The sequence below is a fragment of the Populus nigra genome, chromosome 5 (genome assembly GCF_951802175.1).
Source record: "Populus nigra chromosome 5, ddPopNigr1.1, whole genome shotgun sequence".
Taxonomy (NCBI): Eukaryota; Viridiplantae; Streptophyta; class Magnoliopsida; order Malpighiales; family Salicaceae; genus Populus; species Populus nigra.
In genome coordinates, this window is record NC_084856.1 from 15,890,281 (window position 1) to 15,960,287 (window position 70,007).

Below are 70,007 nucleotides of genomic sequence, written 5' to 3' on the forward strand. Positions count from 1 at the left end.
TTGCCAAGACACAAACTAGCACATATACTTTAAAATTTGCTGAACTCTAAACTTGATTACGTTCTTACGTACTGGTGAACAGTGGATTTTTTGGGTTGGGCCGTTTGTTGGGGCGCTGGCAGCAGCAGTGTATCATCAGTACATACTGAGATCCGGAGCCGTTAAAGCTTTGGGATCGTTCCGCAGCAATCCTACCAGCTAAGGCAACTCCATTATCATCCATCGGCTTTCCTTGGTCTTCATCGAGCCTAACAATTAGCAAAGCCATGCTGTTATTTCTTAGTTTTCATATTCCGAACTTTATGTGCGATTCTGATATGTCTCAACTTGATATGTACGTGGGTGTTTTAAATTTGTACAATGAAATTCTTAACTTGTGTGCATAATTCCGAATTCTTTGTTTGCTAATGTAAGAAACTAGTTATATGCTTTTCTGTATTACACCAAGGTTTCTAAATCATATTCTTAGATAAAAAATAAAAAAAAAAACAAAGATAATTACATTATTAGTATATCAATTTTATTCCATTTTTCATTGAGTTCTTAGGCTTGCTTGGTTGGATGGATTGACTTGATAGCATAGAGTTTTTTTAGAGATCAAAATACTAATATTTAAAATGAATCGGGAAATGAAAAAAATTATGGAGGCATATCAAAACTTCAATTACAATACCACTAATATTATTAAAAAAACAATAAAATAGTTCTAAATCAAATAGAAAAAAATATAAATCAACTAAGAAAATATAATGAATCTCAAACAATGATCTTTAGGTGTTATTTTAAGATCTTCTCAAACTTTAATTGCTATAAAACCTTAACCCTAAATGAAATGGAATCTCTGAAAGCTTATAATAAAATTTCAGCCTAGATTATTAAAATTTATTTCTATTAACATAAAACTACTTGTTAGAAAAAAAAAACTCCTACACCAATTTTAAAAGAAAAAGAACTAGTTTAATTTTGTGTAAAAGAGGGAAAACAAAAGATAAATTATTTCCGAACAACCAAACCACTTGTATTTATAGTACGAGTGACCAATAACTAACATTATACATTTTTTTTATAGAAAGTGTAATGAATTCTTGAAAAGTCATAAATTTTGGATGAAAGAATATAAATAAACCAACCTTAGAATGGAACATATGGATCCAAATTCAAGCGTATGTTATAAAAATACGATTCAAGACTCAACTTGATTCTTTTACAACATGCAGTCAACTGCTGTTCTAACTTCTAAACATCAAATGATGTTCAAAAAGATATTCTTAAAAACTTTCATTCCTTACACTTTGGTCCTTAAACTTTTTAGTTCTTTTCACTTTGATTCCAAATTCTTTTAGTATTATATATAATCTAACCTTTAAACTCAGTTTTTAATACCTTGAAGTGAGCATGTGTGATTTAATTGGGTAATTATCCAGAATTCTTTTCAGATAGTTCATGTAATATATATATATATATATATATATATATATAAAACAGGGTTATGCTAATTACATTTTTATTTATAAATTTTCAAAGCTAATGGACTGTAAATTTTTTCATTGGACCTAGTTTTGGCTGGTTGTTTATAATTTTTTTAATAAGTCAGTTAAAAAGAATTTAATAGGATAAAAAAACTTGGGTGGTTCAGGTTATTGATCGGGCAAAAGAAAAAAAGAAAAGTAGGAAAATGGAAATAAAATCAAATAATTATCCAAATTAGTGGTTTTTATCCGAAATTATCCAAATACACGCCCTTGGTCTCCGGTCCGATGAACCGTTCTTTTTTTTTTTTTTTTTTTTTGAACCGTTCTTAGTTATTGGCAAGGTGGAGGGCGGATACCGGGGGTTCATTGGACGGTTTTTCTTATTTATGTTTACACTCCAATTACCGGGTCAAATTCATTAATCATTGCACATGGGATGGTCCTAACTTAAAACAAGAAAAAGTCCAAACATGATAATCTTATATAATTGTTTTACTGTGATATCAGTTATTTTTAAATTATTTTTTAAATTTATTTTTAATATTAACAAACAAAAACCAATCTAAATATATTAAAAAAATTAATTTAAAATAATAATAATAAAACACCTTATTTTTAGAAACACGGCCACGAGCCAGTAGAAAACGCGCATGGACTAGTCAAAAGCACGCAATTTCTCACCACAATCACATCAAAGTCAACTTGGGCATTATGGCTTCTTGCTGCCACGATTTTGTTCTTCAGCCGCCGCGCACCCCGTCATATTTTTGAGGTCAGAGGCGTGCAGTTTTTTAACCATAATCACAATATGACATGGTCTCCCTGTATAACAAATAGCGGTCCCTCCATGGTCTCCTCAGAGTCAAAATTGATATCCGGGACTAATTCAAATTCAACAGAAACAAACCGAGGATCTTGAAGATAAATACTTCCATTCTCCATCTCTCAATTGCAATATTCCAAGTGATATATAGAAAGTAGAAGAGGAGAAGAAAGATAATTTGGCAAAGGAAAGGAAAAAATACTCCAGAGAAAAAAAAAATGAGTAGTGAAGAGAGAAACATCGAGCGCCAACATGGAAGGGATTACCATGACCCGCCACCAGCTCCTCTATTAGACATGGGAGAGCTGAAGCAGTGGTCATTCTACAGAGCCGCAATTGCAGAGTTTATTGCCACCTTTCTCTTCCTTTTTTTCGCTGTGTCCACCGTTGTTAATTACAAGGAGCCTAATTATACTGACCAATGTAGTCGTGTTGGCTATCTTGGTATTGCTTGGGCCAACGGTGGCATGATTTTTGTGCTTGTCTACTGCACTTCTGGAATTTCTGGTATTATATACACACTTTTCTTTCTCTCCGTTAAATTTCATGTTTCAGGAGATTGAACTTAATTTATCTTTTATTCGAACCTCAGGTGGCCATCTTAACCCTGCGGTAACATTCGGTATGCTCGTAGCAAGGAAGATGTCGCTGATTCGAGCAGCTGCCTACATACTGGCACAATGCCTTGGAGCTATACTTGGCCACTTGTTTGTGTTCCTCTTCATGTATGCTGATGAACAGCAGAGCTCGGTTGATGTTGTTAACGTTGTTTCGCGTAACTACTCCAAGGGTGCAGGATTAGGAGCTGAGTTCATTGGCACTTTTGTCCTTGTCTATACTGTCTTCTCCGCCACCGATCCTAAGCGGAACGCTCGCGACTCCCACGTGCCTGTAAGTACATATATAGTGCTAGCTGCTCTTAACGACTAATGGATCGATGGTGTTAAGCAGAGTTTTGAGTTTTTTATGTTACGCTGTTCAGGTTTTGGCCCCATTGCCTATTGGTTTTGCTGTGTTTGTGGTGCATTTGGCTACAATTCCCATCACTGGAACTGGCATCAATCCTGCTAGAAGCCTTGCTACTAATTTGATTCATCGTAGCACTGCAGGAGCCATGGATGATCTGGTGCGTTCTTCTTTGACTTCGTCAATACACGTTAACAGCTATTATTCCATTTGAATTTCAACGCAACATATAAAGATGTGGCGGTTGGTAATTGACAACCCTAGCCACATCTTAGAAAAAATCTTAAATGAAACAACAGTTACTTTTGATTCGCAATCATGCACACATTGCAATTTTGTAGCCTCACACAATCTTGCTTAACCATTCTATCAAGTGTGTAAGTAATGGAAACTTAGCATATTTTTAGAATGGCTGTCTAACCTCTGTTGTCATTATGGTGAACAGTGGATTTTCTGGGTTGGGCCTTTTCTTGGAGCACTGGCAGCTGCAGTGTATCACAAATACGTACTGAGGGCAGGAGCTGTTAAAACTTTGAAATCGTTCCGAGCTTTGGGTTCCTTCGGAAGCCAACCACCCGTCTGAGGGGTCAAAACTTCGGGGTTGTTCCGAGCTTAGGGGTCCTTTGGCAGCAAACCTTCCGGCTAACGGGCTCAACAAAAATGCATCGGCTTCTTCAGCAATTCTTAGTTCTACTCTGATTCATTATCCAGTTCCTGTATGCCATTCTGATTTACTTGTGTGTATTTGTGTATATATGATCTGTAGCCAAGGTGGGCAAAGTGAATCTCTGTTCCTTGCTGTGTTCAAGATCTGTATGTAACCACAAGCCATTTACTATTCTTTCTATTCACTATCTTTTTTCCCTTTCCAGTCTATATTAGTGACACTCTAGAGTTTAGATTGCAATCCAGAACTGGAAGCAAGGCTCGGTAAGAATAAGATTCACCTAAAATTCACAAACTTGTATTTATTTATTTTTGTGTTTTAAAAATATTTTAAAAAAAAATTATATTTTTTATTTTAAATTAATATTTGCAGATAGTTTGGTATAGTAATATTAAAAATAATTTTAAAAAAATAAAAAATATATTATTTTAATATATTTTTAAATAAAAAATATTTTAAAAATTAAACATGAACAATTTGTATTGGCATGTACAGTCCGAAAACGAAGGTGAATATGACACCCCATCCACGAGGACGCAACTATAATACTATGCTATGAGATTATTTTTTTAACCTCCTCGGCTCCTTTATGCAATTTACACATTTCTAATAGAATTTTTATATATATAATTATAGCTTTAATCTTACCGCTTACTATTATATTTTCGTCAACACATAATAAAAATATACAATATTAAATATAAGTTAATAAATTGATAATATCCTTTCTAATACATAATTTTCATAACAAATATCCATCCTTCTTTTTTGTTATTATTTTTTACAATCTATATATTATTTTCAGCTTAATAGACATACAATCATTTATTCTATAATATCAACTAATTTTACAAAAATTTTCTTAAAATAGAGTAATTTTTAAAAAAATGGACGTAATCTCGAGATACCTTAGATAAATAGGTAAAATACTTGTAGAACACATAAAAATCTAAAGCAAAATTTTTAATATACAAATATTCATTTTAATTAATCACTTTATCAGCTCTAAAAATAATATAACACAAGTATTTTTTTTTATCAAATTTCATGTTGATATCATGATTTCCATTGCAATCATCATTTACATTTTAATTCAACTACTTTTATAAAATCATCATAAATAATTTTAGTTCATGGTCCAAAATAATTTAGAAATTTATTTTTAATCAATTTTTTTAGAGCTGGAAAAAAAAACTAGTTGTCAATACAATTAAAAGAACTAAGGTCCTCCTAGCTACTTTACTATTTATATGAACAATAAAGCATTTTTTTATCTTAACTTTTTTAGTTTTATCTTTAGTTTTTTTATTTAGTCCTTTTGTGGCATCAAATTTTATGAGAAAATATTTTAAATTATAGTTAAAAAAATAAAAATAAAATATAAGGACCGTTTCGGTCAATGCTAAGTCATGAAAAAACTACAATCTATAAAGGTAAAAGTAAGGCAAACAGGTTTGCATCGACATACTTAGAATGAATTGCCTCATCATTTACATTTTAATTCAACCACTTCCATAAAATCATCACAAATAATTTTAGTTCATAATCCAAAATAATTTAGAATTTTATTTTTAATCAATTTTTTTAGAGTTGAGAAAAAAAATCCTCCTAGCTACTTCATATGAATAATAAAACAGTTTTTTTTTCTTTTTTTTTTTTAGTTTTGTCTTTATTTTTTTTTAATTTAGTCCTTTTAAATTCCATGACAATAAGTTTTAAATTATAGTTGAAAGATAAAATTAAAATATAGAGGACCATAATAAAAAACACGGAAAAAATGCATGTCAAATCTCAAAGCTTTTAGAATTTTTATTTTGATTTAAAATTTTATTTATTTATTTTTCAGTCATTAAATTTGAAAGAAAAGAGAGAAACTTATCAGAAAACAATGAATAATAAAGAAAATTATTGGTTGGCAATATTCCAACAACTAAAAAGAAAGATCTTTGTGTCAATGAATTTATTTTCTTGAGAGAAGTTTAATGGGTGTGGTTTTTAATTTCCTTCCAAACATTGTAAAAAAAATAGATTGAGTTTCATTTGGTTTATGTTGATTTGATTAATTTTTATTTTTTAGAGTGAATTTGATGTATTTTGGAGTTGTTAAGTGGTTTTTTGAGATTTACATAGTGTTTTAAGAGTGTTTTCAGGGTTAAAAAAAAAGATGAATTTTAGGTTTTGAAAAAAAAAATATGAACCCTAATTATTTTTTTGTCTCGAAATGGTGATAGGTCACCTGCAGTGTGTGCACCTATCCTATTAACCCCTGGCTTTTTTTTTTATTCTTTTATATTAATTGTTTATATTTAAATATTAATACTTTTCAGTTGCAAGATACTTCGAATTAGCTTAATTTGTATCGAATATTTTTCACTTTAATATTTAATATGAATTAGTTATATTTGTATAACTTTTTAATAAAAATAAAAATTATTTATTATAAACTAAGAGAGAATGAATAAAATCTCTTTTGTATATACTATTTCTATTATGAAAATTAACTTTTCACTTTAATATTTAATTAATATTAACATTTTTTTATTTATCAATTCATATATTCTTTTTATAAAATATGAACATCTTTTTATTTCTCAATTAAGAAAAATATAACATATAAAAATATATCCATAATATAATTATTTTTTCACGTTAAAAAATCCTATCCATAACATAACACATGCTGGTGTACACATGTTCATTATGAATTTAAGAAAGTAATAATATTTTAAAATATATCCAGAACATTAACACATTTTTTGTATTATATTCAAAATTAACTTGAATTGGTGCCTGTAAGGATCAACTAAAGCTTGAATCTGAAAGAAAGTGAAATGTTCCAAAGTATCAAGACGGGGCTTTGGTGGTTGAATAAGATTCACCTGCTTATGTTAACATAATGTTTAAGAACAGCTTCTTCTCGCTTGCCCAGCCACAAGCCTACTAAGAACATAATCAACAAGAAAAAAAGCTGAACAGGCTGGATCCAACCAGAAGCGTACCAGTAAAAAACTTGCACCTGCAATGCGTTTCGGTCACTGCTAAGTAGCGAAATAACTACAATCTACAAAGGTAAGAGTAAGACAGGGCAGGGGATGAACTCAGCAAGCAGGTTTGCATCCACATGCTTGGAATGAATTGCCTCCATGCTGATGACTACCAAATCCAGGCTTAGGTCATCAGCAACCTCACCAATTATGGCAGTGGGCTTGCTTCCTTCGCCCAGTCGCTCCAACAACTTGAATTCCTGGAACCCACCTATCATTTAAAAAAAGAAACATGTAAATGCATTAGCAACTTAAACAAAGAGACTAGATAACGAGTTTCCAAGTCAAGGATGAGCACAAGCTACAGGAAAAGAAGATAAGATTACAACTCCACTTCTTGTCTTTTGCAATTGATGTGTGAAAAGTGATGCAGAAGGAAGCAGCACAAGAAAGACGCATGCACAAGAACACAAAATTATACTGAATAGGATAATACAAAAACCTTAATTCAAAACTTTATTTCTGAATATTTTCTGTTCACGTAGTCTTCTAAAATACAAGCTAAATAACCCTATTTATTCTTGAAAAAAATATCATAAACAAAACTAGAAAAATAATAAAAGACTTTTAAACCAGAAAGGAAAAAAAAAAACATATACCAACTAGGAAAATATAGCAAATCCCAAACAACAACTTCTAGGCACCATCAAAAAGCCTTACCGATCTCCGATTGCTGCGAAATTTTCAATAGGAAATAGAGCCTTTAGAATCTCTTAGAAAAATTTTGACCCAAACCAACAGTCAGATTGAAAATTATATCCAATAAAACAAAATTGCGCACTAGGAAAAAATTTCATGCATCAAAATGTCTCTTTAATTCGCATATGCACAAAAATCTGCACATCCTGGACCCAAAACATGCTTCACAATTAGTTAATGCATAACCTTTCTTTCTTTCTTTATTTTTACGGGATTAAATTGAACTATCTAATTGTAAGAAATGACATTACCTTAAATCAAGCTACTGGCTACATAAAGTGGGCACTTTGAATTGAAAATAGCAAGAAAAATCTTGCTTTCTTTCTAAAACTCATGGTTTCAGATACAAACCTTCTGCTAGATGCCAGCGAATGCTAGACATTTGGGTTTCATGCTCGGGCAACGACTCTTTCTGCCTCTCATCAATAACTGCAAAGAATGTAAATTTCTACATTCCATGAAATCTTGCATTGAAAACAGTCTGTAAACCAAGGGAAAAATAAAAACAGAGAAAGCACCTCTTGTACTTAGTTCCCAACACTTGTATAAACAAATAGCAAGGAATAAAAGTCAGTATGCTTACCTACAACCGTAATGTCAGCACCGTATTTCTTCGCCAATGCTGCAGCAGTTGCAGCAGCCTGTCAGACAAGTAATTACAAGTTAGAGCACAAAAAAGACTTTAAACCAGCTGCTTGCTACAGTTTCTTTCACTTGCATAAAGGGAAAAATCGAGCTAAGACAAATAAGTAAACAAGAATTATCTCTAACTAAATCACTTCCACTAAAAATTCAGCCATCTCTCTCTCTCGTCTTTGTAATTTTAGTTACGATTCGGAAGTAGAATAATCACCTCATTCAATAGATCTATATTTTTACAGGAAGAGCTTTGGACAAGAATCTTTATGTAAAATTAGCATTACTCATCCATAAGAATGGGTCTTTGAACGTCGGATTATTATTATTGCAGAATTTCCCCTCAATTTTTCTTCATTTTAATGCTATGATCAAGCCTTTCTTTTTTGTTTGCTAACAAATAATAAATATCATGAAATCCCTGAGCTAAAAGACTCTCCAGTTCTTAAAATACAGAACCAAACAGTCTAAAATAAAAAATTATTTCCTTAAACAATGAAAAAAGATGAAAAGATAACCTGTCTCGTTCCCTCGGAGAGATAAGGATTCGTATCAGTAATTGGCAATAACAAATGCTTGAAATTAGTAAACGCCTCGGCTGCTAAACTCACTTCTGATTCTTTCGCCTTCGCCTTTCCTGAAAACAGCTATTCCAAATCCATTAAGTCATCCAATAATTTATTTGAAAAGTAATAAATTATAAAATTAAATTATGAATTTACCTTTCTGTCCAGTGCGACGGAATTTGGGAAATATAGATAGCTTGCGTGCTTTAGTTTTCAGTGAAGTAGAAGATAAAGTTAAATCAGAGTGATTTTTATTAAAAGAAAGCGGAGGAGGAGGAGGAGGAGGGGAGGAGGTGCTAAAGAGTGCAGCTTTTGTGAGATTTGAGGGTTCAGTGGGAACGGCAACTAAGTAATGAGCAAAAGCCATGAAATGACACCGAGTGGTTAGTCCTGACAGAGAGAGCGCAAGAGATGAGCTTGAAAGTAAGAGAGGAGAAGGAAGAAGAAGACTGATGATGATGATGATTCGAGAAAACGAGAGAGATAGTGATTGCCCGGGTGTCACGTGCGAGACGGTCATTTATGATTTACCATGTCCCTTTTTCTTTCTTTTTTAAGAATCCAAAATTACAGATAATAGCGTCTGCGGATAGCCACCCCAATCATCTCATGAATAATTATTATTATTTGTTTTTTAAAATATTTTTATTTAAAAATATATTAAAATGATATTTTTTTATTTTTAAATTAGTATATTAAAATAATTTAAAAATAAATAAATAAATAAATATTTTTTTAAAAAATTAAAACAAAAAACAAATAAATTTTAGGTAAATGTCTTGTGTTAAATCCCGCCCTAATTTTCTTTCTAATTTTCTTTCTAATATTAAAAAAAAATTATCTAACATCGATGATTATAAACAAAAAAAAATGTAAAACTGAGGTAATTGAAAGGGACCATTTAAATTATTAGAATGACAACCAGAATAGCAAACTAAAAATAACATAAAAGATCTCATATTTATATTCAATTAATTGGTTTAATATAATTCAAAAATAAAAATTCTTATAAGAAAATTAAATTCAACACAGATCAAAAATAAAATATGCAAGGTAACCCTTTTTTTTTCAGAACGAATAAAAGATCTCATAAGAAGAAAAAAAATATGAAAAAATTTAAGGATAAGACTGAAAAGAATAAGCTTAAAAAAGAGAAAAAATCCAAACACATCCGGTAAACTTTCTAAATCAAAATTAATCTTTCAAGCTCTTAACTCGTTAAATTACATATTTGGGCTTAAGTAAAAAGTTTAATATCCGATCAATTTAATATTAAATAATGAAATAAATTAATTTAATTAAAAAAAATAAAAAAGCAAGATCTAACAAAAGAAGGGGGGAAACCCAAGGCAAAATCAAACCAATTTAATGTTGAATGATGAAATAAATTAATTTAACTAATTTAAAAAATCCCTTTTAAAAAAATTAGAAAGTGAAATAAATATTAAAGGATAAAAATTCCATAGAATCTCAAAATGACTAGAAAATTCCATAGAAAGTGAAAAAAAATATTGGAGGATGAAAAAAAAAGATTCAAAAAAGGAAAAAAAGCAAATCTCTCGAACCCAGATTAATATCTCAAACTCACAACCCATTAAGCTCTAATTCTGAGTTCAATTAAGAAGCTCAACAATTGACAAATTTAATATTGAATGATGAAACTATAATAAAAAATCAAACTAAAAAACATTTATAGGTAAAGAAAAATAGTAATAAAAAAAACAAGAATCAAATTTGATTGGAAAAAAAACTCAAAGAGAATAAAATTAGAAAAAAAACATTTTTTAAAACCATTTCAAATAAAATAAATAGGAAATAAAAGAATATGGACCAAATTTAACATGTAAAAAAATTTATGGGGATGATATTGAAAATAAATTTTATTTTTATAAATTATTTCAAATAAAATATTTACTAATAAAAAAAACATGGACTAAATTTGAAGAGAAAATTAATTAAAGGAGTGCATTAAATTTTTTAGGGTCAACGTATTTTTCTATGATGAGAGAAAAAAGAAGAAAAAAAAATTATTAACGACAAACCAGAAATAATTAAGTTACATGCCCCGTCTGGAATGGTAATTACCATTAAGAGGGTTTTATCACTGTCTTAAAAGCTATTGTTTGACCAAGTAAACCGTAGCATTCCTGGAGCTCTTATGTGCCTTCCTATAAATTATTTAAACTATATTGTATATTTGATAAAAGACGCATCGACTCTTTTATCAAATCAGTTATTATCGAAACAAACAAAAAAAAACACAAATGCTTATCATGCCAGCTTTTTTTTTTCGGTTTCTAGGGGTAATGTCAATAATTGACTGTGCAATTCACTAAGAAAAGTAAAAAAAAAAAAAAAAACAAGTTAAGTAGATATATCATTTTGCTTTTAATGGAAAAAAAAGACATTATACTATGAAAAAAAATGTGTGTTGATGATTTTGCCCCCAATTAATTTAGCAATGCCTAATGAATCCCCTAGAAAAGGTAAAAATACCATTGAAAACAATCCTTCTCAGTTTTGCTAAGAAAGACAGACAATAAAACATTGTTTCATTACACATGGTATTTGGAATAGTCGGTTCCTTTTAGCTTTTTTAGTGTTCGTTTGTTTAAGCGATTGCGGCTGCGTTTTAAGTAAACCGCAGATTTAAGCCGTTTGGTAAAGTAAAAAACAGAATTTACTGTTCATGGGCCCCATTGATTACTGTGTCTGCAACGCAGGGGGAGAAGAAACAGCTCCAAGCTGTTTTTTACAGCACAGTAACCAGAGGCGCGCAACTTCTTCTTCTTCTACACTTCCATGTCTCCACTGTTCACGTGAACAGTGGAGAAATGAAAATGCAGAAGAAGAAGAAGAAGGGGAATGAGGGGCTGGGAAAAACAGGGAAATAATAGCTAGCTTTGTCACCCAACTCCAACATGCAGACACGGAGGAACAGAACAGAGGAATAGCTTGAGAGGAGAAGGAGCAGAATAGAGGAATAGCTAGAAAAGTGCTCGACTTTCATCTTCATTCCCTCTTGGCCTCCTGCTTTGCTTTTATCAACATTACACTGTTCAAATGAATCTTAATTCACTTGAACAGTGTAGCAACACGCGTGAATTTAGTACACGCGTGTTGCTTTGCCCAACCGGGTCGCTGGCTTGGGCCAGTGACCGGGCCGGGCCGGGCCGATTAAATATAGCTCATTCCATATGGGTCGGACCTGGTCCGATCCAAACCTAAATTCATTGACTCGGGTCCGTCTCAAACCTAAATGCATTGAACCGGGTGAATTAATTCATGGGTTACTGTTCTATTTATGTGAACCGTGTTCATTGAACCGCTCCGACCCAAAAAATATTTTTTTTTTTAAATGGTGTTTTACTCGAAAAATTAATGTTTAATATTATTTAATAACACTATATAAATTGGAAGGAGGTTGCATGATGATTTAGCATTTGTGGAATTTGATCGCAATTCTAATTTTGTTCTAATGATATTTTACCTGATTTTGTTACACGCTCAAAAAACCATGAAAATTGTAGTCTTTATCGGATGAATTTCATACGTAATGAAATTATAGATAAGTTAATAGAACAATTAAAAATATTTGATATAAAATATGATTTATTTAATGATGTAATAGTGATAGTTAAATCTACAATATTTAAATTAAAAACCATCAATATATATATATATATATATATATATATATATATATATATATAACCTCAATTTGAAAAACATTTTTTTAACCAAACACATTAAATTACTTTTTGTTCAACCTCAATTTCAACCACAGTTTTAACCAAATATATATTTTTTCAAACTAATCTCAACTAAAAGTACTTTTTATAAAACAACTTTTTTCAAACCACAACCACAACAGCTACCACAGTACCAAACACACGCTTAATATAAAATTACATTACATTTACATTCCATTAATACATTACATTACAATTACAACAAAAACTAAAAGACATAAATGTTTTCCACCATAATACATAATACTTTTTTTTATTATTATTTTGCTATTAATTGTTTTTCTTCCAATTGATTCTTTAATGATCAAATTAATATAACGGATTCTATTCAATGAAAAAATTCTATTTAAGTTTTATTTATATGTTATTTTATCTTCAAATTTCATAAGAGAATAGACTTAATTTCGAGAAGATTTTGAGTTTTAAGTTGATTTTTTATTTTGAATATTTTTAGATTATTTAAAAATATAAATATATTTATTTAGATTTATAAGGTGTTTTCTCTTATGTTTATGGGTTAAGAAATAGTTGAAAAATGTTTTTTTTTTTTCGGTGTAAGACACCTTTACTTTGATTTTTCAGTAACTTTCTAGTTACAAGATCTAGGTGCCAGGTTACTTTGCTTTCTTTTTTTTTACTCAAAAAGAATGGGTGAATGATTCTTTAATATATATATATATATATATATATATGAAAGCCCACATATATATGCCTAGGCTAGCAAAACTATGCATCTAGGCTAGCAGATTTATGTGCCTAGGCTAGCGGACTTATTAAGGCCTATAAATGCTAGGTTTTTTTTAAAATTTTATTATTTGATTTTGAATTTATTTTAGATTTATATCCATGAGTGTTTTGTTTTAATTTTTAGTCTCAAATCAATATTTTGTTATTTTATTAATGTTTAATTTTATAAATATATATTTTTAATTGATGGATATCTAAATTATTTTTAAACTAATCAAGTTGAATCAAACTTCATATGATTTATCATTTTTTTTCCCCAAAAAACCATGTTATCGGTGTCTTTTTTTTTTTAATTAAAATCACTAATTAGTGCAGGAAAGGAATCAAGATACTTATCCAATCTCTCTGAAGAAGCTCTGACTAATTGTTGAAAAAGAGGATATGTTCTCCAGACAAATGGCATTGAGCGATCAGCAGCAGCATTCACAATAACAATGAGTTCTGAATCCATCTCAAGCTCGAACCCCTCCTCTAATGGCGATTCTCCCAAGCAAAACATAAACCCATCACTGTTGCCTAAATCTCATCCTTACCAGCTTCAGGAGGAGATGGTAGGTCAGTAGCAAAATAGTCGAAGATAGTAAACGGGCAAAAAAATCCCACTGCCATTATCCATGATTAGAAACTCAAATTGAATAAAAGATTTACAAGCTCTAATCTACTTTTCTTTTTTTTAACATAAAATCCCCTCTATTAAAGTTTTTCTTTATGACAAGCTCATTGCCCACAGATTAGTTTTTTATAACTAAGATGTAATTGTGCGAATCATTTTTCTTTTATTTTAAGTTGATTTTCACTCTCATTTCTCAAAATTTCGATAATAAAATAAGATAAAAAATAAAATTTAAGATCAAAATAAAAAAAATATAAATAAAAAAACCAAGTATATTAAAATAAAAACTTTAAAGAACTGTTAGAGAATAATATAAATCATATCCTGGGACCTCACCTAACAGTTTAAACTTTTGGGTTGAATTGGTTCTTTGACATGGTATCAGAGCCTTAATGACCAAGCGGTCACGAGTTTGAATCTCACCATTCTCATTTATTTGATAAAAATTAAGCACAAGGTAAAGTAGGTCTGTGCAAGTTTCAAGCTCAAAGGACTTTCACTTGATGGGGTGTGTTGGAGAATAATATAAATCATATCCTGAGACCTCACCTAACAGCTTGAGCTTTTGGATTGAATTGGTTCTTTGACAAGAACCAATTGAAACCCTCGCGTCTTTTGAACAATGAAATCTTTTTTTTTAAAAAAGTTATGTTTTTATTTTAATTTTCATCTTTGTTTTTTCATATTTTTTTTAATTATAACATGAAATTTTATTTTGTAATATTGATCTTTAATTTAACTTAACGTCAAAATATTATCTAACACCTCCCATATACAAAAGCATGCAAAGCAAAATAAATTTCAATACATAAGATCATACAAACACAACTTGTGAGGATGAAATAACAAAGAAAAAAAGCATGAGGTTAGAAGTGTAAAAAAAAAACTTAAGGACCAAAAAATAAAAAAATTATTTATACACAATGACATGAATAGTGAAATGAGTATGTATGAACAATGTTTTGCTACAGAAGAACACCCATGTATTTTAGATAAATTTTAATTATGTGACACGCATAAACTTAATGGCTGGTGTATTTAAGCCTAGGATTTATTCTTAACCAAAATAAATCAAGGGTTCTAATCAAATAAATGTCTATACTTGAAGGACTGTCCGTGATTTCAAATTTCACACGGGTTCATTTGACTCGCGAGTCGCGTGACCACTGTTTAATTACTTTTGCCACAGTCCATTCACAGATCTAAACGCAGCGGTTTGGGTAAGTGATTTTTTTAATCACAGCGAACGTTCCGGTACTCAGACCACAGTTAACCATATCTTTCTCTTATACCGGTGGAGATGGACACGGAAGACGGCGCTGACAGCGGCTCTTCTTCGGGCGGGAACATGACCACGGTATCTCAGCATACTTTCGGTGACAAATTTGACAAACCGGCGTTCACCATCTCAATAATCGAGGCACTACTTTTTATTTTCCATTCAAGAGAAAGAAAAACCAAAATTCTTGCTCTCAAAATGTAGACAATGAATTCCGTTTTTTTCTTTTTTTTTTCCCTGTTCTGAATTAGAATATGAAAGAAGAATATGGCCTGTTTGTGTGGCCATGTAGTGTTATACTTGCTGAGTATGTCTGGCAACAGAGATTGCAGTTTTCTGGTGTTAGTGTTCTCGAGGTAATTCGATTTTCTATTTTTTTTTCATAATTGGGTGATATGTAGTTTTTTTATATATATTTAATCTGATATAATATAATTTTGTAGCTTGGTGCAGGGACTTGTTTGCCTGGATTAGTGGCTGCTAAGTTGGGATTAGATGTTACTCTGACTGATGATTCTAATAAATTGGAGGTATTCCTTGTTAATTTAAAACGTTAACCCTAAACCAATCTTCTCAAAAATCAATAAATATGATAGGTTGCAATGTACTATATAATGATATATCGTTGACACAGTTTTATTTGGGTAGTCACTAATGTAGTTTCCTGCAATCTTTATCCCGGATTAGTTTCCTGAATAATGTCGGCCATCGATGGGGTGGACTCAATTGGTGGGTCTGATGCGACTCCAAACTCAAATAGTTGATATTATTCGGGAAACTCATTCGGTATGGATTGTTTTTTAGGATGAATAGCATTGCTGGATCCTTAAATTGAAGCTCTTTATGTTTCAGTCTGGATGTTAGTCTCCTGAATAATATCGGCCATTGATGAGCTGGACTCTCAAACAGCACCAACCATCAAGTAGTTGATGTTATTCAGGAAATGCACACATGATGGATATTTCAGAATACATAGCGTTACTAGATTCCTAAATAAAAGCGCTTTACGTTTTGATTGATGTGGTTGTTAAATAGGTTAGTTTGGTTGGATTTTTCTTGCCTCAATTGACTGTTCATAAGCATTATTGTTTTGGATCTGCAGGTGTTGGACAACATGAGAAGAGTGTGTGACTTGAATCAACTTAATTGTAAAGTAAGCTATCAATGTAAAATTGTTGTTCTCCATATGCTATTAGCCTTGAGGATATTTTCTTCCTTCCTTTTTTCAAAAAAATTAGTGATATACTTCCTACTTTGTAGGTGTTGGGACTGACATGGGGAGTTTGGGATGAGTCTATATTCACTTTGAAGCCAAAACTTATTCTTGGGGCTGATGTACTCTATGATGCAAGTGGTAAATTACTTTTGCTGTTATGGTTTCGATCTTTATGATTTTTTTTTTCCTTTTCCTTAGTTTACTTCTTCCTTGCCCTGTATATTGCTCAAATTTAATTTCACCGGAAAAAGCTTACTTCCATTTCTGTTTGTAAGCTTTTGATGACCTTTTTGCCACTGTGACATTCCTGCTCCAAAACTCTCCGGGGTCTGTCTTTATAACAACTTATCATAATAGAAGGTAATTAATGATCATCTTCAGTATTTGGATCTGATTTTATGCTGTACCATGCCATTTCTTGTTTGCACACTCTTCTAACAGTAATGTCACTTTGTAGTTTTCACACTTTTTTATACAGATGTTTCTTATTCTAATGAAACCTTTATTTGTTTTCTTATTGTAATTATGAGCAGTGGGCATCATCTTATTGAATTCCTGATGCTCAAATGGGGATTAAAGTGCGTAAAGCTCATTGATGTTTTTTCTTTCATGCCACCCAACAAGGCATCCGGGCTAAGTGGCAATATTCAATTGGCAGAGATTGTATTAATCAGTGAATAGACATTACCCGAGTAATTTCCTTTGATCAGAGCATCTGGATAGCTATCTGGTGATGCGGCATTTTGATCACTTTCTACTCATTGCTGCCACGGGAGGCTTCCCTTCCATGATGAGATGACTTGTGGTAAATTGAAGTTTTCGATGCTGTGAATTAGCGTAGTTATAATCTATTCTGGTTTCTTCTACGAATGCCAAGGAGATCTATTATGTGTAGATTACTGGAGGACGAATAGATAATTGGATTTCTATTTTGTTATTGTTTAGAGATTGTTCTCGAGTGCTAGTTACTCGGGCATGGAAAATACCTTTGGGCATCCCAGCTCTGGAAGTTTTTCTGTAAACGAGTGTAAATTTTCTTGGTATTTGATACGATTAACCTGTTATAGTTTTTTATTTTTTGGTCTTTACAGCCCAGGTAGGATGATGGACCAAATCCCTGCTAATAACTGAGTCCAAAGTGTAGGTTTAACCATCTGCTGCAAGAAGTGGGATTGCAGGTCACTTTGCTTAGATAAATTGATTCCTTACTAGCTTCATTATTTGTTTACAGAACCGTGACTGTTATGATCTAAAAGCCATTACCAAGAAAATATATCTGGATGTATTATTCTTCAAAATATCTATTACAATATAAGATAGATGGCCTTCATAGCTATTAGCAAATCAGATGTCTAGTTTTTGCTATCGATACATGTGGTGGATTGCCATTTCACAGTTTAAAAGTAATGAACCAAGCTAACAGAACCTTAGTTTACCACCCTACAATCCTTCCTAACCTCCTGACCGCCTGTGATGCTACTCATCTTGATCATGGATGATACAAAAGCCTTATTGAAATTGGCTTTGGAGCTAGCAAACTTGGTGACCAAATCTTTAGTCTTTGGAGTGCTGAGTAGAGATTGGTCTGAGGAGAATAGACCCCTTTTCTGGAGGATCGACTTGAAATATGTATTATCAAAAGTTGTCGACGAGGGATCCATGGTTGTTCCTGCATTCTTTGCCCTGTTCGATTTTGGACAAATACTCCTTAAGCTGGCTGCAAACGATGGATGCATGGATGGGTCTATGTCATGAGTGGCATTGAAATTGCGGATTCTGCTTTGGAAGGATGAGCAGTGGGAAAACCCTAAAGTATGGCCACCTGCATATGAGTAGTTGGCAACGTTGTGATTTCATAGATGAAAACTATTGAAACAAATAGTAACAGTAGCAGTCAGGCTTCTGTTTACCTGAAAGAGCCACAAGGTCATCCAGGGACAGACCTCTCTGAGAGAAACTCTGCTGCAGCTGAGAGATATTAAAGGTAGGAGAAGGCAACCGTGTTGTTTCACTAGCCCTTGACGTTCTCCCATCTTTTCTTCCTTTTGGGACATCCCATGTTGGACCTCCGGACTGCAATATGAAATTGATAAAACCATCAGTAACATAATTATTATTTTTTTGTCATTGTTATCTCTGAAGTTTCCAGGTTTACTTTTTGTTTAGATAAGTGATAGTCCTGATCTTGAGGGAATGTTTTAGCTTGTTTTGTTATCTTACAAATACAACTGCATCTCTTGCAGCTAAAGCCAAGATATCAGCGCATGATACCACTCCTGGGCATGAAGCTTCCACTTCTTTCTTTGCGTTGTCAATGACATAAAACGCATGCAAAGAGATATTAGGTGGGCCATCTTTCTCTGCTTTGTTGTTCCCTTTCGAATTTAGCAGAACAGAAGCATCACAGCCCTGAAACAAGATGCAACCATCCAAGTTAGGAACAAACAACGAGCAGGAAAATGATAGAAGAAAAATATAAAATGTTAATCTCTACTCTTATGAAACAGTCATGGAAATGCATCCGGAGTAGCGCTGCGGGGACCGTTTTGTCTTTCATCATTGCATTATTGACAGCATTTGTAACAATGGAATCGACACCAGGGCATGTTTTCTCATAGTAATTCAAGCTCAGTGCATCTGCTCCTGCAGATATCGAGAATACGAGAACCGAGCTCAAGCATAAAGCAGCAACAAAAGCCATGCTGATGCTAGGAAATATGACTTGGCTCTCAACTTGGATTTTCGCATGGAAACTGAAACCAGCTCTCGGGACTCTTTATACTGGAACTGAGAGAGACTATAGACTGAGAGTTGTTGTCAGAGGTGAAATGCTGGCCCAGAATCGTGAATCGGTGAAGGAGAAAGCTAATAATGGAGGAGTGCAATTTAAGCATCCTCACTGTAGTGTTACTAAAAGACAAACCTTGTCATTTCTGCCTTCACGCTCCTGGACCCTGGTACCGTCTACAGTCCTCTCATCGGTATCAATAGCAATCGTAATTTATTCAAGTTCTGTATCTGCTGCTTAAGACGTGTGGGGCGTAGATTCTCTTACAGCCTTCTTTACTTGAAATTTAAGGCGCTAATGATTGTATTCAACTCCTAATCACAATTACAACATGATGTGAGATGAGTGAAAAAACTTCAATGAGTATATCCAGCACGGGAAGAGAGCTAATTAATTGCTTGAACTGTTAAAAAGCCATTCAAATTTACTACAATGATCACCTTTTAACCACTACGTTAAAGAACAATGAGGATTAAAGAAGTCCCACTCCTAATTAATGTCTTCTCTTCTTTCTGTTTTTCGTTTTATGGCTTGGTAGTCTTTTTTAAAAAATCATCACTAATCGAGATCGAGTCTCTCTTGCTTGCCGAACTAGTCAAAAAGAGCAAACGGGTAGAGTAGAGAATTCATGAGAATGGCCTTGCTTAAGCCCCGTTTGGAGTTTGGGATTGCGTTCTTCAATAATTTTTTTTTTGGCTTAAAACAGCTCCGAGCAATGATGAAATTTATATCATTCGTTAGCTTTATTAATGAGAATTGAGAACACGCTCAGTGCCTCAAATAGCAAAGGCAACCTCAAGTATACTCATTAAACTTGAGCTGGTTTGGCGGATTAATTTAAGATTCTTTTGATTTAATAGTTAAACCGGTTTGAATAAAATAAAAAATTAAAATGAGTATAAACTCAAAAAAGTCTAGTTGGCCTGTGACCCGTGCTATCCAACAAAATCCGGTTGAGACTCGATTTCAAAGACTTATATATATATAGTTGGTTATTAACTATTTTAAAAATTCATTATATAAATACTAGAATAATATTTTATTTTTTCAATGTGAGATTGAAACCCTTTAGTATATATACTTTATGTTCACAAGTAATTTTTTTTTTAATATGGGATTTGAAACCTTTTAGTATACATACTCTATGTTCATAAGAAAAAAGTTGTGTTTTTTCAATGTGAGATAAACTTTATTTTTTGTTTAAATACTAATATAGTATCTTTTCAATGTAAAATGGAAAACATTTTGAAATAATTTTTGAAACTTCATTATTTATAACATATCTAACCTATATTTACATGGATTATTTTTTAATTTTTTTATATAAAATATTAAAGTTTTAAATATTTTTGTTTAATTTTTTCAGATTAAATTAGATTGATCCGACTAATTCATGTAACTTGAAATCTAATTTTTTAATTAAGTCATTTTCAGGTCGAGTCTATAACTATATTACTGTGTAGTATACATGTTTGATGGCTTCATTTCAGGAATTGAGATCCAAGAGTCCAGAACCCCACTATCATCATCCAAATGCTGCAACACTCTTATGATGTACTGACTGGGATTTGTCCGACCCTTAAATTATTACGGCCATCTTTTGCGTCGGAGCTTTGGCTGAGGGCGGCTTAGGTAAAACAAACCAATCTAGGAAGCTTGTCCCTTTGAGCAAATGGGCCCGTAACCAGAAAAAGGTATGTCGGGAGGTGGTTAGGGTTAAGCCATCAAATTAGTTATCAGTGAGAGTCAAAGCTTGTTTTTCAAGTCTCAGCTTTATTCGTCGCAGCTGGAGCCTAGCATGCAGCGGCAATTGGACTCTGGTGGGATTTTGTTTTATTCATTTGGGGACTTGTACAGGCGGAGATATGCCTGCTCTTTCTCTTTGCGCGTGAGCCTTCTAATTTCTACTGCTCGTCATCTGCTAATAACTTGTAAAACAAGTCTATGAACACGAACCAACGAGGAGATTATTTTTTCTTGTAACACTAACGTGGAATTAAAAAAACACATTTCAATCGTTTTATTCTTGAATATGATCAAAACGACTTTAGAATAATGTGTCATGCTGTCCTGGCATTGGAGCTCCTATCACTGTTTAACAGTAAATTATAGTGTTCATTTGCCGCGCAATGCTAGTTATAGTCATATTATTCTTATTTAACATTGTAATGGCAGGTTTTTTTAAAAAAATTATATATATATATATATGTACTTAATATTTGCTTTTTAATTATGTAGGAATTACAAAATATTATATATTCTATTTATTAGTGTGAAATCTCCAAACCCACTTTCAGCCTATTTGTTTTTGCATTTTAAAAGCGTTTCTGAAAAAATTTAAATTTTATTTTATTTTTTTATTTTAAATTAATATGTTTTTAGTGTTTTTAAATTATTTTGATGTGCTGATATCAAAAATATTTTTAAACATAAAAAAAATATTATTTTGATCTATTTCCAAGTAAAAAACACTTTAAAAAGTAATAGCCGACCTGTTTGTTTTTGCGTTTTAAAAGTATTTTTGAAAAAAATTAATTTTTTTATTTTAAATTAAATTTCTTTTTAGTGTTTTTAGATTATTTTGATAGGTTGATGTTAAAATAAATATTTTAAATAAAATATTTTAAAAAATAATCACTATCAAAACATCCTCTTCGAGCCCAAAAAAAGAGAATATGTTTTCAATTGCTCCAAATCCGATTAATATGAAGCGTAGGTGGGGTAGGCATAACCTATTTCATTGCCATTCGTAATGTTGTGGAGGGCAACAACTAATATTCTTAATGAGACGGTGGAAAAAACTCTAATAAAAAATGTTTTTTTTTTAAATAATAATGATGAAGAGGACTGCAATTATAGTGAAATTAAGGTTCTTATATAAAGAAAGACTTATAAAAGAAAAGAAAGTAACTTGAAATAATAGGGATGCTTCAGTACCTAAGTTAGCATGATAGTGAAGGGAAAGAGTCTTTATTAACAAACACTAGAAGGTGTTACCTTTTCCCATGGAAGACACAAACTCAGTGCAATATGAACTTATTATGCATCGAGTGTTTTTTTATTTTTTTAATTTCATTATTTCAAAACTAAATTTAAGATCAATTTAAGTTAAATTATTAATTAAAGATAAAATTGAAAGATAGAGAATTAGAGTGAAAAAAAAGTAAAATAGATAGTGATTTCAAATTTTATGCAAAAAAGTTCACTTTTGTCCTTCTAGTTTTTCAATGATACATTTTTAGTCTTTTTGAAATTCAATTTTGATATAAAACTTCATTTTACCTAGTTTTTTAGTCACTGGTTAGAGAATTAAGAAAAAAAAAAGTCACATACCGATAATAAAGAGAGAAAGTTCTTGTTGGCACCAATTATGGCCATTAAAAAAATCTATTTTAGTGTCCTCGGATTCCATTACACGAGGGGAATTTAGCTTGGTGTTATTTCATCTTGAAATTACTTAAAAAATAAATTTGACATTGAGAAATTTTTGGGTTCCAAGTTAGTTTTTATTTATTTTTGGATCGATATTTTAATTGTTTTAAGGCATTAGAGGGTTTATGTGGGTTTCTAGATTGTTTTGTAGGTGTTTTTAGGTCAAAAGAGGATCAAAAATGAATGTTTATGGTTGGAAAACCCTAGCGCTGATTTCTTAGTGACCTACGAATCGCTGAAAACTCAAAATGCAAATAACAAGTCGTATGCATCATTTCTATATATAAAAAAATTTGGTTGGGCGGACGACGTGTATGTGAATTTTTTTTTTACTTCATTTAAATGAAATCAATATATTTTTTTTCTTTTAAAAAATCATATATCAATATTGTTTTTGTTATGGCAGGATAAATACTTTTTTTTGCTTAGCATTTTTTTTAAGTATTGTTTTTCTATGAAATTATCTCGGTCTCGTGACCAAGTTGTGGATTTAACGAGTGAACTTGGGTAGGTTAAATTTTTTTTCTTTGCTTTTTTAAAATTAATTTTTTTTCAATATCATTATTTGACAATGAGCTGGTAAGGATCTTGCCTTTAAATTTTTTTGTATTTGTTTTCTATGAAGGAATCTCATTTTCATGATTCTAGTCGCGAGTTTGGTCTTTTTCCTAGGTCTACCCTAGTTGTTGTTTTTTTGTCCTTTTCAAATTGAATATTTTTTTATTTTTATCATTTAATATTTGATTGATTGAAATTGACTTTTCTAATTTGTTTTCATTTACGTTTTATAAGGCTATTACGGTCTCATAACTCGAGTCACGGGTTGGTCCATATCGATTCAATATGACACCGACTTAATTTTTTTAAAATATATCATTTGGTATGTCACAACCCCAATATTTTAAAAATATATCTTCTAGTATGCATTATATTTTAGACTTCTTAGCATTTAAATATTTTTTGGGTTAGAAAGAAATGATTTGACTCACGGTGTCATGCGGGTCAAATAGCTAGTTGGGATGTATTATACGTGTTTATATAGTAAAGAGTTTACAAAATAAGGTGGAAAAGCCAGAGAAAGAGAGATTGAGAAGAGAGTTTACCTTAGGATTCAAAGCTTTTTATATAACCTTTTGAGCTCACATGGGTTAATTGTGGGACAAGCACAAAATAGACAAATTGCATGATGTATGCAGTTTTGAACTGATTAAAAGATAATATTTTAGAAGATAAATGAGACTACTGTAAATCTCATCCCTAAGGTATGAGTTTTTCCTTCTATAAGACGCAACCATATGATCAATTTATAGAATTTCATGTGTTCTAAACACGTAATGGCATTAACAATATGCATTATTACTTGGTGAAATAAGTACATATATGATCGATATTTATTGTCCATCTAAAAAGGGTGCTACTCGTCCATTATATATAGTGATGCTTTTACGTAGTTGCAATTCATGTATAAGAGTATAACATTTAAGGAGGGATGCATAGCCAGTCCATTAAGGAGAGATGTATGGCTAGTTCTACGAAAGGAAAAGTCCAAACAATTAATGAGAAATGACATATGACTAGTTTATTAAGGGAGACATGTGGCCACTCTGTTAAAAAAAAGACACAAGGACAATTCATCAAAGTAAGGACACTCGACCAGTCTAGGAGAATGTATAACCAATCTATCAATGAGGAACACGAGGTCAATCCATCAAGGTGAGGGCATACAATTAGTTTAAAGGGAATACACGACTAGTATACTAAGAGGGATATATGGTCAATCCATCAAGGTGAGGGCATACAACTAGTTTAAAGGGAATGCATGACCAATCTACTAAATAGCGATATATGGTCAATCCATCAAAGAAATACATAGGGTCAGTCCATTAAAATGGGGCACACAACTTCTTTAAAGGAGATGCACAACCAGTCCACTGAGAGAGCATGCAAGGTCAGTCCATTGAGGTAGTGATATATAGCTAGTTTAGAGATGACTTACGACTAGTCTAGGGGACATGTGATCAATTCAACATAGAAGGATATAAGGTTAGTCCATCGAGGTGGGAACACACGATCAATACAGAAAAGATGTATGGCAATCTATCGAGAAGGGGTGAGTGACCAATCTAAGACTACAAGAGGCTAGTCAATTTAGAAAGAATGTGTGGCTAATCATGAAGAGGAATTGGTTTTGAAAAGTATTTGATTGTATAGAAAGGATGCATGCTGAGCATGAAGTGCCTTATGGGTTTTGATACGAAGTTTCATGTCTCATTAATTCCAATACAAAATTGGTTTTTTAGATTTCAAAAACTTGAACCTCGATTTTTCAGTCACCTTTGGTAATAAAAAAATATAACAGTACCTATTGCCCACTTAAAAATAAGAGTTGATGACGTCTTTCATCCCCGAGGAAAAGAATACCAGGCACATGCCTGAACTTTTTTATGAAGGTTATACATGCGGGCTTGACCTATAAACACCTAATTTTTTTAAATCCATTTCCAATAATTATTTTTATTGAATTGGATTTGTGTTTTAAAATAGTGATTCATTTTTTTAAGTGTTTTTTAGTTGCATGATATTTTAAAGAGACTTGTTTGATTTGTCTTGAATTTTTTCCTTTTATATTTTATTCGAATTAGCTGTATTTGTAGAATTGTTTTTCATAAAAACAGAAATAATTTTTTATTTGGAACAATAATTAACAACTACGAGAAAATGAATGAAAATAATCAAAGTAAAAAAGATAGTCAACATAAAATATTTGAATGTGCATATATCTCTTTGTTTCTACTATGAAAATTTGCTTAACACTTCAATATTTTAATGCTAACAACTTTTTTTGTTTATCAATTCATATATTTCTTCATTTATTTTACAAAGTATAAATAACATTGTTTCGTTTCTCATTTTTAAAAAGTATTTTAAGAATTAAGCTTCATAATTTATTTCAGTTTATTTTCTATAAGGTTGTCACAGTCTCATACAAATGTCCTAGTATAAAAAGTATTGAGTGTCTATTTTTTATTATATAATTAAATAAAAAATAGTCTAACAAAAAAAAAACAAAGTTATTAAGCCAAATGGAGTCTATGATCCAATTCACGGATTTGACGGGTTGACCCGAGTCAATTCAATGTATTGTTGTTTCAATGTCTTTTTTTAAAAATATCATCTTAAAATTATTTTTAAAAGTCAAATTATATTTATAATGGTTGTTCAGGTTTTTTTTTGACTCGTAAAGTTGAGTCGATCATGTTGTGGCAACCCTTAGATGGTTTGATTTGAAGTTCGAGCTAGGCAATGAGTGAGGTCTGGCTGTTTCAAGGTTGAACTGCTAGGATGGTTATCAAAGAGTTTCTTGTGGTTTGTATATTCTTTTTTATGTTTAAAAAAGTTATGGTCCACCCAATAACGTAGCACGAGCTATGTATACAATAAATTGAGATGATCAAAGTTTTAAACCTGGAAGGTGTATTTTGTAAAATAAAATTGAGAGCATGAGATCAAATAACAAATATACTAAAAGGCACGAGAAATTTATTATATGCCCCATCATATTTTTCTATTCACTACTATAGTATGATGATTATTTTGTCCTTCCTGTAAATAAATAAATACCTTTGGATTATAAGTATTTTATTCATAAATCATTACTAATTTATTTGGGAGTATTTTTGCTCATTCAATGTTTTTATATACAGTAAAATAACCTAAATACTCCAAGGGAAAAAAAAAATTAAATGGTGTCGGGTAGAGATATTTATGTAATTTTTTTTATACATAGTAGAATTACATAACGTAACTTTGAATGCAAGAAATTGAATTCATTACATGTGATCAAAGTCTAGCAACCCCATAAGCCCACAAGCATTGTATAGGAGCCCAAACACAACACTGGTCTCTAACGAAAACCCGTCAGGTTAGGGTTTTAGAGAAACAACAACCTACAATTCCTATTCGCTGTTTTGCAATCCACCGCTAGCTTGCTCGCTCGCACGCACGCACTCCTCTATCGTGAAACTTGTACCATGGGTTCGAAAAAGAAGAGCAAGAGCAAAAACGAGATGAGCGATGATCCACGGTTTGCATCCGTACACACAGACCCGAGGTTTCAGAGAGTACCGAAGAGAGAGTCGAAAGTGACAATTGACTCTCGGTTCAATCGTATGTTCACTGATAAGCATTTTGGTACATCGTCTGCTCCGGTAGATAAACGAGGCAGACCTAAGAGGCAAAAAACTGACAGTAGTCTTCGTCATTACTACCGAATCGAAGAAGAAGATACGAAAGATGCAAAGAAGAAGAGAAAAGATGAGGTTTTGAGCAGCGAAGAAGAAGAAGAAGAAGAAGGTTTGAAGAAGAGGAAAAGAAAAGAAGAGGTTTTGAGCAGTGAAGAGGAGGATGAGGAGGAAGAGAGTGGGGGTGATGAATTAGAGGATTTGGAGACGGAGAGTGATGATGATGTGGGTGGAAGTGAAGAGGAGGAGACGAGTAGTAGTAGTAGTAGTAGTAGTGATGAGGAGGAGGAGAATATGGAGAATGTGGAGGTATGATTTCTTCTTCTTCTTTTTGCTGAGGTTGGTTTTGATCTTTTTTGTTTTGTCGGGTTAATTGTTATTATTGTTTTGGTTTTTGAGAGAACTGAGGGATAATTAGAATGAAAATTGAGTTTAAGGAGTTTGAATCTTTAACTATAGTAGGTTTCTAGACAATGATGCTGTTTAGTAGTTGAGAAAATGGAGGGAAATAGAATGGAAATGTGTGTTAAAGGGTTTCTTTTGTTGGTACTCCTTTTTGTGCTGATATTTGCTTGTTTTTAAATTAATAGTGAACTCATAACCATTAGCATTGTTCTTTTGTTAAGAGAATAGAGGGAAGTTGTGGTAAAGGCTTATTTTTTATTGCTCTTTTTTTATGTTAATCTTTATAGGTGTTTGTTAATTGGTAGCAAACTCCCAACCAGTGGTATTGCTTAGTTGTTGATAGGATGGAGGAAAGTAGAATCGAACATTGTATGAAAAGGTCAATTTTTTTACGCTTTTTAGTGCTGATGTTTCCTGGTTTTTAGTCAATGAAGAACTTCAAAGTATGGTATGTGCGGTGGTTGTAAGGATGAATGTAGGAGTCTGGAGTAGAAATTGTATCAACGGTTTAATTTTTGTACTTTTGATCCCAAATTGCTAATTAGCATTAGTTTTTTTAAAGTACAGAATTGCATGTGATGTTATCTTATTTTTAAATTTTTTGACGTTAATTGTTATTGTTTGGCTGTTGAGAAATGGAGGGTCAAGGTTGTGTTTACTTTTAGAAAATAGTTTTTTTGTTTATTCTAAAGAGAACATGTTCATTAAATACAAAATTTTCAAAATAGAGAATAAGGGTCATGTTTGGCTTAAATTGAAAATATTTAAAGGAATGACTGTAAAACATTAGGTGAACCAAACAATACCTGTATTTTTATATTAAAGAATTTAGAAAACAACCACCTTAGTGTTTTCCAATTTTCTGGAAAAGTGGAGAATTAGAAAACTTGTTTTCAAGAAAACAATTTTCATTCTTAATTTGTAAACGTGTTTTCTTTAATTTTCTATTTCTAAGTTTTTCTGGAAATCTGCAGATTTTCCACAGGTAAACACAATCCAAATGATTCTAGGTTTTGTTTGTCCTCATACTTTTTGATACCTAATGAAGTATCAAAGATACAGAAGAGTAAATGTGCCCAATTATTGCTTTGATTTCCTGTTATACAATGAACTTAGTGGCTGTATTTTATGTATTGGATTGCTGGATGCAACAGGTGGAAAATGTACCAGTAATTGAAGAAGGAACGCGGAGGCTTGCTGTTGTTAATATGGATTGGAGGCATGTCAGGGTAATGCTATCAAATTTCTAGAATTTAATGCATCTGGAAGTTTACTACAACATGGAAGTGTGCATGTGTACAACATCATTCATTTTTCCCCCTTCTGTTTCTCAGGAACTAAATTGAGTATTCAAGAAAATTTGTTCATCCTTGAATTATCATGAGCTAGGATAATTTCTCAATAGGGTATTCAGTCACTTTGCTGTTGAGAGGTCTGGGGCTGAGTTTTGCTTACACCTGTTCAAAGGACTTTAAATATGGAGAACGTAAAATTGGAAATAGCCATTATGTTTGTCATTGAAAGCAATTATGCGTGTTTGAGCTCTATACACCTATAATTCTTACATATTAGGCAATACGTGAAAGGTTTTTCATATCTCTTGTTCTTTCATGAGCTGTAATAAATATCCTGCTCATGGCAGCTAGCCTTCCCCATCTTTCCTTTTCAATTATGCAAGAGTATTTTTAAAAGGCGAAAATGAAATTGTGACTGAGGGCTTGCAAGAATAAGTATGTTATTAGTAACAAGGGCCTTGTCTTATTGTAATGAGCTCTATGCATAAGTTTTGGTTTATATCCTTCCATGGTTTACTTTGTTGTCGTCTAGGTATTTGTATGGTATACCCTTGAACTGACTTTTTTCTTTGAAAATCTAGGCGGTTGACTTATTCGTTGTATTACGCTCATTTCTTCCAAAAGGAGGACAAATTTTGTCTGTCAGTGTCTACCCATCTGAATTTGGACTTCAGCGCATGAAAGAGGAAGAAGTCCGTGGCCCTGTTGGCTTATTCGATGATGAAAATGAGAAAAGCGATGAAGATGATGATGACAATGATGAGATTGACTATGACAAGCTGCGTGCTTATGAGAAAAGTAGGCTAAGGTAATCGTGTGTCTTTTTCTACACATTTCTTCCTGCTAAAAGTTTTCAAGAACATCATTGAGCCTAATCCTTCTCCAACCTGGGTCTTTTAAAGGAAGACAGCTAAGCATAAAATTAACCAATTAATCACTGGCTTGTACATTTTATTCCACAAGTGACCTCATGTTTAACCGTTCAGATAAGGTGGACAGAAATTTCTACTGAAGCATGTTGCTTACAAGGCTAATTTAATCAGGTCTATTGAAGGAAAAGACCCTGGACCTTGCTTTCTGCCAAGTTTGTTATGTATTTTATTAGAATGAAGCACATTATGCTTCTTTGGTTGCCACTGTTGCTATAGCAGAACTTTTTTACTGCTTAGGCAGTTTTATATGTCCTGCTAGTCATGTATTCTGTTGGGAATGATATTGTGACATTGTATTTCTCTTAAACATCATTTGTTTATGGGTGGCTCTGATTTTATTAAAGGTTTGACAAAGGTGAGGCTTGAATCTGAGACCTAACCCATCTTGCTTATGTAAGAGCACCACCAAGCTGCAAGTTAATTGGTCTTAAATGTCATTTGTAGGGATCTTGTGTGCTGATGGTTACTTTTCAGTATATCATGTTTGTAATTGTTTCTCTTTTGAAATATAAATTGGACTGATCTGTACTTTCCCAATATATATGCAACGATGTCCTTGGCTAATCTGTACTTGCCCAATCCAGATGCAAAATTGTGGTTGCTGCCTCCATTAACACGCAGTGTGCAGACTGTTCAGTACATTCGACTGCCACCCCTGTTTTTCCTTCTTTGATTATGGATTTATTGTGTGTGCCATTCTCCTCAGGTACTACTATGCTGTGGTGGAATGTGATTCAGTTGCAACAGCAGATTGTCTTTACAAATCTTGTGATGGAGTTGAGTTTGAAAGATCTTCCAATGTGCTTGATCTCAGATTTATTCCTGACTCTATGGATTTTAAACACCCACCTCGTGATGTTGCCACAGAGGTATATGTGTTTCGATTCTCTATTGATGATGGGTTTCTGTATTCATGATAATTGCATGTACATTGACAGAGTCTTACATGGCCAAATATGCATCCAAGGCCAGGAAATTTGTTTCTATAGGGACCATTCTGTGTACAAATTAAAAGTACATTTTGCAGAAGCAAAAAGATTTTTTTTTCTCCTGCATTTGAAATTTTGTATTCTAAATAATTTAGCAATAAAAAAGGAGGCTGAAACTACTGGTGCTAATGATCTTCACTTTTTGCTCAGGCGCCTTTGGGCTATGAGGGGCTGGATTTCCATACTAAAGCACTGCAGCACAGTAACATTCCTGTTTCTTGGGATGAAGATGAACCACAGCGTGTGAAGACCTTGAAACAAAAATTTAATGCTGACCAGGTAGGTAGCTTGATCTGAGTCTACCTCTTCACTTGTGCTGGATACTCCCTGTGAATTTTTATAATCATATATTTGACTGGAATGAGTGATAGAAAGTGCATTCTTTCGCTGTCTGACTTGAGATGCTACTTGATTTTTATTTTCTTTAATGAATATACTCGATTAAAATTAAAAATTGTTAGGAAAAATGTAAAGGAATGCCAATTTCCTGCCTGTACTCTGGATCTACTGGTTTGCAAATATATATTCCTTATATTTTACCATTTTCTGAAAGTCATGTGGTTCTTGGTTTATGTTCAACCATCTTCTGAAATCATATATTTGCATTTATAACTCAGCATTGATGAAAGCCCTTGTCATAAGATATGTGAAAGAAGCAACAATTAGTAAATCAAAGACAAATTTGCATGCCAGAAACAGTGGGAATCAATATAATGCTCTGTTCAACTTGATAGAAAAGCTTTTGAGTTGTTAAATTGGTATGTTCTTAATGCTTCTATAGTGACACGGGTTCTTTTTTCATATAGCTAGCTGAATTGGAGTTGAAGGAGTTTCTAGCTTCTGATGAGAGTGAAACTGACAATGATGAAGCTGATAATGGCATGGAAGATGAATCAGATAAAAAGCATAAGAAACGAGACAAGTACCGTGCTTTAATCCAGTCTGGTGATGGTTCAGATGAAGACCAAGAGGAGGGTCAGGATATGGAGGTTACTTTCAATACTGGCTTAGAGGATTTAAGCAAGCGTATCCTAGAAAAGAAGGATAAAAAATCAGAAACTGTTTGGGAGGCATATCTCAGGAAAAGGCGTGAGAAAAAGAAGGCTCGAAAAAATCAATCCAAGTATTCTTCAGAAGAGGACAATAGTGATACTGATGAAGAAGGAATGGAAGGGATAGAACAACCAGATGACTTCTTTATTGAAGAGCCATCAGTCAAAAAAGTTAACAACAAGGACTACCAAGGTAAGAAAAACAAAGAAGAAAAGCAACTTCAGGATACAGATAGGGAGGCAGAGGCAAGCAAAGCAGAGCTCGAGTTACTACTTGCTGATGATAAGGGGGGCAAAAAAGGTCTGAAGGGATATAATTTAAAACCTAAAAAGGCAAAAGGGAAAAAGGGAAAAGAAGTTCCTGATGAGGACAAAATACCCACTTCTAATTTGGATGACCCTCGGTTTTCTGCTCTTTTCACGTCACCTCTCTTTGCATTGGATCCCACAGATCCACAGTTCAAAAGGTACTTCCTCTGTACTACTTGATTTCTTCAAGCTACTGGACATGGTATCGTGATGTGTGTTGATCAAACTGCTTGCTTGTGCCCAAGTATGCTAATGATTATTCCAATGTTATTGATTGCAAACTGGTTGTCCTCCACTACTGATTTGGAAGGTTTTAATAGCCTGCCTCTTGTACTGTAACTAAAATCTGTTTTTGGTGTTGCAGGAGTGCAGTCTATGCAAGGCAGCTGACACTGAAACCACAGAAGAGTGGTGAGCAACAATTGGTGGAAGGAGAGAATGAGAAACAGGCTGAAAAAGCTCAGTTGCTATCTGATGATCCTGCAATGGACAGAAATGAGTATATGATATCCGATGGTTTGCCAGAAAGGAAAGAGAAGCACGAGTTATCAACGTTGGTAAGATCCATCAAGATGAAGTCCAAGCAAGTTCAGTTGTCCTCCAACACCAAGGATAAAAAATTACAACCTAAAGGGTTGAAGGAAACGGAGAAGACTGAGCTCCCAACCTTGGTTCAATCAGCAAAGAAGGCCAAAGTTTTGAAAAAATGAATAGTAGAGAATTTGAGATTATTTTTCTTTTCTGCTCGCAATGTTGTGCAAGAGCAGATGGGAAGTGAAGGCAATTCAGTCTGCTCATATCGTTGCAACTCATGGAAGGCTTTTGGCCCCCATTTTTTTGGCTGGTAGAGTTTCCTTATCATGCCTGTGGAAGCGTGTTTAGGATCGTATTTCATGTTTGGAGCTTGTAAGATCTATTCAGGATAGAGGACTAACTATCCGTAGATTGCATTTCAAAGAGAGTTGACAGATTATTCATAGAGTGCAAGAAAGTTGAATAAAAGAACGAAAAGAGGTTGTTTTCCTAATATGCTTATTTATGGGTTTGCTAGTGGCCCGGCCTTTTGACCTTTCTGGCCTCCTTTGGGTTAGCTTCTATGAGTATTTTTCTTCTCACTACAAGTCGATTGGAAGGACGAATGCTAACTCTCAGAAAGAGAAATGGGACATGAACGATACAGAAGTGCACTGTGAGTAACCGAGAAAACTGATGGAAAATTAACCGAGAACCGAGAAAACCGAACTGAGATAAAAAACTGATTAAATCGATTGTCAAAACCAAAACTCTTTTTGGTTTGGTTTGGTTTTGGTTTGACCACCGAACCGGCTACCCGAAAAAATAAAGCCAGAAGAAACAACCTACTGACCTAGTATAAATATTAACTAGTACAATAAAGTGTAAACCTAAACCTAACATTACAATTTACTTCTGCAACCGCCGCCCACATCAAACCTAAATTTTTCATCTTCTCTGCCTCTTACCCACATCTCCGCATATATCTGTTCTCTAGCTCTATCTCTTCTGCAGCCGCCGCCCACACCAAACCTAACATTTTCTCTGCATCTATCTCTTCTTAAGCTGATTAACAAGTAAATAACCCACATCTCCGCATCCATCAAGTAAAGATATTGTTGTGCACCGTGTCAATATAATTTCAAGCTAATTCAATTATATATGTTACATTTCAGTGGTAGGGAAGCATGGCTGCAAACAAACTCCAACGACATGGATGGGCACAGACAAAGAACGTTCCAGTCACAACAAAGATCTGGACAACTAATGGAGGTATCATCCCAAAGTCTAGAATTCCTTGAAGATTTTTCAAAACTTCCAGAAATCTAACATATGGGGATAAGAGTTTAATTACATGGATTTGCTTGACTGGTTACTTACAAGAGGTGGCATGCACTTCTCTTAATTAATACTGCAGGAAAGCGATTCGACTAGGCCGAAAAGCTACTTGGGGTCTAGTTTGGATTGCAAGAACCCCAGCTTGGAGTTCACAATGTGTAGACCAGATTGGCCGGGGAAAGAACATTGCTGATCATGCATAAACAATCGCTATATACCATGGTTGTCTTTCTTTGAAGTGAATTCCTGCCCACCGTAAGCCAATTTAAAAAAAAAACCAAAAAAACCCATGGGATTAGGTTTCCCGGTTTTTTCCTTAAAAAACCGGATTTAACCGAACCAGACCAGTTCAGTTTGAACCGGTTTCCGGTCCGGTTAATTTTTTACAAATATGTTGTAATTCGGTTCGGTTGGTTTTTTTAGTTTAAACCGAACCGAACCGTGAACACCCCTAGTGAGCTATAACCAGAATGTAATTTTGTAACTGTATCATATCAATTGTCTGTTTATAATCAAAATATATTTACAACCCCAGCATCGAGTCATGTTACTATGATCCAAGACTAAGAATAAAAAATAATAGGAAGCCAAAAATGCTTCCATCCTGGTGTATACAATAACTGGAAAACGAATGCCTGAAGTTGTGAACACTAAGAAAAAGAAAAAAATCAAACAATAGCAAAGAATAGAGCTAGGGTCATCATTAATGTGAAATTAAACGGTTTGGACCGCGGTGAATGACTCCCACCAGGAGGTGATGGTGCTGGTATTTGAGTTGATGTGGCTTCTGGGTTAACTGCAGTAGCAGGAGGCACTGCAGTATTTGGGGATACAGCCAGAGTGTTGGTATCAATGTTATCATAACCTGGGGACAAAAAGAAATCTCATTAGGTAGAACAACTAGTAACGAAATGAAGAGGAAAAATGGAGTTTGATTTTAGAGATCCAATCCAAAACGGGAAAAATACTCACAGTTAGATGGCTTCCAACCCAAAATCATCCTCTCGCGATCGAAAACTATGCGATGACCAGTCATGAAATTTTCTGCAAGGAGATAAGTTTTGATAATGTAAGGGACAGTTTCTCACTGCACACATTAAGAAATTGATGCCAAGTTTAGACTTGCTAATTCAAAGTTTTGTTTATTGTTTCCAAGTCTTATCTTAAAAAATAGTGTTAATCTTAAGAAACAAAACCTAACCAACTTTCACACTTTGCAAAACTTATTTGTCTAGCATGAGATTGAAGAAATTATGGTTCCCCAGAAACATCCCCCAACACAAAAAATCCATAAATTAATAAATTAAAAAAGGGTACAGAATGTAATGAAGAATAAATTCCAAAAATAAGGAAAACTATAGATAGTAAGATACTCACGTCCAATGATGTTCACATCTCCACTCTTGATCATACCGAGACAATATACAGCTGAAACATCCTGCAGTTCGCAAGAATAAACTTGTTTTCCAAGAAGCAGGAATAAGATATCAGACAAATGGAGGCATCCTTACCGAAAGTTGAACTACTACTATGGGGTCTGTTACGTTAAAGTAGTCTCCACCGCTCATTACTAGAGTCACTGTGGGAATTGTCAGCTCAGTTTGATTAGCACTGCATTTTAATTGGAAGTCAGTGCCTGCGGGATTACAGAACACTAAGCACACGAAAACAGGAGAATTTGTGCGGATATAAATGACCTTATATCATAACAATAATCAAAAGGGACTTCAGTAGATGAGTGACGTGTTTCATTTACCATGTTATTGAACTGCAAAAATAGCACAAGTAATAAGTACACAAAAGGTAGGAAGTCAAGCAAATATCAAAACTCACTACTAAAACTACTTACACTCTCCGCTATAAGTGTATAAGCTGGATCATTCAGGTATGTAAATGAGGTACCGGAATCGAAAATAGCACTATAAACAAGATCACTAGCTTGTCCACCAATACTTGTTTGAGTGATGCTGATGTTGTAAAGCGAACTGGTAACAAGTTTTCAAAAAATAAGCACAACAGGCATGGAAGGCAGATAAAAAAGAAAAAGTCTGCACATCAAGATTCAAGAAGTGAGTACCTTCGTGGTTGCCCTTGATTGAAAGATGTTTCTCCTTGGCCTGTGCTTCCTTTGTCACCAAAACTGATTCTACCAATCCCATCAGGGCTAAAACACATGGAAAATGAACCAGAAGTATATCCATTATGTGCCAAAGTACTAGGCACAGATATATTAGACATGCCAAGTCCAAACAAGCCATTGGGAGCTCCACCAGTCAAAAAAGTACCCGTTTGAACTTTACCACAACTGCAAAAGCATAGCACATTTATAAGTAAAAATTGCTGGAACAGATTTTGAAACAAAATTAAGAATGAGGAGCAAGGTTATGGAAATGAGAGAAATGATTCCAGTCCATCAAAAAAAGAATACATGCACCAGACGCCCTCAAGTTTCTGATAGCACATGACTGACATCTAGTGTGGTTTCTCACATACAAGTGATCTTTCACATCACCAAAATCCATATGAAAGAACTTTGGTACCTGGGGTTAACCATATCCAATCTTACTCCAGGTTCTCCAATTAAAACCAAGGGCTAACAACTCTATCATATTCACTATCAAGGTACTTGGGTATCATGCCATTTCCAAAATCCATGTGGGTGGTCTGAAATGCATTTCCTGATTTATAACAGCCAAGTGGAAATTACCTACCCAAAAGTAATTTTTGCATCAACAGCTTTTGATTGACTATCATCGCTGATCAGGTGCAATAAATCCTGTACGAAGTACCCAGTTGTCGAAGTGCCATTAGAAAGATATACAACTTGATAAGGACAATTGCTCTGATCACTAGGGCATCGATTACGCTGTGTTTGTGAGCACAAGGTGCTGTTGCAGGGGACCTTTTCGCTTGTTGAGGATGTATTCGGACTGTAGATATTGAGCTTTACCTGTTTAGAAAAAAACTAAGTTGGTAATTGTGGAAGTGCTAGTATCATAAACGATCAAATTAGTAGATGTAATCACCACAACAGCTGATTCAAGATTTCATTTGAATTGAAAATTTTCCAGTTAGTAGAGTCCAAATTCAAATGGTGATAAATCGTCACTCGTGGCTAAAAATTATCTGCAATCTAGGATGCAGAACTGGATTCTCTAATCACTCAGAGCAAGCATTCATCACCAGTCAAACAGCAACACCAAAAAATTGACAGCTTAACTTCAAAGAGAATTCAAGCGTCAACAACTAAAATCATAAGCATTCTCAACAATACTGATGTCAAAATCAAATTAAGTTCTCAATTGAACTAGAATCAACTAGAAAATTCAAAATAATTGACCTACCGTTCCTGATGGTGATCTTAGGCTATGCACACAACTGGAACAATCACATGGCAACCACAAGAGGTTACTTCCAGTGTCTAGGGCCACAAGAAATGACACACTTGGTGTTCCAACCGAAACATTAGCATAATGTAAACTGAAACAATTTGAACAAACACAGTACAGATTAGCCAGAATAATAATCATCTAAATACACGTAATAACCTAAATCCCATGTTTGGTTGCCAAGAAAATTGAGCCTTAGAATTAATTTCAATAAAAAAAGAAAAATAATGAAAGCAAATACTTGGAGGTTTTTTTTCTTCTTTTCCTAATAGGAGTTGATGCTCAAAAGGACAAAGTAAACATGTAACCAAATAGGCCGTTGCTATACAAGGAAACACAACCGTTCCTTCTGTTACCTTTTCCTTTTCCCTTTCCTTTCGTTTTCTTTTCTTTCCCAGCAGCCAAACACAAACAAAAACTCTGGGAAAAAAACACTCAACTAAAAGTGAGAGGAACTTACAATCCCAAACTATCAATCCGATAAGTCTCGTTCCCGTAATAGAAAGTAAGTGGTGTTTTATTATTTTTATTATCACCGCCAGTACTAGTAGCCAATCTACGGCCATGAATAACTCTATCACGTTGAGCCATAACTTGAAAATATGGAACACTATCTTTCACTGGCAACAATCCATCAACACCAAACATCCCTTTAACCGGGTCAGAAAACCGGTGATGAATATCAAAACCGAATGTTCCAAACCCAGAACAGCTTTCTATCAGCACAAACAAGAACAGCAAAAACAAAAATGGAAACTTGTGGTGACGAACATGAAAAGAATGAGCAGAACTGAAAAGGGTCGCCATGGGAAAGAGAGTTCAAAGGATTGAGAAAGAAAAGAATTGAAATTGATAGTGTTTCAAGAGAAAGAAAAGGTGAGAAGGTTGATGTAGGTGAAGTAGGAAGAAAGAGTCGTTTGAAGATAGAGAGAGAGAGTGGGTAAAAAGTCTTGCTAGAGTGTGTTTATTTTCGTGATTGAATGTTTATTTTCGTGATTGAAGTTGAGAATTAAATTGGATACAATTTAATTATGTATGAAATTTAGTTATAAAATATAATTATTTTTGTTTTTTATAAATTATTTTAATAAATTTTATACACAAAATGATAGTTTTGGCATGACTTAAAAAAAAAATTTTTTTGTTATGATTCGGCTGATTCAATGGGTTAACTTAGTAAGACCCGATTGTAATCCGTTAATTTTTTTTAAATAATATTATTTTAATTAAAAAAAATTTAACCCAAACAATCCAATTAAAATCCAAAACTCAAATTTTATAACGATCAACCACAAGGTCTAAAAAGTATGAAAAAAATAAAAAAAGAAACTCAACTTCAACCATATAAACACACCCTTGTATTGCATCATTGTCTCTGTGAGAAGACGAAACCTGGTGGGGGTTTGTTGCCGACTGGCGTTCCACGAATGGGTAAACCGTGTAAGGCTGGACTTTTGACGATGGTGGGCCCCAACATTTAGATCATAAGGCAAGCCTCCAGACTATTTGGTGAGTATCAATCTTGTCCTCAATTAGTTTTTCTCTCTCAATTGGATCCTTATGCTGGAGTTTTGGGTTTTCTTTTTTGTTGTACGGATGCTTCAAACATCGAAAATAGTCTATTTCTCCATACCCAATTTCCCTGAATAAGAATTATTATAATAAAGATATCAGTTGCGTGTTCTTGTAAAAAAATAAATAAATAATAACAGGACATTTTGGTCAACAAAAATAAATAAATAATAGGATACTCTGAATTCTTCAAATAATCCAAATAAATGATAAAAAAACCGAAAAAATAATCATTTTGATTTTTTTTTTGGTGCCGAGTCTTTCCCAGCAAGACACCCAAACCAAAATAAATGAGAACCTACCTTGATTTAGACAGGCTGCAAAAACATTCCCAAAATCCAAAGTGTGAAGAGAGTTGCAATTCTCAAATGCTTGTTTTAATTGATCGCGTCTTTCTTAAGCGTTTTTAACAGTCCACGTCAATCTTCGATTTCTACACACTTGCGTCTGAGGCTATAAGACAGTGAAGAAATATCTGAAAATAGTAATATAAAAAAGATTTATGTATTTGAACTATAGTTATAAAATCTGATTCTATTCAGTGGGTTGATCTGAGATTCGGCTGACCCGGGTTAAAAATAAACAAGGAAAAAAAAAATTTGATGTGACTCAGATGACTCGGTCAAAAACCTGATTACAAGCCGTTGAGTTTTGTTTTTTTTTTTCTTACTAAAACGATATTGTTTTGATTTTTTTTAAAAAAAAATTGACTCGAATGACCTTGTCAAAACTCGAAACTCGAACCTTGGAACCAGAGTGGGTCTAAAAATTATGATTCATAGGTTTACAGTGTTTTTTTTCAGTAAAAAAACCCTTTAAAAATCTTTAGTTTTTTTTATTATTTTAAATCATTTCAATACAATATGATAATGTGAAAAATAAATTTTAAAAAATAACAATACAATAATAATTTTTCAATCGTTACCTCAGTTTGACCAGGTCCAACCTCATTAACAAAAGAAAAAAAAAGACCGTCAACAAAGATCTAAAGAGAATAGAAAGAAAACAAATAGGTAAAATACAAGGTCATAAATGCAAAAAAAATAAAATACAAGGATGTAACTAGAAGAGTCTAAAATAGAAGGTTAGAGATAGTGGTCGTTGGAAGTAAACGGTCGACGTCACTGTACATTATTGAATGATTATCTTGGCTACAAAAATGAGAAAAAATAAATAAAAAAAAAAGAAGGCGAAGCCAACTATGTTGGTGACCTAACTCCTACATTAATTGAATCAAAGGGAATATTAATTATTGAGCATGAGCATGAGCATGGCCATGGCCTCCAGCACTTGAACGTACTCCTCTTTAATAAATCACACTTTGAATTGCGTATTTTTTCTTTTTCTTTTTCTTTTTTTCACATCTTTCAAGAGGGTTGGTTTTCATAAGTTTAGGATAAGTTGACGTAAAAAACGTGTAGCTGCAAAAAAGTTAGGCACCGAATTGGTGCCTAATTTTTTATTTTTTAAAAATAAAAATAATTATTATAGCAGTTTGGAAAAATAAGAGCAGAGCTGATACTTAATCTAGAAAGAGGTTTCATCCTAAAGCTTAAAGCTTTCCTTGGACGATGAAAAAGAGACAAGAAGCGAGTGATACATTTTGTAAGGTGTTTACTGAAAGATTATGTGAGGTATTTACTAGTAGTAAAGAGAATGATAATTGCTCTCATCTCCTGTAAAGTGGTTGTAATCTCTCTATTTTTTTTTTAATGAAATTCTCGCATACTCGTATGGGAATGTAGCCTAATTTAGGTAAGCTATGTGAATTTTTTTGTGTCTTATTTTTTATTTTATCTTATTCTTTTTAGCTGTTTATTGTCTTTTACATCTAATAGTGGTATTAAATCCATTGGTTGAAATTATTTATTCATGTCTAGTATTGTTCACATATACAATGTTATAATTTACATATACAAAAAGTTAGTATAGTAGATAGATAGATACGGTCTAGAAAATTATGTCTAAGAAGATTGAGTTTTAAGCGGGATCACTTGTGATCCCTCTAATATTTCCTAGGAACATACTTAATGGAAATATTATTCACATTGTACTATCTTCGTATACGTTATAGTGCATAGTTAAATAATGATAGTTGAGCAAATGATGACAAAGTATAACATAGAGAAGTTCAATGAGACTAATGAAAATTTAAAATAAAGACAATTTTGAGAAAAGATATTGTTTTAAAGCAATTATAGATGTCTGGCTAACAAGAATAGCCTATGAAAATTGAAAGGAGATGGACGACAACGTTGTTGCCAACTTACACCCAATTCTAGTAGATTTAGTTTTATCAATCGTTACAAAGAAGAAGTCAACAAAAGAAGTATGGAATGCACTCACTAGATTGTATGAGATCGAGTCACTTCATAATAATATATTCTTAAAGAGGAGGTTCTACACTCTTTGTATATGTGAATCAACATCAATGACAAATCATGTCAACAATCTAAATGTATTATTTTCCCTACTTAATTACAGTAATGGATCATAAAATAGTGGAAAATTAACGTGCTAAGCTTTGATGTTGTTGTAGTTGTTGTTTTGGTAGAATAATCTAAATGCAAAAACAAGAAAGATAAATTGGCAAATTCATACTAAATAAAGTCATTATTGATTATGAAAGGGAGATCAATCAAATGTGGTTGTACTAGGAGTCACAACCTTGGTAAATCAAAGTCAAGAAGCAAGAAAAATTTTAAATGTTATAATTGTGGCAAGAAAGGGTACTTTAAAAAGAATTGTTAATTAAAGGATAAAAATGTATAGAAAGCTTTAATGGCATTAAGTTCTTAAAGATGTGTTGCAAGTATCTTCAATAATAGAAAAAATTTATAATACAGAGTATAAACTAATTCTAATGGTAATAAGAATCTCAATGATGTTTAGATAATGGGTTAAACATCAACTTGGCATATGACCTCTCATCGAGACTAGTTTCACATATATCAACTTGTCTCTAGAGGGTCTATGTTCATGCGAAATGACCATGCCTTAGAAATCAATGGTATTGGTTTTATTAGGTTGAGAATATTTGATGGTACCATCTACATTGTCCAAGGGTTATGATATTTGAAAGGCTTGAAGAAAAATATATTATTTCTTGGACAATTAGATGATCTTGGTTACAAAACTTATATAAAAGAAGAGATCTTGAAAATTATCAAAGGCACGCTTATAGTGATGAAGATAGAAAAGATAGTTCCAAATCTATATTTAGTTTTATGAGAGACGTTGCAGGAGGCAGACACATTTATTACATCTATAACCAACTAAGGATAATTAATCATTATATGGCATCACAAATTAAGCCATATGTCAAAACAAAATTTAAAAATTCTTTCATACTATAATCTTTTTCCTGAGATCAAATTAGTTACCTTTTTCTTTTTATGAGCATCGTATTACAAGTAAACAATATGGATTGAAGTTTAATAAAGCTATTGTGGAGAATAGAACATATCATAGACTTAATACATTTAGACATGTGGGGATTATTAGTGTCATTCCAAGGAAAAAAAAATTATTAAGTACCATTTATTAATGACTTTTATAAAAGATTATAGGTATATCCAATCAAGAAAAAATTAGATGTGTTTTCAATATTTAAAGGTTTTAAATCATAAAAAAGAATTAAGTGTTTAAAGAACAATAATAATGGAGAATATACCAATTATAACTTTCTTACATTTTATAAGCTAAAAGGATATTAAAGGCAATTTACTATTGCATATACACCTCAAAAACAATATTGTGGTGGAGTTGATGAAAAAAACTTTACTAAAAAGAATAAAATTTATGTTGAGAATTGCAAGTCTAGCAAAGTCATTTATGATAAAAACAATCAAGACCTCTTATTATGTCATAAATCAGTCAACATCGGCTACATTTAGGATAAAACACCAATATAGATATAAACCGGAAAACCAATATAAAATTTTCTTTACATGTATTTAGATAATGTATGATTCCCAATATAGAAGAAAGCTAGATCCAAAATCCAAGATATATATTTGGGATATGTTGATGTAGTTAAAAGGTATCACTTGTGGTATCTCATTGCCTATAAATTTATAATTAATAAAAATATGATATTTGTAGATGACACACTACAAGATCAATAAAAATACAACACTTTAAAGGAACTACTATAACTTATACAAAATAAAAACAAAAAGACTTTTTTGAAGTAGTACCAAAGCATAAGGAGCAGAAATCAAACAAAACAAATGATATAAAAATTCAATGTTCAATATGCTAGACAAAAAAACCATCTTAGCACTTAGAATATGTTATAACAAATAATACTGCATATTGTTTTTTAATAGAAGATGGAGAGCCATAAACTTTTTAGGAGACTATAAATAGCCAAAATTATTTATTATGGATGACAACAATGTAGGAAATAATTGAAGGTTTGTACATAAACAAGACATGGAAACTTGTTCCACTTTCAAATAGAAAAAAAAAACATATTGGTAATAAATGAGTATAAGATTAAACAAGATAGCAATGATCAAATAGAGAAATATCGTACAAGATTGTGATAAATTGATATGCTCAAAAGGAAAAGATTGGCTTCAACATGATATTTTTCCATTTTATTGTTAGACTTGTAACATTATGGATGACATATTGGTAATTTCCCCTAATAAAGACTGAGTCTAAAAAATAAAGACTCAATTAGTTAGGGAGTTTAACATGAAGGATTTAGGATAGACAAATAAGATTTTAGGGATACAAAATTATCCAAATAGAAAAGATATGAAGATTTAGGTGGAACAAGATATGAAGATTTAGGTGGAACAATAAACGCTTCCCTTCCGCCATGTCATTGAAAGCGTTTCCGTATCCTTTCCCTTTTAAGGTGGAGTGTCTTAGCTTTGGGTGGCCAATTTGTCGTTAGTGGAGATTTCTTTTCTTCTTTCTCCTCCTTTAAAATGATAGCTTGGTCCTCCTTATTGTTAATATTTAAAATTCAGTCCTTATTTTTTTAATTTTTAATTTTTGTTCTTGTCCCTTTTATAAATATTTTATTTGTTTTCAATTTCATCATTTAATAACAATTTGTCATGTAGTATTTTTTTTCCATTTTGGTCCTTATTATTTTGATTTCTATGTTTTGTCTTGTCCTCTTTGTAAAACTTTAATTTACTTTCAATTTCATCATTCAATTCAAATTTATGGTGTATTGTTTTTACCAATTTGATCCTCATTCTTTTGATTTTTTTTCTTTTGTTAAAGTTAATTTTCTTCTCAATTTCACCCTTTAATAAAAAAAAATATTTTTATTTTGTATTAATTTTGATCATCAATCTTTTGGTTTTTTTGGTCCTTTTTCTAAATTAATTTTTCTTTTCAATTTCACCCTTCAATAAAATATAAAATTTATTTCTATTACAATTTTGATCCCTATTCTTTTAATTGTTATTTTCTGTTTTTAATCGTTTTGTATAATTAAAATTATTTTTTTCAATCTCATCTTTAAATACTTGATTGATTGAGAATTGTGCTTTATTGTTTTTCCAAGTAAGATTCTATGGGTTTAATTATCCAGATCACAGGTTTAAAAGGTTAATGTAGATTGATATATTTTTTTTAGAAAAAGTTTTGTGATTTTCTTTAATCTTTTTTCTATCGTGTAATTATAATATCTTGATCTGGGTTTCGGGTCTGGTAGGATAACTTGGGTTGCCTTGATCTTAATTACTGGAGTGACATATTTGTCATTCTAACTCGGATTGATAAGAGTTGATTTTTTTAGGTTGTTTTTTTTTTTATTTTAGTATATTTTATCATTTTATATTTAATGGGATAAAAATTTAGCTATATCATTTGTTCATTTAGAAAAGATATTTTTTCTCACGTTATCATAATCTCTTTTTATTTTTTAAAACAAAATTAATTTCTTTACTCCAGTCGGTGTTATGACGACAAGGGAAAATTTGTCTGTCTAACCGTGATTAAGGCAGCTTGTAAACTATTCAGCTCAAAACAAGTCGTAGCCTGCAACTTGGAATTCTTTAGATGAGATCCACACCCGAGTTTATGTCAATGCGTTTATGCAGAACTAGACTCGTGTTCGGTTTTTCCAAGAGTTCGAGTGGTTAATTAATCAATACTTTAGAAGTATGTGTGAATGGTTTTTAACATGTGGCCGTGATCATCGTTCTATAGTTTCCATCTGTCCGTAAGTGGGGGGGAAAAGACAAGCTGCTTTTGCCTGGCTTCAACTTTGAATGCTACGAAGTCAAAGAAGGAGGGAGTCACAGGAAGCATGAAGGAAATTACCTCTGGCTACGTATTCAATTCCTGCCTTTTGTTATCTTTCTTTTTCATAAGAGTTGTAGTTTTGAAAACCTCAAGCAGTGATTTTCGTACGTATGTTATTCCACTTGCTATTTTAATGGTTTTGGGACCGAGTAAACCTCAAGTTTTTTTTTTTTTTTTGTAATTATCACCGTTATTTATTTAGACTTATCTTTTGGTGAGCACCCAAAAGGTAAAGTTGGTGGTATTATATGGTGAATCATACGAAGAAACAATTATTATTGTGGAAACGCAGTGCAAACTATTCTTAAAAAATTAAAATTGTTTTTTTGTTAAAATTTAATATAATTTATATATTTTGAATCGTTTTGATGTGCTGATGTTAAAAATAATTTTTAAAAAATAAAAAAAAATTATTAACATGCATTTCAACATAAAAAATTATTTAAAAAACAATCACTACCATACCTTCAAACATTCAAACACAAAATTAATAAAAAATGAGAAGCTTCCTCTCTCTCTCTCTCTCTCTACATTTGCAGGTTTATGTTGCCAAGTGCCAACCAAAGTCAAAAGTGAATATGAAATGAAACAAGTTATTTCCTTTTGTCATTTGCAGAACTTTGCAAGTAAACCCTCTATAGCAACAGGAAGGTTCCAGGAATTGATCAAATTTCTTGGTCTTCCACTTCCTTTCATAGCCTTAACTCATTTGGAATTCCAGCAGCAACCCTAAAGAAAAACAGAAAAGGCAGCCTTGCCTAACTAGGAGGACTTTGTTTTTCCCTTATGCTTATTGAAATGGCTTCTGGTAACAGGATTCAAAGTCATTAAACCTTCAAACAGCGGCAAGACTCAGTCTGTTAATTTTTAATTGAGCTTTGAAAAAGCTGATCTCTCCACCGAAAAAGTCCCAAAGCTTTGCTTCTTTTTGAAGACTTCTGCAAGTCAATATAGCTACAATTAATGTAGTCTCTTATGCAGGAGGGTAACAAGTGAAAGGTATCCTATGCACGTGTTCTCTCTACAGCCACTAGACTCAATACAAGAAGCTTTTCTTTTCAACTAGAAGTTCCAAGTAGAAGGATCATATTTGCTTACATGATAAAAGGTTGATCTGGGGCAAAAGAAGAGAGAAAAGAAAAGGCTAATAAGAAGAAGTCAAAGAAAGAGAATTAAAAAATGAAGAAGAGAAAAATGAGGGTTGGAAAAGTCTATAACTTTATAATTTTTATTCAATTCATTAAAATTCTCTAACATTTAAAAAATATAGGATATAAATATTTAAACCTTAACATTAAATGTATTATGATATTTATGTAAATGAACTCAAAATTTGTATTGTTCATTACTTGCTTGAATATGTTTTACAGTCTCAACATGCAAATTATAAACTTCACATGTAAAAGACTCAACTGAATCAGACATTTTAAAGTAAGAAGACATAGTTAGAAGATCTACAAGCTTTCTAGATTCGTAACTATAAACACTACTATATGATCGAGGGTGTGAAGTGGAACAAACAATATTTGAAGTCTTAATAGATATAGTTTAGACATAACCTAGTAAATTAGAATTATCTTTATCTTCCTCATCATATGTCAAGGGTAAAGGATCAGGGAACTCAACATGTTGCTCTAAATCTATGACGTGTTGGATGTCAAGCATGAGGAGGTGAGGAGCATGTTGCTCCAAACCTTTGACATGCTGAGCGTTAAGCATAATGGGTAAGGAATTAGGTAGTTTAAGCAAATTAATATCATAAGATTCTTTTAACATCATATTTACCTTTTCAGGCAATTCTACTAAAGATTTTCCTAATACTTCTTCCTGTACCACTAAAGTAGAATTATTATATTCTTTATTAATCTTATTTTTAGACTCATTTAGACTTATAGTGTTAAGTCTCTTTTCTTACACATCCTCTTTATCTAGGTCAGTAAAGTCCTCAGAATTGAGTTCATATATTTGCACACAATAGTTTTTCTTTTCACTTATATCCTTATATTCTTAGATAACTAAGAGTTTGGAGGTGTGGTTGAAGAAGATATGACCAGAACCTTGACAATTAGCATATTAAATCTTTAAACTCATCATAGACATTTCATTAACGACTTTTTTTCCCTTATCTTTTTTATAAATTTAGGCACTACTAAGATTAAGTCTATATGATAGAGCACCTAACAAAGAACCATCATTTCTAAATTGAGATCTAAAAGGGGTAATACGAGGGTTTTGACATTTTATTCATTGACTCTTTATAAGCAGCTCATAATCTTGCACTACAGTATAGGCTTGGTCAAGAGTAAAACCACCTATGAGCCTGATCTCTTTTCTAAAATTATCTTTCAAACCTTTACAAAATCTACGCAAATTTAAAGCTTTATTTTCTCTTACGGCACATCTCATCATGTAATCATTAAATTGTGTTATATACTCATTGACAGATTGTTCCATTGGTGTAAGAGTCTATTTCTACAAGACCAGGGTAGGTACTTTTCCTGTAGTTTTTGTTTTATTTTGGTCCAATCAATTATGAGAGGTTTACCTTTCCTCTCTAAACAACCCTCAACATCTCCGTAATAAAGTTGGGCTTTATCAATGGGCATCATCTTAACAAGTCTAATTCTAATATTATTAGACAAGTTGTATCACTCAAAGAATTAATCAATTTCACAAATCCACATATCAAATATCAAGGGTCATGATGACCATCAAAAGTGAGGGCTTCTATTTTATTACGGCTCATGACTCTCTCATCAAGATAATTGTATTTAGAGTAACCTAAATGATAATTATATTGGTGACACTCATGGTGAACTTACCAATAATGGTTATTCCTATTATATTTATTCGAGAACTCTTTGGGTGCTTTATTCGAGAACTCTCTTAGGGTTCATTTCTTCTAAACATGTTTGTCATCTAAGATTGTAGCTCCCCTTAAATGGTCTTAAGAGTATTACTAAAGGTCGGGCCCACAATAAGTGTACTAACTTAAAATGGAATTGAGATCACATAGAATTCTTACAAGTGAAATCACAATATAAAAACAATAATTTCATTTTTTTTAATGTGGAGATTAATCAAAAATAAAAAACACCAGAAAGATTTTAAGTATGCACTACCAGACCTTCACTAGTTTCGATAAGCTCCACAATTAATAAAAAAGACCAAAGGCAAAATTTGAATGGCAAAATATAAAGTGAGCAAAATATAAGAATATAATGCCAATGAAAGTTTTTTAGGCACAAAAGAATACTATTAATGATAAATTGCATAACAAGTGTAATACCAAAATAATAAAATTTAATGTATCCAAAGGTAAAGTAATTTAGTGACTAGAATTCTAGGTCAAAAGATGCTAGAAGTAACTGCTACTAATGTGACAAAGAATACTAACGTGTCAATGATGGATGACATGGCAACAACATGTCAATACAGGCTGTCGTGGCGCTGACATGGCAATATATGTTGATGTGGTAATGGCATGTCTGTGTGGTGATGTTACGCTGACATGCTAGTTTGGTGATATGGCGTTGACATGGCATTGTTATACCAAGGGATTTTTTCAAATCTAGGTTATAAACAAAAATATTTTTTTTTTCAGTTGTTGATGATGATTCTACATAATTTCTACGGTTTAGGAACTGTTTTGAGTTTTGAGGATTTTTCCAAGCCTTAAGAGATCAATTAACTATAAGAACAATTAAAAGTTTGTGCCTTGATACTAAAGTTAATGCGAGACAAAAGATATTTAAAGCTAAAGAAAAGAGAAAAGAAAAGGCTAAGAAGAAGAAGTCAAAGAAAAAAAAACAAAAAGCTGAGGGTTGGAAAAGTCTACAACTTTATCATTTTTATTCAATTCATCAAAACTCCCTAACATTTAAAAAAAATAGGATATAAATACTAAAACTCTAACTAGAATAAACAATTAGACTTATAGCCCACAAAATAAAATATTTAACAATAATTAAATTAAACCCAATAAATAAACCTAAATAAAATCCAATAGCACAAGGGTTGAATTATTCTCCATCATTATAAATTATCAAAACATGTAAATCATGTCTCGGTCTGATTTGTCTATCAAAGGTGCTAAAAATAAAATAAGAGAATGAATGAGCAATAGGAGATTATACAAAACCGTATTGCATATTTTTATTTATCAAAAAGGGGTGGCGATATTCTATCATATATGATACAGAGGTGTAACCTAAAGGACCTACCTAGAGCTGGCCTGAAGAATTATCATACAACTGCCCTGATAAACGAAAGAGCAGATCAGTGGTTATAATAAGATATATAAAAGGAAAGCAGACATCAAGCTAGTTAAAACAGAAGTATGGCTATGGCAATATGGAGATGCAATTGAACATTAAGTCATTCCTGGTCTCTTTTGTTGATCCTGTACTAGAGTTGCTACCTTGTCCAGCAGCAACTGCAGGAGGCGCCATGGAAGCATGTGGTTCTGTTGGGAAATTAATGTTATAGTCCTCCATATCATAATTAACCTGCATTAGAGAAACATGAAGTTTTTCCGCACAAGGATCAAGAATTCGCATAAATACAAGAGAACATTTCATTCTTCTATTTTCAAACCTCAATTGCATATCATCATTTTACATGACCATGGACTGCTAGACCGCAGAGAATTCTAACTTGCACATGTTACAAGGTCAGTTAGATTCCGAGTATAGCATTCATTTGATCTAATACTAATTCACATGTTTACTTTCTTATTGATGAACACACATCAAATGCAATACTTACACCAGATAATATATATCGAGTTCCATTCTCTTGAATACAGCCAAGCAGTTCTACAATTCCGTTCAGCAATTATTTGTTATCAGTATTTGAGTAAATAATAGAGATTATCCAGAAAAATACCTGAGTGGAGATCATAATTATTGCGATCATAGACAGTAAAATGCCTTCCTCCTTGCATTGTTAAACTCATACGGGGTATCAAACTCGGATTTGCATCAGGACTGCCCATCATCAAGAAAAAGGATACAGTTACAGAGAATAAAGACTAGGCAGGTGATGATGGATAACGTTTAATGTCTCTTTCATCGCACTGTGTTATAAGGCCTAACCTCATATCAAAAGGAATCCTGGGATCTGGTGGACGCCGCTTATCTCGTGCCAGTAAATGAAACTGTAAATGAACATAAGAATTCAATCTCAGTACTGGATTATTCAAAGAGAGTGGTGAAGCAAATCTTCATCCTCCAAAGCACTTGCTTTTTCTGAGATCCTTGAATAGGCTGGGTCAACCATGCACATAAAATTAAGAAGTCCCAGAATCAAAAGGAGATGCGAACTCTACATCAATGGATGTCGTTCCTTCTCGAACTTGAGTCACAGTAATATTATAGCTTGGGCTGCATGACAGTTCCAGACATAGGTTATGGAACAAATAACCTTCCATCAAGACAATCACAATTAGCATCAGGTAAGTGAGAAATTAATACTTACTGGGTCGGGTTCACATTGAATAGAGCCACTTCCAATTCCACCATGTCCAAAGCATATGGAGAAAGAATCTGCTATCAATCCCTCCCTCGATAAGACACTAGGAGCAGAAATCTTCTCCATGCCCAACCAAATAGACCATGGGAGCAGCAATGTCCAGAAATGAACCAATCTGAACCTGTCCACAACTGCACATTTCATATTGCATTTTCATCTCTACCAAGACCCAAAGCACTGAAATGAGAGAAGAATGCTATCCTGAGGCAAGGTGTTAAAATTGTTATTATGATAAAATAACTCACCCAAATGTGATGTAGTCTTCAACAAATTCTCGTGCGCACCATCTTCCGTTGCCAAGTGCAGAACATCCTCTACCAAAATCCCAGAAGTAGATGTTTGAGCAGGGCCATAAGAGACCATTTAAGGGCAGCTGCTGAATGTTCCAAGGCAGTGATTAGGCTGTGCACACAAATCATTGTTGCAGGTGACCTTTTTGCTTGTCGATGACTCTCATGGGTTGTATTTACTTACCTCAAAAGCCTGCTACAATGACACATGGTAGAAAATCAACCATGAGCAGCTAATAGAATTTGATATAGAAGCAGCAAAACAAATCCATCGACATTCTTAGCCCTGTTCATCATACCGCTAAGTGTTCCTTTAACTGTCTAGTAACCTACGAATGTTCAAACAGATCAAGTGCAAATAGCCATTAGTCTGTACTTTAGTAATCCAATTACTAACAGCTACAAATTAATGCTCCTGTGAGATCACTTCCAGAGATGTTTTTAACCTCACGAATGTGAAATCAATAACAAAGACTGACGAAACTCCACAATGAGGGACAAGATATAAAGTCAAACAATGATGAATCAACAAAGTAAATAACAGTAACATTGCATAAAAAACAATCTTTGTAACTATTCTTGCGTATAATTGCACTAATAAAAATCACATTTACCAAAAACAAAAAGAATGGAGAAGAGACACACTTACAGAAGCATAACTTACAAAAACAACTCAAGAATTGCAAAAGTGCATTAACAGTAACTAAAAATGAAAAACAAAAACATTTGAATGAAGGAAGCATAGTATCCCAAAGAGCTGATTCTAAAGATGGAATTCCCATCAGAGAAAGCAAAAGGTTAGTGCAAGTGAAATGTTGACTGCAATCTGGATATTATCTATGAGTGCTTGAGAGAATTTGGCTCACAAAGTAGCTAATAATGGAAAGGATGAGTAATTAGAGCAAAACGAGAGAGAGAGCAATCCAAGAATCTCGGATTCAACATTTGTTCATCATTTCTATCATATTCCCTACTGTCAATTTTGATATATAGCCTACGCTTTCTTGTAGACGGCTTCTATGACACTTGACATCTAATAGCACTACTACAAACTAAATGAAACGCTGCTTACGATGAGCAAATGTTGCATAGGGCTGATGAAAACATTGTGTGTTACAATCCCTAACACCTAATTAATCAAGTGAAGTGCAAGGACCACCTGCAATACTCCTCAATCTTCAATTCTATATGCCAAAATCTTCTCCCCAGATTGAACTTGTAACAAAGGTGAGTCAACATCAGAGAGTCTGCGTCCCCTTAACATCTGATTACGATGAGCCAATGTTGCATAGTACTCAAAGCTTCGTTTCTCAGGCCAGTTTCTAGTCAAAGCAGCATAATTCTTGAATGAAGCGGAGAACCTGTCGTGCATCTTGAAAGTAAAGATGCGACCTTAACAGGTTTTACAGATAACCCAGATTGTTATCAGCAAAAAGAAAGTTAATTTCATTGAAGATCTTATTTTGAAATCGAATTGCTTAAGAAAGACAAGATCTTGATTCAACTGAAAGAGGGGATTTTGTATGCGTGTGTTATCAGTGAAAGGAGAGTCCAGGAGTTGAGGAAAGGTTTTTCATGCATGTCTCGTGGGAGATGGGGTCTCTATTTTATGTTTTGGTATTAGTGGTCATTATAGAATTTTGTAATCCGTTGATATGTCGAGGATCATATTAATTTTTTTTAATATAAAAAAATATTTAAATATTATTAATATTTTTTAATAAAAAAAATTTAAATTGTGTAAGGATTAATCTAACGTGAGATATTTAACTTAGTGAGTCCAAAAATAACTTAAATGATTAAAAAAATAGTGTGATTCAAAATAAATATTTAAGATAAGATTCATTTAATAAATATTGAGATAAAAACATATTAGATCGATTCGAATCAACTAGGGTTAACTTGTCAATCTATATGCTAGGTCATAATATCATAATAACCCTATAAAAAATAAAAATAAATAAATTATGAAACTTAATTTTCAATTAATCCAATATTGAATAATGAAATAAAAAAAGATAAAAAAAATAACCCTAGTGAACTTAGGTTAACTTGTCAAACCCATAACTTGAGTCATGAAATTAAGATAACTCAATAGAAAATAAATTAAAATAAATTATAAAGTCCGATTCACAATCAATTCGGTGTTGAAAGATGAAATTAAAAAAAATAATTAAAAAAATGACATAAAAAAGATTCGAATCAACCCGGATTAACCAGCTAAACTCGTGACATAAATCATGAGATGGAGATAATTTCATAGAAAACAAATAAAAACAAATTGCGAAGCATAATTCTTAATCGACCATATGCTAAAAGATGAATTTGAGAAAATAAATTAATAAGAAAAAAAAACTTGAATTAACCGATTAAACCCACAATTCAAATCATGAGACTAAGATAATCTCACAATAATTAAATTAAAAAAAAAAATTATAAAGTTCAATCTCCAATAAACCTAACGTTGGATGTAATTGAAATTAAAAAAAAAAACAAATAAAACATTATTCTAATGAATTGTATTTTGTGAGGAGGGATATAGTAAATTCCTCCCCTTGTTTATTTTTTTAATTAATATTTTAATTTAAATTCATAATTTTTTCTTCTAATCTATATTTATTAAAAATATTTTTTTATAATATTTTTTTAAATTCAAATTTAAAATAATAATTAATGAGAGAAACAAAATAAAGAAAATTGTATTTGATGTAGAGTTAAGGATAAGGCCTTGAGGGGAGGTGGGACTTGAATTGAAAGATGAAAAGGGTGGGGGTATTGAAATGTATGCCTTTCTTTTTTTCCAGGATATTAATTTTGTTCCGTTGATATTTTAAAAAAAAATTAAAATAATAAATTTTGATTTTAGAGTATTTTAGGATACTGTTTTGAAGTTGTAGTGTTTATATAACATTCAAAATACATAATTTAAATTTAAATTTAAAAATAAATTAATTCAAATTATACAATTCAAATTTCAATATTTAGATATTGCAATCATATTTAAAAAAAAAAATTTGACTTTGAGTTATAGCTATGACCTATAATAATAATAATTAAAAAAAAATCTAGATGATGGTCCAGTGATAAGAGTTTGGGATTAAGAGGTTTGTTCTCTTTATGGTCTCAGGTTCGAGCCCCGTGGTTATCATATGATGGTCACTGGAGGCTTGCATGGCTGTTAACTTCAGGACCCGAAGAATTAGTCGAGGTGCAAAAAAACTGGCCCGGACATCTATATTAAAAAAAAAAAAATACAGACAGGGAACTAGAAAAATTTTAAAAAAAACGATCACACTGCTGGTTTGTGAGCTTTTATAGGCAAAGATATTTAGGTGACAAACTACCCCATCTATTTTGCGATCCAATGACATAATGGCAAGATTGGCGTAGTTTTGAGCTTTTATAGGCTCCACTATTTTAGGCTCCATGTTTCTTACAGAGATTGAGAAAAGGAATGGTGACGGGATGATGGCAGGTTTCTTATTCTGATTGTTCTCTGTCACACTGCTGGTTTCAAGTTCACAACCACTCTGTGATAATACCATTAGCATCTATCATAACACTACCTTGCTAAGAAGGTGTAAGCCCCTCGGTTTTCACTAACAGGGAACAGCTACTCATTACAACTGCTCAAGAACAGAAGAAGACGTCTATGAGCCATATGGATGAACACAAGGCAAATGCAGTTCTTTTTCTTTCTTTTTTTCATGAAACGAAATAGAAAATCCACATTCAAAAAGGCTTCATCTTTTGATCAAGCAATATGTACAAGATACAAGTGGCTCTTTTTCATCTCATGGTATTTACAAAGGAGAGCCGCACTGCATAGATGGGGGGGGATAACAAGAACAAAATAACTTATGCTTGTACTAATCAACACCACAAAAAAACAGTACTAGTGGCGCAAAAAAATCCCATTTGAAGGACGATCTCATTCTTTGGACAACCATCCCTAAACTCTCTCATATTGGAGAGGTAGAGGTGAAGCCAAATTTATCAGTAAGTTTGGTTCTTGTAAATGGTGAAAGAAGCTCCATTTGATGAATGAACTGAACATCATGAACCAATGGATTATCAGTTCTTCCCGGAGGAGATCCTGAGTAACAACATGGTGAGCACCCTGTGCATATGGTTTCTCCACAATCAATTGCCTAACAAATAGACATCCATATCAAAATCATAACTAGGCACCAGCGACATCATCAAAACCTGAAATTATGTTATTACTAAGTACTAACCTTATCAGCAACAAGGCTCAGAATTCCACTTCTTTCCTCAGTAATTGGCTGGCTGACGATGAAAAAATCCAAATGAGATTATAGTAGTGATACAACAGCAAAATAGTTATACATTCATGAACAAGTTCGTACCAATGCTTGCTACATCTGAAGGGCTTGAGAAATTCCGGTAAAGTTGGTCCACGCCGGCGGGGTTTTGGACAAAGGGGTTGGTTATTGTCTCCAAAACCTTTCTTGGTTGTGTCTGAGCCTGAATCAACTAGATTACTTTTTACTGGTAGACGATACATCTTTCCTTGTGACGTAAAGAAGCGAAACAAAGTTACAAGCAAAAGAACACAGCCTTCCTGTTACTTGCAAAATTTCTACTCTTGTTATGCATTAGCATTCACTCAAGTGATGGCAAATGGAATTTATCCATTTGTTCAGCCTAGCCACACAATTGTCAGAGAGAGGGAGGGAGGGAGGGAGGGAGGGAGGGAGAGAGAGAGTCTGTTCAGAATGAGAGCTTAATTACTGATCAGTGGAGCCACAATGTTTTCTTGACCTTGTTCAAGTAAAAGAGAGCATTTACATGGATAAGATTAACTGTAGGTTAGGCCTTGAGCTTGACTAGTTGGCTTTGATCTCCTAATTTTTCTCTGTTTCTCATGTTGCCTATAATTCATTTTGTCCAAGTATTTGATCCTCGTTTTTTAACATTTTATGCACATGTATTTGCAATGTCTTTCATACATGGATGTGGTGTGACAATCATGTGGCAACTAATTTGAAAAGGCATGAACCTTCACATTTCTAGCATGGAGTAGACAAAATTTTGGACCATTTCATTTCGTTTCAAAGAAGAGGCTTTGTTCCACCGAGTGTTAAAACGGAAAGAAAGAAAATTATTATAATTTATAAAAACCATGTTCATGGGGATCAGAAACAAAATGGTAGCGTTATCCATAAAAGCGATACTTCTTAAACACAAGTACCTCGTTAAGTTCTTTTCTTTACTACGACGCATCCCCATTTAGCAAAAGAGCAATAGAGGTCCCCATTATTTTGATAGTTTCCTTGGCTATAAATAATGATGATTCTGCGGACAATTCTGTGCGAGGGGGGAACAGTGACAAGTAGTAAGGTCTAATGCAGACGGAAGACTTGGGGAGATTTTTCTGGTGAAAAGCAATTTTAAAAAGAAACACTTGAACGCAAAACAAACACCGACTAAGATTGCATTTGTATTTGCTGAAAGCAGAAGGGATGGTTTTAACTTCTGTATGTGTGGTCTCACGGTTCAAACTGCAATGAGCTCAATATAAAGCTATCGCGGAGTATCTTGCATCAGATCCTTCACTAAACCCAGTCTACATCCAGTGCTGTCAGTAACAATAGCTTATGTCCATGCAAATTTTACAAGCTATCAGTCCGGAATTCAACACAAAAAAGGATATTGGTCCGAACTATACAAATTGGATATGCAAACTTCACAGCAGAATGTACAAGAAGATAAATCTCCGTGCATAACAAACAGTAGCATATACATTTCCTATACAGGACCTGAAACTAATGGGACGCTGTCAAAAAAGCTCTTAAAATTTCAGTTCTGATGTGCTGGAAAAATGGAAAGCAAACCATCATAGACTTCCGTAATGGAACTATCATATCTATTTACTTGAGCACACAACGAGGACATCAAACAAGAGAATAACCTTGCCTTGGGAATTCCCAAGCAATCATTTGAAGCACTTTGTCTGCCTTTTTATATCAAATTTACAGGAGTCCATATTTCATGAACAAAAACCCAATCTCTCTTCAATCGTTTCTCCCTTGAATTCCCACTTCGTCAACCCTTATTCGTTGATTGCATTCAGCAAGGGCTTCATAAGTGTCTAGCGAGCAGAGCACCAATGCAAAATCCAGTAATCAACAGTTTCGACAATCCACCTTTCATATTAAGGTTTTTAAAAAGCCTATGCCCCATAATAATCTAGATAAACCTAGCCAGGATGTAAATATCCTTCAAAAAGCAAGTAGACTATTGAATGAAGCACATCAACCAGTTGAAATCTAAAAGAAATTGATCTAGTTTTATGATGGAAGTAAAGAGAAGTTAAAATCTTGTAACAAGATAGAGTTAAAAGGTAGTTCTAGAAAAGGAACGAAATATTGCACAAACCTAAACAACGCACATAAAGAATAGAAAGATGTACATAAGGGCAAAACAACACAAGCGATGAATTGATTAGCTGCATACAGTTGTTAAGCTTCAAATCAAGAATAATATCAATCCCAGTCAAACCTGGGTTGTGAGAATACCTCGTAATCAATGGGTCCATCTACAATGCTGTCAACAGCTTGTATACCTTCCAAAAGAGCTGGCTGAAAACTATCATTATCAGAAGGTAATAATTTGTACATAATTAATATTCCTAGTGTGAAAATGGCTTGCAACTTCGTGGAATCACCATGAACCGAGAAGAACAGAAGCATTGATAGAAGGAATAAATCAACAGAGAAACGCATGATACACAATACAGTATCCATCAACCTCCCATCATTTCCAGCAGGAAAACCCCGAACTCTATATACAAACAGAAAGTTGTACTTGTCCACCACATACCTATACCCAAAGTAAACTGCACCAACAGGGACCACGAGCGGAGCAAATGATGAATATATCAAGGTCAGTGTGAATATTGTCAAATTAAATGCATAATATTGAGCAAAATCAAATGTCTGCTTGGGAATGGGAGAGGTTCTGCTGATTGGATAAACAGAGAGATCTTGTCCCTCTTCATCAATTACATTTGACCGGGGAGAATCGAACATATTATCAGGCATCAGTGGTCTCTGAAGAGCATCTATGGCTTGATCTACCAAAGGGTACTCTTCACTCTGCTCAGGCACCAGCTGGAGCATGTCATTCTTCCTATACTTCTGAATCTTCTTCTTTATCCATGGGATAGGAGCCAATAGATCATAAGATATTCCCAAGAAAGTACTTGTGATTAGAAATGCAAGTGAAGAGAGACACGATCTTGACAGAAATGATGCACTCATGTATTGCTCGATCCTCTTGCAGTCTTCTCCATCCAAATAACATCTACCCATTTTTAGGATTGTACCTTCCAAAGAAGACTCAACCAGAGCTCTCAACAGAATGAGGTTTACAAGGAAGAAACAAACCATCTTCAAAAGCGCAGCTCTTTGCTCCCCAGAGACAGTTAGATGACGTTCAAACTTGGACATATAAGAGAGAACCAATGGAACTATTATATACATGCTCACAAAGATAATAAGATTTGGCAGGAACTGGAAGATTAAGGACGCAAACCAGCTGGAACTCTGTACCCAATCCAACCATGATTGTGCATTATCCATAGCTTCTGCATCAATAATTCGCCCAGCACTATTCAAAGCACTTATCACAGCAAGAGGAGAGCTAAAGAATAAAAGCATTAACAGCAAGCACGTGTTCACAAACAATCTCCTCAACCTCAGAGATAACTTTGACGACCCCAAATGATTCCAGTAAATATCTGCTGCCAATGGAGCTCGTTCCACTCTCCACTGGTTCCTCTGCAACCTCAACTCCATGACAGAAGAGAACTTACCGACCCGCCTCTTCTTCTCATTCCGAAAATCCTGAACAGCTTTATTAGCTGTATAAACATCCTTAAATATCACAAAGGCAACTCCAGCACTTGGCGCACGACCTTCTTTATACTCTGCCAACTCCGTCTCCAGCTCCACCCTCATTTCTTGTAATCTCCTCAACTCCTCTTCATCTGTATACCCCAACTTATCCATCATCTTACCCCACCAATTCTTCACATTTCTCCACAGCCAAACCACCCCACCTTGCAACTGCTCGCAAAACCCCTCTCCACCACCAACCCCCTCATTATCTTCAGGCAAAAGCCTCGAGTCAATTTTTGCAACCAACCAAGTAATTTCATCCCTAACTCTAACCAATTCCGTCGCTAAAACATCCAATGCACACAAATCCATAGGCATAATAACTTTATAAATCTTACCAGGATACCAATGCTGAAAATACTCTTGTAAAACCCTCCTATCATCCCCTACACTTTTAGGCAATCCTTGAACCATAATAGTAAAAATAGCAATAGAATTCGCATTTGGGTCACTTAAGTTCCCATTCCCATCTCTAAATCTAGTGACTTTAAGCCTCTTTTCAATCAAAGACATACCAAAATGAGCTAAAAGCACAACAATAACAACGAAAACAAAATGAATCCAAAGAAAGCTTGAACCTTTCTCAATATGATTAATAGTAGTCTTTGAAAACTCATCGTTTATAACTTGACTCCCTCCATACATATTTAAAGGAAGCAAAACACAAATTGATAAAACCCCAATTGACAAAACAACAACAAAGCTTCCACCTTCAATTATAAGGAACTGGGCAGCGTCAGCACCACAGTGAAGGGCGATTTCACGGCCGGTAGCGTGCCATACGGCGAGGAGTTTGGTGGCTAAGGCGGAGAAGCCAGGCATGCGGCGATGGTCGCTGCGGAGCTTGGCGAAGAGGAAGATAAAGATGCAAAAGAAGAGACCGATTGTTGAGATGTTAAGAAGATATTGGATGTTTCCGTACCATGGGTCGGGTATAACGGTATCTCCGCCGGAGGGTGGTGGAGAAAGAGGGTAGTCCATGATATCGGTGGAGGAGACCGGAGAGTTTAGGCCTTTGGGTGTCTCGTGGTTTTTTTCTTTGTAGTGAAGGTAATGTGTGCCTCGTTTTGGATGGGCGTATTGGGTAAGCTGTTGAAGATTTATGAGATCCGATGCCTTCCTCGTTTGCGGTACTTGGTTTGTACTGTTTTTTTTTTTTTTTCTTAGCAAAATTCTTACCTCATTAACATTAACAAAATATACAGCTGAATCATTATATTCATATCAATAAATATTATTCATATATTTTTTTTTCAATTTCAATCTTTATTAAACTAAATTATCTTCTTTATTTTTTTAAATTTTATCTTATTTTAGAAATAATATTTAATTTTTTTTTATATGATATAATCTGCAAAGCCATTAATAAGATTGATATTAATTACGTAATCTATTTCTCTTGCTTTTTATATTGAACATGAAAATTTTTAAATCAAGTATATATAAATAATTTCTATAAATAGTAGATCTATAATAAACATCACTATTATAAAAAAAACATTTATCTTTAATAATAATTTTAAATCCATTTAAAGCTAAATAAAAACTAAATATGATGTTTTTAGAAAATACTCGAATAAAATAATAATTATTAAGTTCTAATATCATCCCACTTGGAATAGTTAATACAATAACCCTTGCTCTATTATTTATTTGTAGATTTATTTTACTTTTTATTCATTCATACACACACATGAAACAAAAGCTATAATAAGTTTTTTAGCTTTCAAAGTAAGCTTCTATGTATTTTGATGCAAAGACCACAAGACCAAGTTAACGCATAACTCATGGCCCATGACAAAGCCTAATTAATCTAATTTATCAAAATAGCTAGTCATTTTTATATTAAAAAACACAGGTAAAGGAACTCTTTTGTCATCTTGCAACAAAATAATTTTCTAGAAGTCTTATACCTCTCAGTCCTACTAGTCAAATAAAAAACTCTTTAATATACATAATCATAGAATAAGCATCTATATTCCTATATTGTATTTGAAGTTTAAGTGACTTACTAACTATAACATATATAGTTTGCTCATCTTTATCAATAAGACATCAATATTCATACCTAACTTCAAAATTAATATCATTCTTGAGGACAAGAGGAATAAGATTTTTAAGAGCATATAATTTTATTTTTTATTTGAGAACAATTCTCAAATTTGGTATTGGTCCAAGAAGTTTGGTCTAGTTATTAGCATCAAGTATGCTACGTACAAATATATTGCTACTCATGAAGATATATCAACTATTCATGTAAAGCTAACAGGTTATTAGTTTTATACACACATTTTTATAATCAAATCTAGATAAAGTCTTTAATCTTAATTTGATCTCCTACTAATTTTCTATAAATCAATAGCCCTCACTATTAATTCGAGAAATATCACTTAGATATCCTAATAGTTTAGGATCTCATTTAATTTATATGACCTTAAATAATTCAAAAAATCAAAATAAATTAAATTAGGTAGATTACATAGTTTATCAATCACATCTTTATATAACTTCTATATTAGTTAGGTGATAACTCTTTGTCTAAACATATCATATATGTTTCACTTAAATATTACCTTTAATCATATATGATCATAAGTAACTTATCCAAATCATATAAGTTATTTAAGTAGGATATAATTTTAGAGCATTGAACACATTTGATTAACAGTAGTCTTGAGTAGCTCAACAAGTTATCTATAAACAGAATTTTAGTTTTATATATATAAAATTGTAAGGCAACAAATCATGTTCTCAACATGTACTATATTAATGAGGGATTTATTATCAATTTTTAATTAGATCTCATTTCATGGCATAATTTATATATCATACATAACAATTACATATTGACATACACCTTTAGCATTCTATTATAATTGGATAAAAACACATATAAACTAATTACCTCAAGCTCTCGAAGGGAATTAGATGGTCAAAACTCAAGTAGCCATTGTAAATCTTCATAATTCCTTTATGAGCACCATAGTAATTGTATCATTCACTGTCATTCTTTTTTTGTCTTGGATTATAAAATAATTTTTAATTTTTAATTTTTACATTTTTAAATTACATAACATTTATATAATTGAATAAGAAACCTCAAATTACATTTGAGGGGAATTATATAAGAAACGAATTTTACAACCCTTAAAGAAAAATAGAGAAAATACAGAACACACAAACTTTATTTAATATTAAAACCGTTCAACCATAAAAAACACACATTGGTCTTTTATATCCATAATCATCTATCATGCATAATAACATATTAATAGGCATAAGAAAATATATTGCATGATTCATTTCTAATTATTGGCTTTATATGCAATTGTTTAAAAATAATATTTCTAACATTCAGAAATATTAAATCAAATTCAATTTGATAATTTTTCAAACTTAATAAATTTTATTTAATACATATTTTTCTTAGAAAAATCATTTTTTAAAATTTAATAAGAAAATTAATCACATTAAAATTCTTATTAATATTCTAAACAATTTTAGGATCAAACTAATCAAACTTTCTAGCTTAAAAATTCTCTATATTTTAGAAAAATAATTTTTCTAACTATTATTTAATCAAATATTTTAATTAAATCATAATCTAACTAGGACAATAAAAAATCAATAACTTTCTAAATATTATTGAATAAAAAAAATTTAATTCAATCCCAATATAATTAGAAAAATTAGTTTTTAAATTAATTTATTTAGTGTTTTAATTTTAAAATATAAAATTAATATTTTATATATGGAGAGGCACAATCATAATTTTTCCCCAAATATACCCTAGATACAATTAGGTATAAATTATAAGGGTAGAATCATAGTTCTACCCCGTGAAAAAACCCTAAATTAAGCACATTGAAGAATTGTAATCATGCCCTTTCTTCTTGCCACAGTAAGAAGTGGGCTCATTAGAAATATCATCACTTAGAAATAATTGTGTTAAATTTTAGTTGTTATTGTAATAATTTTTGCATTATTTTGTTGAATTTTAGTAGTTTTTTTCAATTTTATTTTTCAATTTCAATTAAATGTGTGGGATTAATTTTAATTATTATTTTGATTTTTTGTAAATTTTGAATATATTGTTTTTTAATTTAGGATTAAAAATATTATCACGTAGAAACTGAAAATTTTCTACAAAATTGAATAATGCTAAATTGTTAGAAGAAATTGAATAAAATCAATTGGTTTTGTGGCGTATATGTTGTCTATTTGTAAGTTTAAATATTCTGGTTAATATCTTATATGGAGGAGGTGCTACTAAATTGTTTTAAAAAATAGGAATCGTTTAAATTTTTTATCTGTTAATTCATATAGATGCAGGGAAAAGTCTATTGCACGTTGTAGGATAAAATCACTGCTAGTTTTTCTAACAAGAATGCTGATGACCACAAGTCAATAGGTGCTGACAAAGAATAGGCACTTGAGGTACAAGCATCGACTCATGACGCGGATTTATCGTGTGCAATGTTGCAACATTGAAGGGGGTCCCTTCATAGCGGGATCCATTTACCCACAAGTACGAGGCTTAGTGGAAGGACGGCATTTCAATGTAAGTTTGTTTTGCTTTCACAATAACATGTTTAATAATTAAAAAAAAATAATTTCATTTAACGAATGCATTTTCAGGTTTACAAACATTGAGACTGCGAGAATAATAACATTGGCCTTTAAATCATTGATGAAAATTTCACTGTTTTAATGGAGTCATGTTTCCAAACATCTTGAATGGAAACCACAGGTTGACACATGATTTTCAAAGTTCAAGGTTAGCTTAAATATTTTTTATGTTAATTTGGTTAGTTTATTGAAATTACTGAAATTTTTTTTATATAAATTTTTACTTCAAGGGAAACTTTGAATTGAAGAGAGCATATAATAATGTTGCGAGGAGGGTTTAGGATAATCACGATGCAATTAGGTAAGATTGAATTCATAATAATTTCTTTTTATTCCAAATATTAAAATTTTATTTTTTATTTATTAACAGATAATTAATTTGTACCATATAAGCTACATGATTTTTGGTATAAGGCGCAAAAAAGAGTAAAAAAATATGCAAAAGAAAGAGAGCTTCTAGGTTGGAATGACATGGCGGTTTGAGAGGATTTTAGATTGCCATACATCTTAAAAGTTGTATGAGAGGACTACATTTAGCACGTGATATTCGTGCGTTTCACGTAGTGGTCATAGTCTGGTGCAAAAAATCAGAACTGGTGTGTTCAAGATTCCATTACCATGCATACTGGTGACTCCATTCCGTTCGTTTTGTATGAAAAGCAAATGGTAGGGTTTTTTTTTAATTACATCAAATTTTTATTAGTTGTTTTTTAAAAATATATTTAACTGACAACATTTTTATCTTACAAGCTACGATTCTCAGACACTAGCCAAACCCAATGGAGCTTTTTGTTGAAACGTATATGCGAAGTGATGACTGCTAAAAAAAGGTGCAGCAATTCGTGGATAGCCGAGCTCAGCACTTTGTGGTATGTTGGTTTTCAACCTTTTTCTTAACATTATTATTTCCTTCAATGTGATAAATTTATTTTTTTCTTTCTAGGATACATATAACAGTCAGTTGAATGAGAGATACATGGACGATCCTTCGACCCATCCAAATCTTGATCTAAATTTGTGGCTGAAAGCAGGATCGTCTAGTGGATCTGATAAAAATTAAATGTACAGACTCTCTCACTACGGCTCGCAATCGATTCTAAACACTCAAACTCTGAAGTTCCCGACGATGTTGGACCAGCGAGTATAAGCTCAAACATCGCCGCGCACTTCGCATTCTGTTATTGGCCCTATAGTCCCAGTGACAACTAGCTTCCTCCTCCTCTAGCGCTGTCTCTATTTTAGATTTATTGTATTTGAATGTACAAATGTTTAAATTTGTAATAAATATTTTATTTTTCTATTATTTTAATTATTTTTCTACTTGTATTCAATATATTTTTTAAAAAAATATTTTTAAAATATTACTGTCGAGGTTATCAACAGAACAACTCCGTTGGTATATTTCAGAGAGAGTTGAAAAAGAATTACTGCAAATGTCACTGTTACTGTTAACTCACCGACGAAATTACAGGAGGTATTTTATTGGTAATATGTTATATTTACCGATGAATATACCGATGAAAAAATAAAAACACTAATGGCACTGCATATGGTTTTCTTGTCAATGATATGTTAAATTTACCAATTGAGATATCGACAGAATGAAGCAGATAATTTTTTTTTTTCATATTTTACCCGTCAGTAAATCCATCAGTATATTTATTACTAACAAACTTACCAACATACCATAAATTACTAATGGAGTTTTTTCAATGGACTGTTTCTGTCCGTAAATTCGTTGATAATATACATACCGACGGACTATAAATGCAAATACGGATAGAAATTTTTGTAAATAAAACTATTAAATCCAGCAGTAATGGTGCTCCAATTTGTTGTCCTCAGATAACATAACCCAAATGAATGCAACCAATCCACAGATGAAAGGGAAAGAAATCTGATAAATTAAAAAAGATATAAATCTGCTGCCACAAAGCTTTCTCCTATAAGCAATTACGTAAGGTACGCAGAATAGTTTCTTGGCCCTCCCCGCATCAACTGCACACTGGCCGTACTTTTATGAAAACACTCATAATGATAAGGAGGCGCTGCCAATCCGATTACCGCAAGAAAAACTGAATTTCTTGCTGGATGGGCAACTTTCGAATAGCTTTCTAGTGAAATATTAAGGGATTCTCGTAATAAATTCATACCTAGACTTTATAGCATGGCGACCGGAGCATATCTCACCCTAATCTTATTTGTCAGTGGACGAAAACATTTAGCAAGAGGGATGGCCGCTAATATGTAGCATAAATCTCAGGTGGCAATGCAATACAAAAGCTAGAAATATCCCAAGCATTATATTCAAAAATAATATCAGCTACCTTCAAATCTCTCCATGGAGGATCAATATCCTGAACTTGAAACCGAAGTGGAGAAGAAGATAGCCGCCTAACCCACAAGGACACACTTTGACCGTCACCAACTCCTCACATAAACCTAGCTTTGAGAAAGGAAAAGGCCTACATATGGCCTTCCAAACGAGCGGAGCTGCTTGAGATGGTCGATGTAACATAAAATATCTATTATATTTTGATATATTTATAAATAAAAAAATATTTTAAAATATAATCGTTATTATATTTTCAAATGCATTCTTAATTATATTTATAAAATCAATGTATATTCATTTGAAATTCTTAATTATATTTGACTTTTTAAAAAAAAATACTTCGAGTTATTACACATAATTTGTTATTTTTATATAAGAAAGGCTTGATTGAAAAATAATAAAAATGTAAATGACACATAATTTAACTTCTATGTTAAAAATGGACTTTTAAATAGCTTAAAGGACATTAAAATAGATTGATTTGATATCAGAAACATTCTTCTTGTCCTGTGTTCAACAAAAAAATAAATATACAACATACATATTTAGTGAAAGATTATAATATAATCTTTTATTTCATCAAGATAAAAATAATTAACAATAAACGTATTATAGAAATTTTCATTTAGTTTTTTTATTAAAAAAATCTTTAATATCTCTCTCCTTGCTTTACATAATTGATGGCATAATGTGTAGAATTTACATGTTATATATGTAGCTTAAAATAATTAACAATAAACATATTATAGAAATTTTCATTTAGTTTTTTTATTGAAAAAATCTTTAATTTCTCTCTCCTTGCTTTACATAATTGATGGCATGATGTGTAGAATTTACATGTTATACATATAGCTTAAACATATCGGTTATATTATAAAGAAAGCTAAATAACGTGGGGATTTCACTGTATCTCTAGACATAGATTACTGTGGATTGCAATAATAAAAATACATGGGTATGGTGTGTAGTTAAGAGGACCATGGGGTATTTTAGTATTTTCATGTTGTATTTTTATTTTTTAATCAAAAAACTGTTGATGCGTGTTCTACACGTCCCAACGAGTGGGCGGCACCACGCTATGAAGGAGGCGTGTAAGACACTTTCCAGAGGCCAAATCTGACCAACCACCGTATAACTAGATGCGCAGTGGTGCCCTCTTCCACATGAAACAACGCGTGTAGCCATATTATGGTTGGATTGCTGCCGGTGATCGATTATTTGCGTTTTTCTTTCTTTTCTCTCTCCTGACAACTAAAATGCACAATTATCCTCTATTTATTTGTTGTTTACTTAGGTCTGATATAGGTTGACAAACCCAAGCACCTTGGGTCTGACAACCATGTTTTGTGCCAGACCCAGGCATGGGCTGGCAACCATGTTTGGTGTCACCCCAGGTGTTGGTCTGACATGGTTGTCATACCTAGGCGCAAGTCTGGCATGGTTGCCAGACCCTCGCTTCTTGAGTCTGACAAACATATGCAAGTGTACTATGGACTAACACACAGTCCACTGTATACTTTCATAGTGAATTTTCTAAACTCTGAAGGCTTGGGACATAGCTAAAGTTGTCTTTTCACATAAAGTTAAATTATCATTTTGTCTTTTGGTTGAAAAAAATTAAAGCCCTGGTTGTGGGGGGTATTTCAGTATTTTTCATAAGTTCATTGATCATTAAATGTTTCAGCGGGGGTATGAAAGTCTTTTAACGATTATTTGCATAGTAAAAATACTATTCTACCCCCAAAGTTAACAAAATTGAGACTTGTTGCCTAAGGGTTTTTTTACCTTTCACAAGCTGTTAAACAGTTAAAATACATCTTTAGCTTTGAAAAAGATAAAAATAAGATTTGCATATGAGGATATTTTTTTTCTTTCACATTGTTTTTTTGTGTAATTTTCTATAATCATGGAGGTCATTTTTGTATTTTGATATTGTTTTATTATTTTTAAATTCAAAAAGTTGTGCTAAATCCAAGTTTACTTTGGTCTGACAAACAAGCAAGACTCAAATTACTTGGGTGTCAGACCCAAGTAAATTGGATCTGGCATGGTTGTCAACCCAAGGCTACTGGGTCTGACAATGCTATCAGACTCAAATTGTTTAAAATATTTTTTATACACTGAATATTTTTTTATATATTTTAAAAAATAGATATTGACTCGCTGCGGAGCTCGGACCAATATACTAGATATTTACTAAATGTCAAGATAATAAAAACTGAAAGGTATTGTTTATGTTTTACATATAAAAGGTCAATCCACATCTTAGAACAATACTTTAAATATCGTAGAGAACTTTTTACACAATTTAGAATGATTAATTCACCCTTTCAAATATCTTTATATATATAACTTGGAACATCACCTAATATTACTTAACACTAGAAGAATGATGGATTGAGTCATTATTAAAAAAATATCTGTATAATCTTCAATGACCAATAATTTTAGACAGGTAGATATAAGTTTTTGAAACAACTATATAGGCAATAATATTGTACACTTCACAACTAAGGAAATTATTGTTAATGATAGTATAGTGATGGTCTAGTCATCTGGACTCTATTGGTGGTCCATTTTTTATTATTCGATTGTTTGTAATTTTTTTAATAATATTTCGAACCATAATATATATGATTCATGTATTATGCTAGAAAATGTAATCTTTTATATGATAATCTATGCTAATTAATATAATTAAATTTATCAATGTTATTCTTAGTGCATGGGTACGTTTCTGTGTGTGTGCAAGTGCACGTATATCAGGAAAATGGTATTACTAGGTCCCCATCAATGCGAAAATCACATCTGAATGCAATCAACACTCAATTTTTACTAACCTATTTATAATTTGAATTCTTTTATTATGGAAAAAACATACATTAATTACCATTGAAAAGTGGTACTAAAAAAGATAAACAAAATGTCAATTTGTGACATTTTGTAATATAATATAGATATAAGATATCCAATTTAGAAACCATTTGGGAACGCGGTGAAAACCGCGTTTCTAAAAAATTAAATTTTTTTTTATTAAAATTTTATATGATTTGTATGTTTTGGATTGTTTTGATATGCTGATGTTAAAAGTAATTTTAAAAAATAAAAAAAATCACTGACATGTATTCCAGCATGAAAAGTTATTTGAAAAATAACCGTTACCATACTGCCAAACATTTTCTTATAAACAAAAAGAAGATATTGAAAAAACACAGGTAGCTGGTGACTTTTGATCCCATTGTCCCTCCCCTCTCCACATGTATATTTGACAATTAACATATTTATACATTGATATTATTATTTATCACCCAAGTTAACTCACTTACCTTATAGGTCAGTTCATAACCTGTTGATTGGAGACTTGACCGAATCTGAAAATATTATGGATTTTTGTAAGCATCCTTGCGGTGCTACGTTGTCTCCATAGCCTAATTTGCGCGTCAACTTTATATTTTTTTTTTTATATATAAAATAATTAGTTATTGTTAGCATGCTTTTTTTTAAAAAAAAAAATGACGATTGAAGTGATAAACTTAACTAACTCAAATAAATTAGTTTAATTTTAATAAAATAATATAAAAAGACAATAATAATAAATTAACCATGTTTTTTTTTAAAAAAGCTATCCTCGTGAACTTGGAAATAATCCTGTTTTTTCAAAAAAAAAAAACAATGTAATTCAATTTTCAAATAGTTAAAAATATATATAAAAAAATTAACTTAGAGCTAATATAACAAATACATAAAGTAATAAAAAACAAATCATCCGAGTTAAAAATTGACGGACTTGCTTTTGTCTTGATCATATAATCACAAAAAGATCAAATTTTTTTTACAAATAAGCGTTTAGATACTACTTAAAAAATATTTGTTTTAAGGGATAACAAAATAAATTTAATGTGTTTTTTAAAACAAAACCACCATTGCATCAAAGCTTTTTGTTTATTTTGTATTTCAAGGGCATCCCAATTATTAAAGTGTCCTAGACTCTAATAAAAAAATATAATGACGGATTAGTCCTATGCAATTACAATTGCACCACCCCAGAGGCTAGAGGCTATGTAAATGAGTTTTTTTTTAAAGAGTATAATAGTAATTATATATTTTATGTTGACCGTGCACATTGATTTCTCCACCTCTTTTTTTATATATAAATATTACCTTTATCCCTTGAAATTAAATATTGTTAAGATATTGATTAAGATGATAAGTGAGGTGGCTATCAATACAATCTCGTTTTTAAACTAAATATACGTTATGAGACAGAGCTTCTTTATGATTTATG

The 70,007-nt window shown here is 32.5% G+C and overlaps 9 protein-coding genes and 1 long non-coding RNA gene across 12 annotated transcripts in view; 5 read left to right on the forward strand and 5 right to left on the reverse strand.

Moving 5' to 3' along the window:
- Positions 1-441, forward strand: part of LOC133694272 (probable aquaporin PIP2-8) — a 3,200-nt gene extending 2,759 nt beyond the window's left edge. The window contains exon 4 of the mRNA XM_062115762.1: positions 83-441. Coding sequence (XP_061971746.1) covers positions 83-202 — 120 coding nt within the window. The 3' untranslated portion in view covers positions 203-441. The remainder of the gene's footprint in view (positions 1-82) is intronic.
- Positions 442-2,405: 1,964 nt separating this feature from the next.
- LOC133694152 (probable aquaporin PIP2-8) lies at positions 2,406-4,132 on the forward strand. The gene is made up of 4 exons (XM_062115609.1): positions 2,406-2,802; positions 2,888-3,186; positions 3,278-3,421; positions 3,707-4,132. The coding sequence occupies exons 1-4, from the start codon at positions 2,514-2,516 to the stop codon at positions 3,842-3,844; spliced, it is 870 nt and encodes a 289-aa protein (XP_061971593.1). The 5' UTR covers positions 2,406-2,513; the 3' UTR covers positions 3,845-4,132.
- Positions 4,133-6,784: 2,652 nt separating this feature from the next.
- LOC133693624 (uncharacterized) lies at positions 6,785-9,394 on the reverse strand. Of its 2 annotated transcripts, XM_062114868.1 has the most exons (5): positions 9,030-9,392; positions 8,826-8,944; positions 8,255-8,312; positions 8,023-8,100; positions 6,785-7,183 (listed from the first exon to the last, which is right to left on the reverse strand). In XM_062114868.1, exons 1-5 carry the CDS (start codon positions 9,238-9,240, stop codon positions 6,990-6,992), a joined length of 660 nt encoding a protein of 219 aa, XP_061970852.1. In that variant the 5' UTR covers positions 9,241-9,392; the 3' UTR covers positions 6,785-6,989. The 2 variants fall into 2 exon arrangements, with proteins under 2 accessions (XP_061970852.1, XP_061970853.1); XM_062114869.1 differs by lacking the exon at positions 6,785-7,183 and having other exon boundaries at positions 8,018-8,152; positions 9,030-9,394.
- A 5,759-nt stretch (positions 9,395-15,153) lies between these two features.
- On the forward strand, positions 15,154-17,554 carry LOC133695467 (uncharacterized). Of its 2 annotated transcripts, XM_062117480.1 has the most exons (7): positions 15,155-15,405; positions 15,516-15,620; positions 15,708-15,794; positions 16,367-16,417; positions 16,525-16,618; positions 16,756-16,840; positions 17,014-17,554. In XM_062117480.1, exons 1-7 carry the CDS (start codon positions 15,286-15,288, stop codon positions 17,159-17,161), a joined length of 690 nt encoding a protein of 229 aa, XP_061973464.1. In that variant the 5' UTR covers positions 15,155-15,285; the 3' UTR covers positions 17,162-17,554. The 2 variants fall into 2 exon arrangements, with proteins under 2 accessions (XP_061973465.1, XP_061973464.1); XM_062117481.1 differs by lacking the exon at positions 15,708-15,794 and having other exon boundaries at positions 15,154-15,405.
- Positions 17,555-17,739: 185 nt separating this feature from the next.
- LOC133695466 (peroxidase 64-like) lies at positions 17,740-19,246 on the reverse strand. The gene is made up of 4 exons (XM_062117479.1): positions 18,975-19,246; positions 18,701-18,889; positions 18,391-18,553; positions 17,740-18,302 (listed from the first exon to the last, which is right to left on the reverse strand). The coding sequence occupies exons 1-4, from the start codon at positions 19,179-19,181 to the stop codon at positions 17,908-17,910; spliced, it is 954 nt and encodes a 317-aa protein (XP_061973463.1). The 5' UTR covers positions 19,182-19,246; the 3' UTR covers positions 17,740-17,907.
- A 7,325-nt stretch (positions 19,247-26,571) lies between these two features.
- LOC133695465 (pre-rRNA-processing protein esf1) lies at positions 26,572-32,950 on the forward strand. The gene is made up of 7 exons (XM_062117477.1): positions 26,572-27,250; positions 28,501-28,575; positions 29,223-29,449; positions 30,280-30,442; positions 30,713-30,841; positions 31,369-32,081; positions 32,288-32,950. Exons 1-7 carry the CDS (start codon positions 26,732-26,734, stop codon positions 32,631-32,633), a joined length of 2,172 nt encoding a protein of 723 aa, XP_061973461.1. The 5' UTR covers positions 26,572-26,731; the 3' UTR covers positions 32,634-32,950.
- Positions 32,951-33,263: 313 nt separating this feature from the next.
- LOC133693319 (uncharacterized) lies at positions 33,264-34,228 on the forward strand. Its single transcript, XR_009842110.1, has 3 exons — positions 33,264-33,512; positions 33,612-33,708; positions 33,854-34,228. It is a non-coding gene; the product is annotated as an uncharacterized LOC133693319 (long non-coding RNA).
- A 19-nt stretch (positions 34,229-34,247) lies between these two features.
- Positions 34,248-38,124, reverse strand: LOC133693318 (aspartyl protease family protein 1). Its single transcript, XM_062114504.1, has 10 exons — positions 37,624-38,124; positions 37,119-37,254; positions 36,486-36,724; positions 35,852-36,079; positions 35,624-35,759; positions 35,472-35,542; positions 35,286-35,385; positions 35,152-35,212; positions 34,747-34,818; positions 34,248-34,639 (listed from the first exon to the last, which is right to left on the reverse strand). Exons 1-10 carry the CDS (start codon positions 37,968-37,970, stop codon positions 34,443-34,445), a joined length of 1,587 nt encoding a protein of 528 aa, XP_061970488.1. The 5' UTR covers positions 37,971-38,124; the 3' UTR covers positions 34,248-34,442.
- Positions 38,125-54,564: 16,440 nt separating this feature from the next.
- On the reverse strand, positions 54,565-55,530 carry LOC133693558 (uncharacterized). Its single transcript, XM_062114792.1, has 3 exons — positions 55,204-55,530; positions 55,072-55,123; positions 54,565-54,984 (listed from the first exon to the last, which is right to left on the reverse strand). The coding sequence occupies exons 1-3, from the start codon at positions 55,359-55,361 to the stop codon at positions 54,796-54,798; spliced, it is 399 nt and encodes a 132-aa protein (XP_061970776.1). The 5' UTR covers positions 55,362-55,530; the 3' UTR covers positions 54,565-54,795.
- A 1,740-nt stretch (positions 55,531-57,270) lies between these two features.
- LOC133695444 (CSC1-like protein At4g35870) lies at positions 57,271-59,864 on the reverse strand. The gene has a single exon (XM_062117450.1). The coding sequence runs from the start codon at positions 59,737-59,739 to the stop codon at positions 57,343-57,345; it is 2,397 nt and encodes a 798-aa protein (XP_061973434.1). The 5' UTR covers positions 59,740-59,864; the 3' UTR covers positions 57,271-57,342.
- Positions 59,865-70,007: the final 10,143 nt, after the last annotated feature.

Coding starts and splice junctions, on each gene's coding strand:
- LOC133695466 (XM_062117479.1), bottom strand. CDS start 19,181: ATGGCTTTTGTTGCTGCTTTATGCTTGAGCTCGGTTCTCGTATTCTCG. Junction 18,890..18,974: donor TCCATGACTGTTTCATAAGA/GTAGAGATTAAC, acceptor ATCTTGTTTCAG/GGCTGTGATGCTTCTGTTCT. Junction 18,303..18,390: donor TGACCTTGTGGCTCTTTCAG/GTAAACAGAAGC, acceptor ACTCATATGCAG/GTGGCCATACTTTAGGGTTT.
- LOC133695444 (XM_062117450.1), bottom strand. CDS start 59,739: ATGGACTACCCTCTTTCTCCACCACCCTCCGGCGGAGATACCGTTATA.
- LOC133693624 (XM_062114868.1), bottom strand. CDS start 9,240: ATGGCTTTTGCTCATTACTTAGTTGCCGTTCCCACTGAACCCTCAAAT. Junction 8,945..9,029: donor CCGTCGCACTGGACAGAAAG/GTAAATTCATAA, acceptor AGCTGTTTTCAG/GAAAGGCGAAGGCGAAAGAA. Junction 8,101..8,254: donor TGCTGACATTACGGTTGTAG/GTAAGCATACTG, acceptor CATTCTTTGCAG/TTATTGATGAGAGGCAGAAA.
- LOC133694152 (XM_062115609.1), top strand. CDS start 2,514: ATGAGTAGTGAAGAGAGAAACATCGAGCGCCAACATGGAAGGGATTAC. Junction 3,187..3,277: donor CTCGCGACTCCCACGTGCCT/GTAAGTACATAT, acceptor TACGCTGTTCAG/GTTTTGGCCCCATTGCCTAT. Junction 3,422..3,706: donor CAGGAGCCATGGATGATCTG/GTGCGTTCTTCT, acceptor TATGGTGAACAG/TGGATTTTCTGGGTTGGGCC.
- LOC133695465 (XM_062117477.1), top strand. CDS start 26,732: ATGGGTTCGAAAAAGAAGAGCAAGAGCAAAAACGAGATGAGCGATGAT. Junction 30,842..31,368: donor AAAAATTTAATGCTGACCAG/GTAGGTAGCTTG, acceptor TTTTTCATATAG/CTAGCTGAATTGGAGTTGAA. Junction 32,082..32,287: donor ACAGATCCACAGTTCAAAAG/GTACTTCCTCTG, acceptor TTGGTGTTGCAG/GAGTGCAGTCTATGCAAGGC.
- LOC133695467 (XM_062117480.1), top strand. CDS start 15,286: ATGGACACGGAAGACGGCGCTGACAGCGGCTCTTCTTCGGGCGGGAAC. Junction 15,406..15,515: donor TCACCATCTCAATAATCGAG/GCACTACTTTTT, acceptor GTTCTGAATTAG/AATATGAAAGAAGAATATGG. Junction 15,795..16,366: donor ATGATTCTAATAAATTGGAG/GTATTCCTTGTT, acceptor TTGGATCTGCAG/GTGTTGGACAACATGAGAAG.
- LOC133693318 (XM_062114504.1), bottom strand. CDS start 37,970: ATGGCGACCCTTTTCAGTTCTGCTCATTCTTTTCATGTTCGTCACCAC. Junction 36,725..37,118: donor TAAGATCACCATCAGGAACG/GTAGGTCAATTA, acceptor TTTTCTAAACAG/GTAAAGCTCAATATCTACAG. Junction 35,386..35,471: donor GATTATTGTTATGATATAAG/GTCATTTATATC, acceptor ATTAAAATGCAG/TGCTAATCAAACTGAGCTGA.
- LOC133693558 (XM_062114792.1), bottom strand. CDS start 55,361: ATGTATCGTCTACCAGTAAAAAGTAATCTAGTTGATTCAGGCTCAGAC. Junction 55,124..55,203: donor TTCAGATGTAGCAAGCATTG/GTACGAACTTGT, acceptor TTTCATCGTCAG/CCAGCCAATTACTGAGGAAA. Junction 54,985..55,071: donor TGAGCCTTGTTGCTGATAAG/GTTAGTACTTAG, acceptor TCTATTTGTTAG/GCAATTGATTGTGGAGAAAC.